Here is a 72089-nt window from a genome sequence, read left to right as displayed (position 1 = left end):
TACAGCTTTTTTCGCTGTTATCCAGGGCTACGATAAAAGTAGGGCCTGTAAAAAAAGTTGACTTCAAATTGTGCACTTTGGCTCATAAATCTAAAATGCTGTAATGGCACAGTTTGTGCTATGAATTAATTTGCATTTTATTACGATTATGCAGCACGCATATTTTATTTGAGAGTATTGTGGAGAACACTTAATTCAATAAAAATTATGTTTATGTAGAAATAAGTAGAGCTATGTTATTGAATATGTTCTCAAAGTAAGCCAAATAACTTATTGAAGTAGTGAACTATATTTTCAAAGGATTTTCGAAGGTCTGTCACAATATATTTGACAAGCTAATCATCTGATATGACCTTCAAAAGAGGTCGCCAAATAGGTATTGCTTTCAGGGTAATATTATTTAACATTCTCTGTGAATATCTAACAATCCGTAAGAAATGTATATGTTTTTCTAACCTTTAAGAAAGTATGACGAATAAATGTTGCTTTTATGGAATAATCGTCAAACTATATTTCACATTCTTTTCGGGTGTCCAGCAATCGGTAAGAATTATATATGATTCTCTGACCTTCAAAAAACTTGATTAAATAAATGTTGTTTACATGAAATGACCGAAAAATTTTATTTCACATTTTTTTCGAGTGTGCAGCAATCGGTAACAATAATATCTGATTCTTTAATTTTCAAAAAAGTTAATCAAATAAGGGCGGCTTTTATGGGATGACCTTAAAACTTTATTTCCCGTTCTCTGTGAGTGTCCAGCAACCGTTAAGAAATGTAACTGATTTCTTGACCTTTCAAAAAAGCTCGTCAATCAGATCTTACTTTTACGGAATTATCATTAAATTTCATTTAATATTATTAGCAAGTGTCTAGTAATCGGTAAGAAATATATCTGACACTTTGAAATAACAGATGAGGTACCGGGGGTATTAAATTTGATAGCAATTTTTGATTCATCACTTATGCAACGAAATATTTAATGAAGAAGCACTTAATAACTTTTATTGTACTATTTACTATGAAAACCAAAAGGTTATTGTATCTAAATTTAGAATATATTTTAAATTACTGCACAAGATTTCGTGTACATACGTTCATTTATATCCCATTGAATTTGCACATGGGTCATAAAGATATTTCATATATTGTAATAAATAATAAAATAAGCTAAAGTGTTAGGTAACATTATTAAAAACAATAAAACTGAACAAAAATAATCTCAAGCAGCTCCTAAGCCATTAAATACGATCAAATGTGCTAGTTGATACCGTCAAAAACAGTAACAGCCAGAAAAAATACTATTGAATATTTTAACTATTGTAAAAATAACCAAAAGTGCTAGCTCACAGCACCACAAACTGTGAAAGCGATCAAGACTGATAGCTAACAGCATTACAACTGGTAAAAGGTGTAAATATGTTCTTGTAATATCAAAAAATAACAAAAAAATTAATTAAACCAACTACTGTATAGATAATTCTGGTGTTCAGGTTTAAAGATTTGCGATATACCAAAAAATAAATATATATAAAAAAAAAAAAATTATAAAAAAATAATACATCACACAAGATTTTTGCATCCCTACTGGTTGATATAAATAATTGCAATTTTAATTTATTGATTATCTTTAATTTATTGGTAAATGCGACACATCCGAAAAGAGTTTAAATTCTAAAATGGTAGAAAAAATATATTAAAATTATAAATTATTTGTTATGCTGTACTAAGAAACCTTTATACTGCTTTGTACGTATAAAGTAAATGAGAATTATTTGTTAAATTTGTCCTTAGAAAAGAGAATGTAGTGCTTTTAATGTCAGCCGATGATGTCGAGAAGTTGAAGTTTTGTGTGAGGTATGCATATTGCTAAGTTATGGTAGTCTGTTGAGCGGATGTATACGAATTATTGGTGTTCATATTATTTGAAATATGTGATATTTAAATTATTTGAACACTTCAAAATGTGTTAACTATTCAAGTTATTCCAGTTATTTCCGGACATTCAGATGATTAACAATTTTACATATAATCGAATATGAATGGCGTTAATACTTATATTAATCATACATTTGAAAATAATAATTATTAGTAAAAACATCAAACGCTCAATATTCACCATCCTTAAGTCAAATATAAATACTACTTTGAAATATTAAACAAATGTTTTGTGTCAATAATACAGACACAGCGCATTCGTGCCCAGTGTAAGACTTTACTAATTACAGACATTAAATGAAATAATCAGCCAAATAAGTGCAAACGTAATAAAATATTTAATAACAGTCTTAAATCCGCAATTTGTTATGACCAAAACGATCGTTTAAACCTATTATTACAACGAGGCAATGAAACCGCGCATGCGCCAAGTAGCCACCGGTCATCAGTAATGCTACGTGTAATGCCAGTGAAGCTCGGCTTAAGCTGGTACACCTCGACTTACTCAAACGCACGTACTTGCACTAATTTAGCCACATTTCGTTTCGTTTTGATATCGAATCCATTGTACGAGTGCGAGCGGAGATTGGAGTTTCAAGCTCAGTTTTCTTCTTGGTGTTTTTAAGCCATTTAACGAGTGCAATTAAGTTAAATGTCAAAAGATACAAATGCGTGACTGTCCGGTTTTGTTAGACAAATCACTTGACTATCTGTCATTTGTAAGTTGATTTGTTTTAATTTTGTTATTAATTTTCTTTCTATATAAACTGAAACCATTAGTTTTGCGTAGAAAAATAATACAATAAACATGACCAATAAATCTTTGGGATTAATAATGCAAAATTAACAATGTCACTAGTGACAGCAGAGCTCTAATGCTAATGCTAATGTCACCTTATGCTATGTCACCGGTAAAAGGATAATTTTGATTTCGCTTAAATTTGACAGTCACACAAAAGCTGCTTAATTCAATTATTCACAGAAAATATTGCTTTCAATCATAGATATCAGTGGCGTTACAATACCCCTCGACGCCACTCGATTCTTCTCGGAAAATCCATTTCAATGATATATATGCTATATGCTCATTTTGAATATCATCTGGTATCCGTCTGCGAATGACACTCGGGGCATAAAAATCCCTCCCTACCCCTTTCGCTAAGTCACTGTTGCTTTTGGAGCAACCGCACCAACAATTGACAGAGGAGCAACAGGCAAATATTTCATTGCTTAATTGTTTGACGGATTTCATGCACTTTGGAAAAGATCAACAATTTCATTAGCAGCTTCAGCGGTAACAACAACAACAACAACAACAACGACAGCAACAGCAATTGTCAAATATTTGTACGCAAATAAGTTGAAAACTTTCTCCATTTTTAAATATTGAAACTGAAACTTGTGAAATATTTTTAGTTTTTTGAGGCTTATTTTTTGAAAAGCTTTTTCAATTATTTAATATTTAATTTGGAAAAAATTTATCTGCAATTTTTATGCTTAACAGCAAATTTTGTCTAATTTTGTATTTTATTTGAATATTTTTAAATATTTAAAACGCAATTTATTTTCAGTGTTAATATTTAATTTTATGAAAGCTAAAACTTTCGTATTACATTCGATATTTTTTTTTATTTTTTTTTCAATTTATTTTAACATTTGTTGACAATTTAACATTCAAATTCACACCTCTTCACATATGTCCATTTAATTAAGGTTCCAATTATTTTTTATAAACGTTGGCCTAATCCGCATTCATCGGACATGCACTTCGCGCACTCTTTTTTCCAAACTGCATTAAATTAGTTTTAATTCAAAATAATTATTTATGCAGAGTTTGTTGGCTTATATTTTAATCTAATTTTATGTGAAAAATTTATATTAAAAAAACATTATTCCCATAGACAAAAAGTATCAGAGTCAAAAGTTGTAAAAGTTAAAGGAGTTCATTGCTAGCAATTTCTCACGATAAAAGAAAAATAAACAAATAATAAATAGAAAAAAGAAAACTATCTTTTTAGTTATTAATTTTTTTTTGGATTTTATAATTTTTGTAATGAATTTTGTTAATATATTTGTTGCCTCAAATTTCAAGACCAAAAGTATTTCAAAACCATATCTCAACAGTTTAGTTCAAGGGAAAGCTTTATGTAAGCTTCTGTGCAATTCTTCACAGAAGAGTCACGATTTATATTGAGCATTATTAATTTTATGATATACAAATATATAAGTCGATATATACAACAGTGCATCTTCAGAAAAGATCCAGTTTATAAAAGCACGCTAAATTTTAAAAAAAAACTACTAAAAGATCCGATCACTATGGCACTTAACGTGAACTCCTTGTGAAACCATTGATTATAAGAGCAAATTAAGTTTTTCAAAAAGTAATAAAAGATCCGATCACTATGGCACTAAACGTGGACGCATTGTGGAACCATTGATTATAAGAGCACGTCAATTTTTTCAAGTAACTAATAGTAGATCCGATCACTTAGGCAGTAAAGATGGACCCATAGTGATATAACATCAATTATGAGGGCACGCTTACTTTCTCAAGACAACGGAACAACACTGATGTTTTAATAAAGCAAGTAAAATCTTTAAAATCTATTAGTGGTATTGAACAAATATTTAAAAAAAGGAGATCTTAGAGCGGATTTGCGTCATCAGATATGTATTAACACAGTGTTGTACAGTGGTATTAAAAAACAAACGCCAAAGATGGTAATACGATCTCTAATTGATCAGTTTAAACTAATGAAAGGAAGGTAAGAATAAAACTACGCTCTCAATAAGTTCCTACGCAAAATATCGATTATAATTACAATTTGGTACTTAATAACCTTTTGTCTCCCACATATTAAAAACAAACTGTATGGTCAGTGGTTTCTATCGGAAGAAGCCATTAATGTCTTCAAAGACCTTGTTATGAAAATAGGAAATCAAATGAAAACGGGATAGGTCATTCAGTTAGTTGACACATAAAATATAAATATGCCAGAATGTGGCCTAAGGAGTTCAGAATGTGGTCTGTGGAACCCAGAATGTAGCCTGAGGAGCCCAGAATGTGGCCTAAGGAGTTTAGAATGTGGCCTGAGGAGATCAGAATGTGGCCTGAGTAAATAGGCCAGATTGTGGCCTAATTAGTTCAGACTGTGGTCTGTGGAACCCAGAATGTAGCCTGAGGAGCTCAGAATGTGGCCTAAGGAGCTCAGAATGTGGGCTGAGGAGCCCAGAATGTGACCTGAGGAGCCCAGAATGTGACCTGAGAAGGCCAGAATGTGGCTTGAAGCGGTCAGAGTGTAGCGTGAGAAGGTTAAAATGGATCTCTATAATATTAAGTGAGAAGGGTCGGAAAGTTTATACTCTTCCTGATATTTGCTATCTTTGCCCTATAAAATATTACTTCAAGCATACATTTAGGCAGAGACGGGCGCAACTCCCCATATGCGTACGCTTATGGTTGTACTATTTATAAACTAAAGTCACATTAAAATGGTGACCTTTATTTGAAAGTACGAGTAAAACTTGTAAATAAATTTCCTTTATTTATTTTTCAATCTGCATATTTATTGCATTTTTATGTCAATTTGTGGACCGATTACCGGTGGCCGACTGGAAGTAGCAATTTTACTTGAAACTTCGCTTTAGATAAATCATTTCGACTAAAATACTTGGATGGCGATTGTGTGAGCAGATAAACCAGATTCAATAGAAATGCATTTGAAATGTTTATTTAGCTTAATTAAAATAAATTTAACTGCCGTGTTGACTTGATTTAAATAATTTCCACCACAAATAATTTCAAGTCAAAAAAAAAAAAAATAAAAGAGAGAAAATTGAATGAAATTGGAAAAAAAAAGTGCTGAAATGGAATTTGCCGTATTTTAGATTAAAATGCTAAGCCACCAAATTGAATAAATTTGATTAGTTAATTAACATTAAATGAGAAAAAATGCTTCAAACTGTACCAGAGCCGAAAGAGTTAAATATTTGAAGTCAATTAATGAATTCACAAATCACATGACAAGTGCACAAGTGAAATTTCAACAATTCAAACAGAGATACGCATAACTTCAGATACTCAAGATACTCAGTGAATTCGGTAGATTCAGTAGATTCAGTAGATTCAGATTCGGTAAAAGTGGGCGAATCCTAAAAGAAAGTTTTTGAGTTTTTAAGCAAACCGCATTTAAGGCAGGCAGGCAGACAGGCAGTCAGGCAGCGGCACTCACTTACGCAAACGTGTGAATAGTTGCAGTAAAAATCGACGTGGAACCCTTTTCTTATTGATTTTAAAAATTGACAAGCAAATGTAAATTTTGTTTATTGGCAGCCCAATCAAGTGAAGTGGAAGCGTTATGTGAAATTGTAAGATTGTGCAGCTGAAGATGAGCTGAAGATGAGTACCAGGGAAGCAAAGAAAAAGCCAGAAATTGTTCAAATATGTCGTAAAAAATTCGAGATAAAAGCCGTTTTGTTATATTATTTGTATGGATTAAATATATATGAAGTACAACAACAAAATTAAAGCAAAAAAAAAAGAAAAAATTAAAAATAAAAAGAAAAAAGCTATATAGCCAGTTGGCAGTAATTTTGAATGTGTTACATAAGTCGTGGTGGCAGACGAGAAGATGCGGCAAAAAAACCGCAAACAAATGAAGTAAGAAACGCTGAAGAAAATTAACTGCCGGAAACTTAAATTGAAAACATTCACTTTTTGCTTTCTGCCTTATGCTTCTCTGCTTTTCTGCTGATTTACAGACCCAAAGTCGCCAAACAGCAAAACAAAAATCAAACAAAAAAAAAAATTTATTGTTAATCATTTAAAAATACTGGAATAAATAAAAAAAAAATCTCAACGCAGAAGAGATTTACAAATAATTCAATACAGCGAAATACCTGCAGATACACTTGAGCTGAGCAAAGTAACTGCAAACAGAAATTGCTTGCCTCGCAGCCCAGCAAAGCCGCAGATACAAGTAACTAAAACACAACCTAAACAGACTCCAGCTGAAGAAGATACCAACAGGCACACCCCACCATACCGCACCATACCGCACCATACCGCACCGTACCGCATCACATGCAATTGATAAAATATTTAATGTGAGTAAGAAAACTTTTACTTTCGTTGGCGCTGCTGCCTTTGGGCTTTTATATGCGCAGAGTATCTTTTGTGGCTGCGACCGTCGTTGTTGTTACTTTGCACTTGGAGGCAAATAAAATAAAAATAAAGATAAAAAAAATTTTGCTTAGCAAATGCTTTGAAGTAATTTCAAGTGCAGAATTATTTTGATGGCATTTGGTTTGGTGTACTAACGATTATGCCTTCCTCTTTGGTCCATCGACACACGTACGAGTGTTTGTCTGCCTTTGAGTGTTGAGTGCCATCATACGGCATTGAAAGATGTATCTTGTATCTTCCTCACAAGCAAATATTCAACATCTATTGACTGCTGACACAGGTGAAACAACTTAAATTGATTTTCCCCCCTCGAACCGCTGCCGTATCTTTCATATTCAGTTACTTTTTTTTATTGTTGTCACTGGCTTAAAAGGTTTTCTTTTGAGCTGATGTTTTGGTTTGTTAGCTTCATTGTTTTTTTTCTGTGTTCGGCATTAACTTTTCTTTTAAGTGATTTTGTATAGAAACTTATACATAATTGAGTGTTCACAATTAAATGAATAAATATAAAAAAACACATCAAATCAAATAAAATAGAATCTTTATTGCTCTTACATTTTATGGGCAATTTTACTGGTCGATATTGCAGTGTGCGTAGCCGAAATTAATTAGAACATTTCTACTGTTTGCATTTGAATTTCAGTTCAAATCAGAAATATCTATCCGATTTTGTTCAAACTTTGTAAATTTCATATAATTTGGATAATTGTTAAATTATTTAATTTAATTATATGTCCTTTTAAATGTAAACAAGCATTTTTCAGTTGAAATGTCAAAATAAACGAGCCTCGAAATATGTGCAATTATTTGAAAATAATTATGAATAAACTTTTGTTAGAGTCAAGAAAAATTGTTAGTAGAAATGTCGTAATATTTCCTTAAATATAACTTAAATATATATAAATAAGTAAGTCAGTTTTACAAACTGAAAAAACACATGTGCAACTGTTAAGTAAATTTATGTATATAGCTGTGGTTTATGCGTTGGTTCTAAAAATAGCACAGCAGGCGCAACTGTTTGTAAAGAAAAAAAATGTTGAGAATTAAAAATTGGGTTTAATTAAGTTCTTAACCGTTAAGTAAAATTTCATTTTTAATTTGAATGTATACACACTTTGTACACTCTGTATAGGATTAAGAGTTAGTCCAATCTAAATCCATGACTATAATGAGAAATATTGACTACTTCATTATGTTGAAGCTATTTGAGCCAGTGCACTTGAGCACTTTTACTCTTTCTTAACTCGAGATATTTTTAAAACCCCGCTTTACGCCTTGACTGGTTTATTGTTTATCACTTCATCAGAATAAGTAATATTTGACCTCAGATCTGCATACGTCTCCGAGGAGCCTGTAACCATTCTGAGATTTGATAACGCGGTGTTGGTAAGTCTGTCAGTTTTCGCAAATAATTTCAGGGCTTTAACCTTTATGTATTTTTTGATGGGAGCAATCTTGAGGTCCTTGAGGATGTAAAGTAGTCTTCTCAGTCTACTTTACTTGTTTAGAGTTCGCTTACTTTTATTATTTAAAAGTTTCATTTTGGAAGCTTACTGTTATAGCCCTTGAATAATAAATAATTGAGATTTACATACTTTCTTAATAAAACCTCAATTATCAGTAGTTGTTTCCACATTGATCACAAATTGGGATCTTTACATATAAGATAAAAGATAGACCATTGGTTGTAAATGTATACTTTACTCTTTTATAATATTTGGCATGTTCATCGTCATCATTATGGGTACTAAAATCGATGAGTGGTCTGGACTCATTGTACAAGTCCCTCCACCGATTTCAATTACAAGCCCATGTCATCAAATTGTCCAGCCTTTCAGAACAGATATAGTCTGTTTCGCCACTATTTATTAAAAATTTTCCACAATAAGTTTTTCGAGTAGATTACACAACTCAGATGAGGTACCGGACTTGTCTACCGGAGTCAACCGAGCTTGATTATTGTCTCTGTGCCTGTTTTGAGATATAATCGAATTTGTCATATCGACATAGCAAATAATTAACTGGCAAAATTGAATGCTTTATAGCTGTAATATAAAACTTGCAAATAAGAAACCTTCTCGCAATAGGCAAGCTATGCTATTTAGTATTAATAACTGGAAAAAGAAAGAGCTGACTGGTAAAAACTGCTCACTAAAGCTGACAATGACATGCATTACTTTCTATTAAATATATGGTTTCAGATTTGTTTGGTGGCGCAAGAGCTTCTTTTTTAGTTCCAGTACATCCGATACCAAATCAATACCTTGCTTTGATAATATACACCCGGTCATGAAAATGTAAGCTGTAGAGCAACATGCGTGGCTGATATAGTAGATTCGATATCTACCGGAATTTATGATCTGTGATATCCACCAGACAGTTCGTATATATCCATAAAATAATAAACAAAAAATAATTAAATAATTAACAATAAAAATTACTAATAATTGCCCTATAATGTTTTTGTTCGAAGTCTATTAACCATCTGCTCAAGTTCTAATTATTTGCTGTACTTATTAAGAATTTATGCGATGCAAATCTGTGGTGTTTAAATGTATACACATTCTGAAACATGTTTTCACACAAGTGAACAAGTTTGTCTTAAACATGTTTAATTAATAACTTTAGCACTTTAACACATTTTTCTGAAGTTAAACATGCTTAACTCGTTTATTCGGGGAGGGTACAATGATAAAGTGATTAATCTATACATTTTTAAATAATAATATTTGTTTTCATATTGCTGTCTGTCTTTTATATTTAAAAAATGTCTGTTATATTGATAAATTAATAATAATTAATAAATTATCAATTAAAAAATTTAATTAAGTTATTGAATAAAGAATGATTTATGATTGCAATGGTGTATAATTATATTAACTAACAATTATATGGTATATATAATTTATAAGATATGAATTTATAAAGTTTTTACTGAATAAATTAATATTTTTGTGTGCAATTCTATAAATAAATTTAAAGTAATTTATTTAAATTGGTAAAATAGTAAGAGGTTTTACAAATGTTTCGTTTGTACTTAAAAATATATAAAACAGATAAAACTTCAATGTGAACATAAACATTCATAATTAAACAAAAATTAATATTTTTAATGTGAAATATAATTATTTTTCCATGTGAAAAAAAAACACTTTTCAATGTAAAATTGTCAATTACTGAGGGGGGGGGGAAGGAGAGATATGTAATATTTTCATTAAAAATGTAAGCATTTAAGTAAATAAATTCACATTTGATTTAAATGAGGCTGGCGTTGTGGTGCGTTACCGCGTTTTGCTTGTCACGCATGCTTGTTTGCGGCGCCAAACGTGAGTGCAAATCGAACCAAAATATTTCAAATTTAATTTAAATGCGATTTTAAGTATGTGGCATATTTTAAAAATGTAAAATGCAGATTGATAAATAAAACAAATTAAAATGTATTTAATTGAATTATGATTATTTACACATTTTTATATAATGAAAATATGAGAATATCTTGTATAATGAAATACGATATGCATAAAAGGATAAAAACCCTTTTAATAATGTAAACTGAATTTCAATGAAAAATAAAAAAAAAATTGAAAAAAAATTCAAAATTATATTAAAACAAAAAGTGAATAAAAAGTGAATAAAAACAAAAAATAATGTTATAATTAAAAAATTATAAAACAAAAAAAGGCTTCATTGATAATTAAAATATTATTAAAAAGATAATTCAATCTAATTATGAGTTGGGTAATGAAATTTTGATGCAAATTATTATAAAATTAATTGGCCTGTGATGTGATAAACATTTTTATGTCATTGCAGTAAAGTGGGGTTATGGCTAAATTAGTATAATTTAATTAGTTTTTTGTTATATAAAATATTTTTTGTGTTTTTTTATTGAAATTAGTTTATTAACGCAAATAATTAAACATTGGAATAGTTTTAAAAAATGATAAAAATACGAATAAATTTAAAGCGGAAAAAGTTATTTTTTTACTAAGTGCCACTCGTACATTGTGGAACCTTTAAGGAAGTTGTGCTAATGCTATTTAAATAAATTAATTTTAACTTAAGCTCACAAATTCCTAACAATTTGTAAGCGATTTCCAGGCTCCTAATTAGTTACTTATCCTTTCTGTCACTTACAATTTCGTCTGCTCTGCTCTGCTCTGTTTTGCTCTTGAAGTGATTTTGCGATTTTGCTGTTACTTTTTCCTTTTACATGCAAATTTGATAAAAAGGATTTGTTTACAAACAAAAAACAAAAAAAAAAGAAAAAAAATTAAACAAAATACAAAAAAGGACATTCCTGGCTTTCAGTATTTTTTATTTACTCTTACAGTGTGAGTAAGAGTAAATAAAAATTATCTAAGCCAAAGAGTACAGACAAAGTGGGTGCAGCCCAAATTATTTCACTGATTAAGCAAGCGAAATATATTTTAAACTGCTGATTACTTCTCCTCTATTGGCTGACAAGAGCCTTCATTTTTCTTCACCCTCTACAACTAAGGCTTAACTAATTCTTTTTTTTTTCGGATGTATTCCCATCACTAATTGTTATTCGCCACCCATCGTGTGTAGGGTTGCTGCTACTCTTCTTCTTACTCTCATCCCTCTTCTGCTATTTCTTTGCTTTGTTTACACAAATAAACTGTTAACAACCAAAATTAATTTCAATTAAAAAGTTCTGGCTTTGTAGTTGTAATTCGGTAAGAATGCATCTGCAATTGACTGTAGCTGGCAATGCCTGCAGCTCTAGTCTGCACAGACTTTCCCACTTGAAGGAACCCCGAAATTGAGAAATTTGCTACGAAGTTATGACTCCAAAAGTTTCTGCTACACAGCAGACGGCTTAAGTTCCTACTCTCCTACCGGACGAATAGGAATTGAAGTACGGGTTAGTCTGTGCGTTTTGCTTCTGTCTGTTGTTGCCAGACTTAAGTTTTTAATTTATCCGAATTTCTTCAGTTTTGTGAGGAAATAAGTTAGTTTTTAGCTATTTTATGGCTGGCAAACAATTTTCTAAGAAATATTGGCAAAGCGTAAAGAAAAATTTATTTATTCTGCAATAGTTTTTTGAAACATTTTTTTTTTGTTTTTTGATTTTATTTTTATAATAAATTTTAAAAATTAATTGTTAGTTATGTTGCAATTTATTTCGAAAATGTTGACATTGTTTTGAGAGAACTTAAAGGAGCTTAAAAGTTTCAGTATTTTGAGAAAAAGGATTAAAAGTTGTTGTCTATATGAAAAAATCTCCTTTAAGTGATATAAGTGATTAAAGTTAGTTAAATAAAGAAATAATCGCTAGATAGTTTTTGTAAGCAGTTTAAAATATTCCCTTGAGTGTAATAAGAGTTTGACGCATATAAGGTTATGTCTATGTCTATTATTGTTTGGATTAGGATTTCTGTTAGGATTTCACTACATTCGGTCGAATGACTGTGGAAATACTTTGTCTAAAGTCAATTGAAGTGTGATTACACACCATAGAACCTTGTTTCAGTAATTAATTCTCCTTCTACGGAACTACACTTCCACTTCATATCTATCTTATAACTATAATGATTTTGTAGCTCTTCTAAATTGATCGACTACAGGTGCAGAAACACCGTATGGTGTTTGTCCATGGAAATGCACTGCGGAACTATATATTTTGTTATTGTAAATGCACAGCGAAGCTTTGGTGATAGTGCCTTATTAGTAACCAATAATTTATACGTTCTGTCAAATGAAAGAAGGAATACTTTGTCTAAAGTCAATTAAAGGGTGATTACTCTCCATAGAACCTTGTTTCAGTAATTAATTCTCCTTCTACGGAACTACACTACCACTTCATATCTATCTAATAACTACAATAAGGTTATAATACTTCTCCTACATTGATCGATTACAAGTGCTGGGATACCCAATGGTTTTTATTCATGGAAATGCACTGCGGAACTATGTCTAACTGTCTTAGTAGTCTATTTTTGACCCAATTTTCATAAAAAGACAGAATTTATTAAATGAAACGTACATAACATTGTTAATTTATCGCAAAAAACTTAAATAACAATTTACAAAGTCTAAAAATGACAAGCTAATTTATTTATTTGAAAACAATTGTGGCGTAAAAATTTCTTATCAATTTTCCAAAGAATTTTCATTATTTAAGTGATGACATCAACTTTCCTATATCATTTAAGCAAACTCATATGCAGGTGAGTAATAAAAACTGTATCTTTGGTACACTCAGCTAAATCCATTTAATATCTACAGATATATGTAGTACATTTCATGCGTATATGTATATGAATATGTATTTCATATAGTTGTACTTCGGAGTTTTTTTTTTTTAGTATTTTAAAAATTTATTGCAACAACAAAAACAAAAAAAATTGAAAAAAAATATTTCAAAATTTTTAGAATTATTTCAATATTCTGCAGTTTACATACCAAATATTTTTTGATTTAAATTATTGAAGTGTAAAATATGTGACAAAACAATAACAAAAAACATGACGTACTATATACTACATACAACAACAACAACAACAACTGCAACAACAATAAGAACAACAATAAGTGAAACAATTCAATTTTTCATAAATAAAATTTTATTAAATTTTTTCATTCAATTTATATGAAATTTTCGAAAAAGATATTATTCATGCTAAAGTGACACATGAAATTGTATAAAACTCAGATACCAACTCAGTCCCGTAGACAGAGACGATGAGGAGTAAATGTATCTGAAACATTGTGTTTGAGAGTGTATCTGTGTATTTGGATCTAATAGTACTGTGCTGTGTGGAACTGTGTGGGAACGTGAATTGTTTGCAAATTATGTTATCATGTTTGGTAATCCAATTGCATTTGTAAGAATTTAACATGCACTCACAGTACACATCAAACAGATACTGAAATTGCTGCAATACAGCATTTTTTTTCTGTTGAATTTTCGCACGATATGCTGCGTTGTGTTTACTTCAAAATATTCCCAAATTAAGCCAATTTAAACCAAAAACTTTCAATTACAAATCATTTTTATGTGAGTTTGTTTGTGGAATGAAAAGTAGTCTAAACAAAACAAAAAAAAAAATCACAATATGATTTACTAAACCAATCCTGACTGATATTAAAAATGCTTTTATAATAAATTGGGTTTACTTTGCTCAGATACTTTTATGTTTCAATGAAATACAATTAAACGAAACGAAAATTTAAAATATTAAAGCAATTAAGGTTAACATTAATGACAATTAACAGGACAATTTACTACCTACTACACCCACGCACATAAAATTAGTGATCCAGTCATCTAAAATATATACTATACATTGAAGTAAATAGATTACGCTTATAAGCCAATTATGTTATTTTGCTATACATAAAAACCAAATTATAAGTAATTTAAAATGCTATTAAATCAATAACTGCTGGTTAACAGCACTAAAAATAAAAAAAAAACTGGAATAATCGTGAATATTTGTGTTGGATATCAACATCTGTATTAACATTTTTAACAAAATTCAAATTTTTTTTGAAAATTTCTATATTTACAGTCGAGTACGTGCAACAAATATAACGGGGTTTCTATCCCAACGCTTGCTGTTTAAGAATATTTGTGGTTGGGTTTCAAAGCTTTTAACGAAAGCCTTGAAATAAATATTTTTAATGTTGAAAAAAATATTGACAAATACGTAAAACTTATTTTTTTATGGAATATATATACATCTATATATAAAAAACAGGGTTGTTCTTTTATTAATTGAAATTTGTTCAAAAATTATAAATGCAAGAACGTGTGCAATCCCATGCAGCTGCACAAATAAGAATTGAAATGCATTAATCCTGTGACTATTTTTTGTGAGAAATTTTAAGTGGTTTTTAAGTGGTCAATGGTATTAAAAACGTTTTTGCTTATTGAAGATTAAGTAACAATTAAAAAGAATTAATATTAAAAATTTTTTGTTTACTGAATAATTACGAATATGCCTCGTTAAACAATTCTGTACATATTGCAATTTATTAAAATATATATATTTTGTTATATATAAAGCAAATAGAGGTAAACCTTGTTTTTTAATATTAAAATGCAATACAATTATGGGTTTGATGAAATATAAATTAGAACAATAACTTCAAGTAGGAAAAATAATGTAGGCTAATTCTTGCAAGTAAATAATCTAAGCATTTAAAGACTCAAAGTCTAAATAGGTAAACAAAAATTTAAATTTTACTAAATATAATCATATTTAAACTAATAAATGTAGTTTAGATGTTGATACTGGATAGAAGTTTTGTGAGAAAAATGAATGCTATCGCAAAAAAAAGTGCTTAGAAGAATACATATTACAACAATGAGCTAAGAAGAATTTTTCTGTATAAAAAGTAGAGACTGTAACAATAATAGTAATCAAAAGACTAAGCAACTCCATCGTATTTGGAGAGTAAAAATGACTACCCATCGAGAAATATAATACAATCGATGACCTATTCTGTTTGTAACAGTAGAAAGTCATGACTGAAGTGGAATGAGTATGCCGATAATAATACAGCGAAAAAAGTTTATAATCTGCAATATTGCAAAGAGCAATGCATCATGAAACTGAAAAATCTATGTCGAATGTTTAGACAAATATAACTGACACATAACAAGCATTTAACAATAATAATAATGTCGGATATTGGTATCTATTGAATCGGCTAATAAATTTAAAAGTATACGTAGAAAAATTTCCAATAGACTTAGAGCATTTACTGCATAGATAAAACTAACCCATAAATTATGGTCTATAATAGAGAAGAGAATATAAAATACAATATATGTGTATAGTTTAACGAGAAACAAAATATAATTCATTTAATCGATCTCAGTTGGTAATAGGAAACAAGATAGCGTTACGATAGAAATAGAGAATAGAATACATAGAAAACTTGATTCAATAACTCTAAAGCATAAGCAGACGTCAGATGATTACAGAGGTGTAGATCGGTTTACGTTAGGAATATAGAAAATGTGACGCAAGTGGATTGGTTAATATAAATCTAAAACTCAGAGAATCAGAAATATAAATGGATATGGATATTACTAGAGTAGAATCGATTAAAGTAAAATATACTCTAATTTGATCAGAATTAAGAAATAAATTATTTGATAAGTGAATACGTTTGATCTTTTATTTTTGGAAAATGTTAAGGTTTTGTGTGAATCTAGGTTTAGTATTAGGAACAGGGTTAATTTTTGATTTTTGGAAGATGTTGAGGTTTAATTTGAATTCATATGATGCATTTCGGGATGGATGTATTCATATAAATTAAATAAGTAATAGTATTTATAACTTTCTAAATCTTTCCATCAGGTGTTGTATATTATGATCATACTATTGATATTCGTGTATATTAGCTTAGTGGGCATTTAAATTATGTTATTTCTTATATATTAATTGTTGACTTAGAAATAATGTGAACGAATTAAAAAAAATTCTAATAATGGGTGTCTTTTTCTCGACTTCCACTAGAATGTAATGCAATTCACTATCCTACACTAACACAAGTGGTTTCAAGTTTTTAGAGTTTAATAAATAAATATATTAAAAATTCTTCTTGATCATAGTAACTGATCATTGCTTTTATATTTAATCAATAAAAAAGTTAACAATTATCACAAGTGCAAACAGTTTCTGATATGTATGTATGATGTCACTTTACTCCTTTAAAAATTATTTTTATTTTTGGAAAATCTCTCATTTTTGTAGTTTCAAAAAATATGTAGCAATTTTAAATAGAACTATAATTTAATTATCATTGTTATTTCACTTTTAAAAAACTAAGTTTTTAAAATTTATTAAAATTTCGAAGTCTTTTTTATATTAATTCAAATCCTTGAATTGAATTTTTATTTTGTTATCACAATATTTGACAGTTTTTTAATAAAATTTTTTGAAATTTTTGAAACAATGTTATACAAATCGATAAATTTTTAGAAAAATTCTCCAATAGAAACACGTACGTACACTGATTGCAAATCTCACAAAAACTATAATAATTTGTCCTTTGACACCACTGACATAGTTGTTTTCATACAATGCAATATAATAAATATAGTTGCACCGTCCTTTATCCTTTATTGTCCTTTTCATAAATTCTAGTTTGATTTTAGCGTTTTTATTTCAACCAAAATAAATTTATTTTCATGTACACATAAAATTTTGCCTACCATTTGAGGTTTTTTGTTGTTCGTTGTTTGGAATAAAAATCGGTTGAGCGTAGAGTATTTTCCAGATAAAACAAATCACACACAATAATCCTTGAGTTTTGGCTAGCGAAAAGGCAGACCTTGTAATGGCGCAGGTAACAACTTCCGCCTTGAAATGCAACAATAAATAAAATCTACAAACGAATGAGCCGTATCAGATTCGAACGGAAACGGATGCGCGACTTAACCGTATTTTGTTTATATACGTTAGGCTTAAATTCTGCCTAATAAAAAAAAACTTAAACTTTAAAATTATATTTTTGAAAATATTTAAGTTAAGTTCACTTTCGTTTTAAAGTTAAAAAATTACAAGATATTTAAAAAATTATTTGTTTTTTTTTTGTATAAGAAAATATAGGCAAAAAGCCAACAAGCTCACGACCGTCGCTTGTCACTTTCAAATTTAAAATGCTGCCAACAGATGATATCAGTTGCTAATATAACAGCACAACGGAAGATCAGGCACGAATATGGTGTGGCCTGAATGCATCTTAACATTGGTTACGAAAATACAACAACAACAATAGTCTGCAATAATAATAACAGTGACTACAACACGGCTTGAGTAGCAGCAACGAAAGTCAAAAAATTTCATTTAAACAAACAAAAACAAAAAAAATAATTTACAATGAAAAAATGTAACCAAAAAAAAAAAATAAAAAATAAAAATATTTACAACCCCACATAAAATGAGTACGTAAAGGTGCTCAAAAAGAGAGTATCGGTTAAAAATTTTAGTACCGCACCAGACAATGATTTCATAGTTGGTCAAGAGTACACGACATCACCATCATCATCATCGTCATCGTCATCATCTTGACGGGTTTGTTAGTTTAAATGCGGCCTCAAGTCTTATGGCTCACTCCGCCGCTGTGGCCGTTATTAAATGTAACTTAATATTAACCGCTACCTCAGTAAGACAATGTCAAAATCCAACGCGCAGCGTGAGTGAGCTAGCCGTCGCTCAGTTCGAATACCAAAACCGCTGTCTGCACTGGTCGCTGGTTTTGCAACATTTTCTCCAAATTTTAAATATCCCCACACCGAATTCAGCTTGTCAACATGCAAATTTCTCATAAAAACATTGAAATGCTTTCATATTGTCGCGTTTTGTGGTGAGTAAATAAAATAAAATCAATTCAACACTGCATTAAACACACCACAGTCTGGCGCGCAACGAATACGTAATATTATTGCTGGTCATAAATGGCGGCATTTAGTGTGTTGTGTGTTGTGTTAAGCGCTACGTCTACGTCATCTCGCTGGTGGGTTAGGTTTTTGTAGAAATTTCGCTTTCATTTGTATGACACACTCTCCGCTGCCAACACTGAAACTGGTTTTATGCTTGATCAAAAGCACTTTGCTTCAACTTGTGCGCAAGTCGAGGTCGCTTTAATGTGGTGACTTGTTAGGTGGCTTGTGTGTGGCTTGTGTGGGGAGTGTGTGTAAGTTGGTCATTAAAGAATCACTTTTGCTTTCATGTCTGCTATGTGAGTTGGTCAGATTTTTTTATATAATCTCAAATATTTGCCGTTTTAACATAAAAAAAAAGATAATATTTTAAATATTTTGTTGATTTTTTTTTATTTTAATTTATTTTTACTTTTTATTTCTTTAACAGTAATATAGTTTAGGTTATGTTACACCGGCGTTTGTAAGGATTTGCTCAATCATATTGGTTCATTGTTTTTCCGTTTAAAGAGGAAGCTAAGTGATTTAAAAGTCTCTTTGAATCTTTGGCAAAGCTTAAAATGCTTTTTAGACAGACTTACCTCGAGAAGGGTGTGATATAGAGTCACGCACGATGATATTGATATGGCAAAGGCTTAAAGGTACAAAGGTACTATGTTACACTTGACAATATCCCGTACATTAAGAACTCAAGCTGTCTCTTTTTGTATTAGGTGTACGTATATTAGAACTCGAGAATTTCTTTGGTATTAATTTGAATAAAATTTTTTTCTTAAATCTTCTACAATGCATTTTTTTACATGTTTGGTTTAAATTTTTTTTTAATATGGCACATTCACTAACATTTTAAAGCAATTTTATTTAACTCCATTCTGGCTTTTGCTCCCAATATCTTCTTTGGTACATTAAATACGCTCGTCCATACTTTCATTGCTGTTTCTAATATGCGTCATGCTGCTCTTATCTAAAGTCACATTTTCCCGCATTGGCAGTAGCTGCAAACGATTTCTAATGTCACACAATCTCGTGCAATGTTCAATTAATGCCACTGCAACAGCTGCAATCGTGTGCGAAGTTGCTCCTCCGAGCTGTGCCATAGCAGTTGCCCCAAGTGGAGCAAGTGTCGCTTCTGCTGCCATTTCTTTCTTGCATCATCTTTTGCATCATCGCCAGTGTCTGCAGCTTGGATTTGTTTTTTGTGTTGTGGTAATTGTTTTGTGTACCTAAGATTTTGACCAGTTTATTGCGAAACTCGTGCGATCTCCATTTTGTACTGCACGTTATTAAGTTTTGGGGAAATTTTTTTCTTCGCTGTCATAATAGTTTTTTATAGTTTTTTTCTTTTCCTACCAAATGAATGCTAGGAAGGATGCTTGTTGGATTTCTGCAGTTTGGCTTGTAAGTTTATGTTTTTGTGGTTATCGTTATTGGTTTTCCTAAATCTCATTTGCCACTCAATTTAGTCTGGTATTAAAGTGATGTTTAATATTTGCGGAAATATTGAAACCGAAAACCGAAAACCCAAAATCGATTTTTTATGAAATTAGTGAGTTAGTAGTATATAGACCAACTATTAGATAATTAAATTAAATATGCACTGACCTTAGAGATTGAGTCATTGTGTAACTATGTGTAAAATCCATAAACTCATAGTAGTTTAATGTTGAGTTAAAATTGAGTTTTGACTACGAAATATATTTCCTTGAAAACGTTTTTATGACTAATAATAAAAATGATGAAATTAGTGTCTCTAAAGGAGTAAGTGAGTGTGTTGTATTAGTAACAGGTAAGTAACAGTAAAGTAAGGAACTAAACTAGTATAAATTATTGTCATTTATTCATTATAGAGTTAAGTAAGTTCATTGGGAGTAAATATATGAATTATAATAAAAAATTTAATTACAAATAATAATTTATTGTTCATTTTTTTGTGCCGGTAATGACGCGTCTTATGACGAAAAGAAACCGTTTAAAATTTAGTACGGTTTGAATAGGAAATTGAAAGACAACAACAAAAGTTTTAGTTAATTTATTGTAATCAGCCAAATTTCAATAAATTAAATACAATTTTGTTATTGTCTATTCATTTTCTATTCGAACCCTATTAAAAAGTAATTTATTTCAATTTTATTATGTTGTTATTATGTCAATAATAACGTCAGCATACCTTTAACCAAAAATAAATTTCACACCAAAATATATCACAAACATTATCTTAATATTACGATTTCTTGTTCTTTAAAATTATATATTGAAATTCAATATTGATTTTGGGTCATTGTCAGTAAAAGTTGTGACTAAAGTGAATCTTGAGTCCGCGTAATTGGAAAAGAATGTTACAGAGTTTACACTTGAATTGGGTTGTCGTTTTTAGCACAAGATTCAGCAACTCTAACCAAAATTAAAACCTGGTTTTTGACATTCAGTGTATACCTTCATTTATTACTTTCTAGTTAATCCCTATTACAACCAATTGCGACTAGTAATACATTTAATACGGTGCAAGGCTTATTACCATATTGACATATTCAACAGCTTCGCTGTCTGGGTCATGTCATGATAATGTATGAAGATATTCTAGCGAAAATGAGGTAGTTGGAGGAAGACGGCGTGGATTGTGTTGCCAACGGAGTGATCAACTTGAGAAGCAACCAACCGCACTTGATGTAAGAGACTGTAGAGAAGTGTGGCACAAAGCAGAAGACCGATAACGAGTTGTTATGGACAATGAACTAAATATGATTGCTGTTCTATTTTTTGGAATGTTATTGGTGAAAATTTTAATATGTGGTGTATCTTCATGCATTCTGATAAGAAGATCAAACCAATTTAATTACTGCTTCTTTACTTATTTAATCATTTCATTTTCATGTTTTAAATCAAGTCAAATAACTCTTTTTTATACTTTAGGGTTTTGATATTTTCTCTCACTGGTTTAAAAATCTTCGACATTATTTCCTTTCAAAGCATCTATCTTGTATCTACATACGAAATAGTATTTTGCATCTATATTATTTTCGTCTGCTTATGAAACTTGCTGTAAAGCTTGCTCTGCACTAAACTTTAGGGAGAACAAAATCGAAAAACAAAACAAATTTCATATTCCTAATTAATTAAAAATTCTTTTAAGATAAAATCAGCAATTATTTCTTTAGTTTTATGTGTACAACTTTTGAGATAATCGTTAGCACAAAATTAGGTTAAAAGACTCTCCAATTTAATTAAATCGAACGATGCCAAGATAACAGCAGCAATTGTTTATAGTTTATTTATATAATAGAAATGTTATAAAACGTCGAAAGTAGCTGCCAAATTAGCAAAAACACACTGCAACTCGCCAATCAGAACAACAATTGCAATTGTAAGAATACTCGAACTTGAAGTAAATCGATGTTGCATCAACTTAAAAGGCACTTAAGCAGAAAATAAGAATTCGATGAGGGCACAATAATAGGTCTACGTGACTGTGATAGAGCGCTACGAAGGGAGATGCAATTTGAAATTTACAGAAAATTTTATAGAAATTTTGGAAATATTGCAGTGTACTCCAAGAGGAAATTAAGGTCAGCCACAAAGAATTAGCTTAAAGGATTTAGTCGAATTAGGTATTTTAAAATGCTGTTTATATATTTATATTCATTAATATAACAAACAATGGTATACTGTATATGATTTTAAAAATCTATTGTGATATCATTAGAAAGAGACTTTTAAGCTACAATCTGTTTCCAATTATAAACCCAACAAAATATCTTTGCTCTATCTCCCAAACCTCATTTGGTGCAATAAATGCTTTATGAAGTTATTAGATTTGTTGAGTGGCAACAAAGAGCACAAGGTTTCAGTCTTCATTTCATATCATCTGCAGTTACCGGTATTATTTAGCCAATTTTTTAAATATTATAAATCAATAATTAACCTAGCAAAAGATATTATCTCTATATCCCAGATCTTATTTGGTTTAATGAAAGCTAACGGACTATCAGGCTGTTTCGTGAGCTCAAGATGGTATGATGAAATTTTACTCTGCATTTCATAGAATATACCAATATCGGTGTTGTTTGGTCCTACCTTTGAATATTTTTGTTTAATTTTCCAGACCTCATTTCGAGCAATGAAAGTCATTTAGTGTTACTATACTCTTGACATGTAAGTCACTCTCTTAGCTGTCTCATTTCACAGGATACGAACTGGTAGAATGGAAGTTTCTGCATTTAACAGAATCTGTCAAGAGCGGTACGAGTATTATTCTCATATTCTTCTATATTTGTAAATGACACAACACACTACAATGATATAGCGTTATAGTGTAAAAACAAGATTTAGAGCAGTATTATTGTGTCGCGCATCTATTAGTCAGATTAATCGTACAGAAACCTATTAATTATTATAGGCTCCAAGGATTTGTATAGTTTCGTAGATCAGTTTTCCCATTTAACTAACTATTGTTTCAAATCTTATTTCTTATACATATTGAAATAGTTGGTAGTCATCTGATAGTCATCTATAACTGTCCCACCTTGTAGCTCATCGAAAACGCTGCAGTCTGAAGTTCTTATGCAGCACGTATGTTGTAAACAGGTTAAAAGCGTATAAAGGAGAACAGTCTATGTACAAGAATGGAAAAAAGTAACGATATTATTTGAAAGATAAGTACAGAATGAGGTAGAAGTGTGCATACCAAATCCCAGCAGATAAAATGGAATTTCTTAAATAAGATATAAGAAAGCGATAAACATAAAGTGCACACAAAAAGCGCTGCTTAACAGGGCCAATCGTGCCTCTGCACCTAAACAGGTACGAACCTTGTAATCATGCAACATTATTAACAACAAATCATGATTTTCATTGTTTTGTGGCATCGTGACACATTGCTTGCATTTGCTTGAGTTTTTTCTCAGCCAAAACATGATTTATTTTTTTTTAGAAGATACGAAATACGAAATACGAGATACAACTACCTTTAAGCGCACCACTTAGATTTTGTCACAGCATTTAAGCATCAACTTGAAATTAAATTTCACCGCATTAAATATTTTACTCATTACTTTCGGTTCATTGCAGTTTTTAATTTTCATTTAATATTCCTCGTTTTCAACTTGAATATAGTAAACGCCGTGCTCTTCATTTGATTACGAGCATGAGTATCTTAAGCATTTCTTCTGTCAGAAGTTGAGAAGTGCATCTCTGCAATTGCAACCACGTACGTCGCTCGAACTGTCAATGTCAGTTTATGGCTGTCATTTCGCGTATTCTGCATTCACATGTTGCAACCTGTATCTGCAAGTGTATAGATATGTTTGTACATATATACAGATATCTCTGTATCTGTTTGTATCTGTAACTGAGTTGGTGTATGAACGTGGCATGCTCTCAAGTTCATTTATTTTTCCGCTGTATTTATTTTCTTGACTTTGATAGTGGCGCATCTTTTCCCTTTCATTGAACGTGCGGCGATAAATCTTTTCATATCTCATATCTCATTTCACATTTCTTGTACTTACATTTAACATTTTTATATTTACATTTTTTGTTTTTTAATTTTATTTAAAAATCGAAAGTTTTCATATTCTTTATTGTATCTTGTATCTCTGGTTGGTTCGTGTGATTTGCCCTTGCATCTTTCTTGTGCCTGATTTTGCTTACACATAACGAAGTGAAAATAATTTTTTTGGGTTTTGTACTTTGGCGCTTCAACTGGCCTTCGCAATAAATTTGCCATATACTATCAAGGAAATTCCAGTTTTTTTTTGTTTTTTATACTCCTTAAAAAGTTTTACATAATATAATTAAAAAATTTCAACAGAAAGAAAAGAAATGCGATTAAAATATCGTTTTGAAGTTGCAGGATCTTTCCTTGCTACGTTTTCACTTTTTGCATATTTTTGTACGTTCATGAATTTTTTCTTATGAAACATAAATTAACATAATTAACTTCATTTATTTTGTGTACAATAAAAACTATATAAAATGCATAACTTTTTACTATAGAATTTCTTTTCAATTGTACAATAATTAAAACACCACGGAAAGTCGTGAAATTTTAACTTTTTGACAAGTAAGACATAATATTCCTGTCATCAGAAGATACATAAGTCATAGTTCGTATAGGCAGTGATTAAGTGCTTTCGATACAGTAAAGGACTTTATGTTGGGTCTCAGGATAAATTTATGCATGCAATCCAAACAAATACAACAGCATTTCCTAGACTTTTTTGTAGTACTTCTAACGTAAGTCTATGTCCCTTTTGTTATCAAAAATGTAGGGCTTTGATTATAATAGTGGATTTTATCAGAGACCACAGTATCATATTATGAAGGCTCTTCCAAGAGATAAAATATTACTTTACAATCTTTTCTCTAGTACTCACCACGAAACATAGCGTTTACTTTGTCATCAAAAAGTATGTTAGTCATAGTTTAAATAAGAAGTGATGAAGTGCTTTCAATATAATATACAGATGGTATCTTAAGCGATAGTATAGTAATTTTCAACATTTTATGTTGTACTTTCCATGTAAGTCTATGTTTGTTTACCTATTCTAAATTGTACATGGTCGAATTTGTGTCGATCCGTAAGGTAATACTAGTAAAGCTCTGCAAATAGAGATATTAAAAATTAGCAATATTTTTTGTACTTCTTCTCATAACAGTCTATGATGGTGCTATAAATATAATAGACGCTTTCACGTCAGTCCACAGGATAATACTACTAATACCTCTCCCAACAGATATACTCAATCCATTTTATAGTATGACCCATGTAAGTTTATGTTATACATACATACATGAACGTTCGCTTTTCACGTAATTAAGCAATTTTTTTTTGTGATTCTGTAAGAAATGAAATATATTAAAAAATTTTTATTTATAGCTGTTATAAAGCACATTTTCACTTCATTTTATTTCGTATTGATTTTACTCTTATTTTTGAAAACATCCCAAGAGTACATAAATGTGGGTACGTTATAACACTATACCACACATTTAAGAGTGTAGGACGATGGTCTTAACGTACAAGTCCAATTGTAAAATGCTTTCTTGATAGCATTTTAATAAGACTCCATTATTAATAAGAATATACTCTGGCTATGAATATGCAAGAATATTCTATTTATTATTATTATAATTATGAGTCGTATGTACTATGTCACAACTAATCACTTTTTCTGTGTTATGTCATTTACATTTTTTTCGTTATGTCATCTAATCCAGCCTTAATTGATTCCTGTTAAATTTATATATACAACTTCTTAAAATATTAATAGTAAAATATTAATTATTAAATTAATTATTATTAATATAAATATTATATAAACTATAATAAATAATATATATTGCAATAATTATCTTTCAATAATATTTGAAATAAAATTTGGACTTTATTAGGAAACACCAAAAGTGTTCCAAAATGTATTTTAACTAAGTTTATATGTAGTAGTAACTTATATAATTTATAAAAAATTTTCTATTAAAAAATTAAAAATTCTGTTATGTGTCTTTTGTTTGTGATTTAGTCTCGGATGAATTTATTTTGTTTTAAATCGCATCTTTGATTTTTTATGCGAAATAAATTCACAATTTAAAAAAGCCTTTAAGCCGTTCGTGCACGAGTTGCTTTGATTGAGCAAAAATGATGACGGGATTATTTTTATGGGCCGCAGATACAATCTCAGCCCGCATTACTGCGATGTCATTGTTGACAAATTTGTCAATCTGCGGTGCTATCAACATTTTTTATTGGAAAATATTGTTTTGTTTTTTATTCAATGAAATATCTTCTTTTTTAGCGAAATATTTGCGGTTTTACATAAGTATGAACAAATTTCCAAACACTTGAAGGCTATATACACAAACACATAAATCCTTTTGATATATGACTATATTATTAAGAATAAAACTTATATTCTAGAATTTTTTATATTTATTTCAATTAAAATCATAATATTGATCTCCTTATAAAAATAGTTTTTATTAAAATATTATTAGATACATTTTTGAAGAACGTTTATCACAAAAACCATATGATTTTAACAGTGATAGGTGGATAAAACTAGTTGGCAAGGCTTTAAATGACCCAAATCTACAAGTGACCCAAATCTAATAGAGTTTTAGATTAAATTCAAAGCATACTTAATATACACATGTTTACAAATCACAAAAGCTGCGATTACTAATTTTTGTAATCTGAACGGTTTGTAAGCCTAAATGGTTTTGCTGAGATGTGATCCAAATCGGTTATTATTAACTACAAATGCTATTGCTATTTTATCAACATTAAAAAGCGATATAACTCTGGATTAGTCTCGTTTCTTTATTAAAAATTTTTCCTGTCAAGTCAGTTTTTTAGAGACATAATCGATTGTTTTGATTGTTGCCATAATGTTTATAAAAATTTGATACTCATCATCATCAATTTTAAAATATAATTTGGGTTCTTCAGCGGCAGAGGTTATTCCGTGTCTCTTGCCAAAAATTCTCATTTTTTTTTGAAAACAATTAATAAGACTTGATAAGACTATTTTTTTGAGATTGAGATTCTTATAATAATCTCTACGATTCAAAATATATTACAATATCGTATTTATTTGACACCAGCAGATACGCTCTTAGAAATTTGTTGTGGATGAGTTTGTGAATAATTTTACTAATAATAAAATACATTCAGTTTTTACGCAGTCATGAAACAATAATGTCTATACATTATAAGAATATAGTTCTTTGATTATGAAGGGGGGAAGGAGGAGCGGTGGTAAGAGTATGCGTGGGCTACCTTCCTTTAGTAGTAGTAGTTCTTCATTGCTTGCATATATTATCACATCCTTATTTTATTCATGCTAATATTGGATGCAGTCAGTTAACTATACTTATATATTCCTAGTCAGTTTTACAGGCGGTCGAGGCCAGTTAGTGGTAGATGTTTGTATAGAACAAAAGCTTTTTGTTTATTTTTCTGTTTCCTTACTCTATATTACATATTAAGTAGTTTTAGTATAAATTTTATTACAATTTTAAGCTGAAATATTAATAGTTAATAAATAAATGTTTTAGTTTTTAGGCGTACCTAAAGGAAAATATGGCTCAATGCTCCCACTCCTAAATGTGTGTTAGATGTGTTGTTACATAATAAAAAGACGACCCATGAAATCTCCCTTTCCTAAATAGGTTTCATTGGTTTTAAAGACATGGGTTTGTTCATGTGCAGTTAGGTTTAATCAGCTATTAAAAACAAATTTCCGATTTTGTGTATGACGTACAATGGAACTTAAATTTAAAGGTTTCTTTTTATTTGCAGTTCCAGTTTACTTTTCAATTTTAAAATGAAAATCTAAATGCGTCATTTTCCTAGCATTCTCTTATTAAAATTGATCCTGGGGGTCCTTTTTCCTCGCCTTGCTATGTGGCTATGTTCATGCTAATGAAAATATTGTTAATCTGACGTATTACCAAAAAATATTTTGAAATATATTTATATATTAATTTTATTTTCTATTTTTATGGTAGGTACATTTTTTATTTTACATTTTTAAGTACGTACGTCATAATTGTTGATAAGTGTTGATTAAATAAGAAATTCATATGAACTTAGGAAATAATTTCGCACCTTATAAATTTTAATAAATAAGCATTGACCGCGATTTTCACAGATATTCACAGATAGAAATTAAACTCGACTACATAATTAAAGTAAATAAATTTCCTAAATTGAAATAAATAAACTTGCACAAATATTGTATCTCAAAGTTGAGTGATTTTTAGCCAACAATTAACAACATAAATCAAAATATTTGGCAATAATCAAATGTACGAGAAATTCCGAAACTATCGAATTTTGTGTAAAAAGTAAACTTAATGGCATTTCGGCTATTACGTTGCATTTCTCAATTTAATCATAAAATTATGAGCTACACAATTGTGAAACACTCAAAGCAACTTAAGCTAACAAAAGTTTCAATTACACATTTCGTTAAGCGCCCCCAATGCCAGCCACACCACGAGATATCCACAAATTGCATCTCAACTGCGTACTTATCGGGAAAAACTTGGGCGCAAAATATTCAAAAGATTTTCGGAAACACTTTCACAGCTGCCGAAGCGTGCTTGATATTCCACGCTTTCATGGCACTTGGCACCAGGCAGTTGGCAGTTGCCATTTGGAACTGGCAGAGAACTGGGAGTTGTTTACTGCAAATGCCAATGCGTCGGGCTTCGTACCGAGAATAAGATAAGCAAATGTAAATGCTTAACAGCGCCTTAATTTATGCTAATTAAATACGCTTCAAACACACACACACACACACATACACACACACACACACACACCCAAACTCATACACTCACGGATTTACAAAAATTATGACAAAAAAATTTCAGAGCAAATTTGTAATTTTTCTCATCGGTTGCCGGTTTCAGATACGATTTTGAGGTTTGTATATTCTTCTGTAGATACTACTGTTATCAGTCGGAGGCAGTTATAATGTGCCATTGTCACATTAGTATTTTTTTTTCTCCAGCCTTGGCTGGCGTCGCAGCGTTATTGTTTGGTGCTTTTTATTTTACTTCTGCAAATCTTATGTTAATGAGATACATTTTAGCATATAAATTGTTTAAGATGCGTACGAATGCGTAACAAATTACGAATTTTTTCCTTCATTTCTATTAATAAAAGTATTTATTTCCATTTTATCTTTCCATTTTCCACTCTCTTCAGCCACTTTCTGCTAATGCTTTTAGAAAATATTTGCACAAATATTTAAAGTAAAGTTACTTGATGAAGTAATCAGCGATTTTCAGGATGTGGCCTAGTATATAAATTAGCGGCTTTTCGGTACTCATACTGTTTGCAATTTGCAATCATGTATGCATTAATATTTGTAACTCAGTCCTCAGTGCTACAAATTAGTTTGCAAAACACTCAAACGAAAATGTTAGCTATAAGTTAAAAATATGTAACATAGTTATAGGTATATATTTATATGAATGTCACGTCTACCTCAAGTTGTAATTATAACTCCTTATGATATATTAAAAAAAATATTTTTTTATTAAAAATACTATGTATATTTATTATGTTTATTACATATTAAATTTAGATTTAGAATAGATTTAGGTATAAATTAGATATATTAAAAAAAGCCGAACTTCTTATCAGTATTATGGTATATAAAGAAATCTCATGCATAAATGAGAGAAGTACGTAGGTGGGCATCGCATGTCGGTTCAAAAAAAATATAACTCTATAACTTGGATTTATTACTCCAATTTATGGAGTAACCTAAACTTAGAAAAATACTCTAAATCCATAAAGAAGACATAATTGATTTTGTAGTCTTAATCTCTCAATCTAATAATAATAAAAAAATGTCTGAGAAATTTTAAAGAGTTTAATAAACATTATAATGCCTCAAATATTAAAGTTTATTATTTTTTCTTGGCCTCATACTTTATTGGGCGAAGACATTCTTTGAACTTCTTTAAACTCAAAATTACTGAATGACTGGAGCAGCTCAGACTGATTGGGATAACGCAACTGCCTGCGGACAAGCTAAAGAATTCATGCCAAATTGCTTAAAAGCCAGGACCAGGGAGCTGCTAATGCTGAACAGGAAAAGCATTCGGTTTGTCACAGGGTTTCTCATAGGATATTGCGGAAATAAGAAGCATCGAGTTGCAGATTTTGTCACGAAGAAGAGGAAACAACAGAACATATTCTGTGTCACTGTGATAGTCTTGCTGGACTAAGATTTCGGCAATTATCAACTGTCAAGAGAATTAAAATGGGTGTGTCACAATAATTCTCAAGAATGTAGTTGCGTTGTGCAGTAGTCCTTCCTTCAATCTAATCTAATCTAGCTATAGCGAACATCATCCCTAAATACTATATGTGGGATACATAATCAGTGTAGGTATTAAAACCTTTAAAATTTCTGTTAAATTCATTTAATTAATTTTATACATAATCAAAATATAATTCCATACATGACATAGGTATATGTGCAATGTTTTTTTACTGGTCTCAACTCAAGCAAGTCTGTTTGCTATTATTTCTTAATTGTTGGATCTTTCTATTTTCAGTAGTAAGTCCAGGCAGTCAACTTCTGTGTGATAAATTCTTTTTATTTTGGCTTCTTACAGCTATTGAGAATATCATCACAACACTTTTTGCCAACTAGATACTCTTAATTATAACTTTACAACACAATCGAATCTGTAAAAAATTTGTGGTACTTATTTTTGGATCTACTCAAAACGTATGACGAATATTTATATATACCTATCTTTATATATATTTAAAAAAAAATAAAATAAAAATGTTTCGACTGTTAATACATACATACATATGTGCATGTCATCTCTATAACATGTTTCTATTTGTCTCATTTAGGCAGATTTGTTCATTAAGGAGGCTAATGAGAATAATATGCCAAACAAAGAGCTTTCATGTAAATGAGCTCATTATAAATAAATTAACTGATTTAAGACAAAAAATTTGAAATGTAACCCTTAAAATAAATTTCCCATAAGAGAATTGCCAAAATTTGATATATTTGTCATATGTAAAATGTAATTTACATATGGTATTTTATATTTTACATAAATATTTTTTTAAAAATTATAAAAATATAAAATTCCATTGGTAGCTTATACCAATAAAAACCACCAAATCTTAATGTCATTAACATTAGATGTTTTAGGAGCAGTGAAAACATGATATTAAATTAAGAGAAACGAAAATTGGAGCTCATCTTTGTTTATATACGTTATATATGTATACTGTATATATGTGCAGATTAGTTACTATAAAGTTGCTATAAACTTTATATATTTATTACTATTTTAATTAAAGTTTTTTATGTGTTTTTGAGTGTAGCCATGAGAGGTGCACCTTAAGTAATCATATTAACGAAAGTTATCGTTGACTTGTCGACTTCCGTTTATATTTATTACTTTGAAATGGGGAAAGATACAAATATTGACAAATATTTCCTTGATTGACTCAATGCTAATTTACATTTGCAAAAAGCAATAGCACAGAATAAATAAAATGTAGTCTATGAGGTGTTGAATAAGATATTTGCACACCTGGAAGACGAAAATATATTTACAAGTGTAAATAAATCGCGGATTTTAAATTTTAATGAAAGTACCTAATTTTAAGCTCCGCAGACTTGCAGTGCATAAAGATAAACCTAAGCCAGTATCATTGACTTAATTTGCATAGCGAAATTTACCTTAAAAATGATTGACTATTAAATAAATTATAAGTGTATATAAGTGGTGCTTGTAAGTGAGTTCATAAAAGATATCTTCACAGCACTTTCTGTAATATGTGTAATATGCACTTTCTATGGCAGCATTTTGTCACAATTCATTAATTTTGGTTTCAAACCATAAGACTGGAGGGAGGGAGAGGTTTCATATGTTATGTGACCACCGCCTGCATCTTTAGATTTTTGCATGCAAGTCGCATAAGTCACACGCAGCATTTACCGAAAGCTACGCAAAATTCAATTAAAAAAGTTCTCTGTGAATGTACGGTAAGTACTGGGTGTATCGTCATTTGCATATGATTGTGCAGGCATTGGCACCAGCATTGACAGAGGCCTCACCATAGGCATAGGCGCAGATGAGTCCCAATTTGCATTTCTATTGGCTTAAGATGCGCATTTGCATATGTATGAATGCGTGCGTGCGGTGTGCAGCAATGTGTAAATCAGCGGTCGGAAACGTTATTATCTGCAACGTAAAATGCCCGAAAAATCGAAAACCAAATTATACGTCAACGCTAAAATATGTGATCCGATATGTGATGGCTGAATATACGGGAGACATATAGACTGATTGACCAATATAGAGTAAACTTTATGGATGTGCGTTATTACGGAGACCGGCAACAAAAATCCTTTGCTCTCGTTCATTGTCACAGACGAGTGTACCATAAACTTCTACTTGCCTTTCAACAATCTATGACATACGCCTAACAGCACCGACTACACACATAACAACAACAATAACAGCAGCTGCAGCAACAGATATACTTTCGAGTCGCGAATGTTGTTGATGGCTATTATTGCATGTTGCTATTGCTGTTGCTGCTACCGCTGTAATTGGAATTCGCTGTAGCGTAATTTCAGTGTAAAAAATGCAACCAAATTGCAGTTTCGCTTGCACTAAAATGCACCGAATAAGAGTGTCCTTTCCGCATCCTATTGCATTGTTGTTGTTTCCATTGTTGCTGTTGATTTTTTTATTGTATGCACAAAATATTGTTTGCTTGGCTCAGCTTCTGCATATTGTGTGTGTTGCATGGTTGCTATAAGTGCGAAAAAGTGTTGCTTGTTGGTGAATTTTTTCCACCAGCAACTGTTGTCATCTTTGTTGGTTTGGTAATGATGTTGCAGCTTTTGGTGTTGGCAAAAGCTCTTAATAATGGAAATTGCAAACTTAATGACATTTAATTCATTCGTTCTCACATCTGTTTAAGCGTTCGTAAGAAGTTATGTGAGGCATTTCATCAATGTTTGCCAAAACGCTGTGTGATCGCTGAATCAGAAGGCGTCGTCCGGGGCAGAGGAACCAAATAAAGTTACTAGAGACTTAATGAAAACGACAGCTGAAAGTTGCTGTCATGACAAATTGAGATGAATTTGTTTGACTGCAATTGACGGAGTGTTTTGGGTAGCATTTGTAAGTCGGCCGTTACGGATTGAGGTGTAGATATGTTTTGGATTCGATGTGCAGAACTGAGTGGAGTTTCTGTCTGTGGTTAAGTGCATTTGGAAAACTTCTAAGGGCTTTTATGTGTTGATGTTAGTTCTCTTTTAATTTTGTTTTTGTTTGATTTTGCTTTGGGCTGTGCATTTTTTGTCATGTTCGAAAGGAATTAACAATTTGGGACAAGTGTTACTTTGCCATTAAGTGCAAATTTTGTCGTCTTCGTCTAATAGTAATAGTATTTTCGTAGGCTAATGAATTGATGGACTGAAATTAACGAAGATACTTTAATGGCAGTACAGCTTTCAGCTATTTTAAATTTATACCGTTTATAGTGTATATGATTTTCTTTAACTTAATCTTCACTTGACTATAATAAATGATTTTTATTAAATGGTTTTTATCGCTTGAGTAATAAAGAGTAGAGAGAGAAAGTCTTGCTGAGAATTAAATTTGTTTGTGGTTATAAAAAAGATTTACTATTAGTGTAAGGTAACGTATACTACATAAAGTTTTGGTAGAAGATTTGTAACTCCAGCTAAAGAAAGGAATCGTAACAGAGCTCGTTGCTTTATATCCTTTTTATGTCAATGTTGTGTAAATAAATCAAAATATTTCGAAGTTCTTAGGACGTCATACGTTATTACAGCACGTGTTTTAAACAGTTCACTGTTTTACATTCATTGTTATTTCAGCAATTGACATAGAGTGGACATCTGCACAATAGGTGAGAGCCCCAGTACTTTCCTCCTTCTGTTGGCAAAATTAGCTAAATCCGTTCATTAGAAATTCTAGTCCATATGCATGTTTTCCTTTTCTTTTCGGCAAAACCTGTAAAAACCAACAGTTGAAAATTGAAGTAGCTCTGAAGAATTATATTATAATTTATAAAATGTTATAACCTATTATAACCTATAGACCTTCCCAAGTTACTTGGTTTTCTATTTTCAGCAGAGGTTTTTTCCTTTAGATGGCTAAGTTTGTTCACTCAAGTCTTTATGTATAATATATTAAAATCGATTTTACTCGTTATTTAGTTCCCCACTTCTAGAACGGGTTTTTCTCTTCGATGGTCAAATTTGTTTTCTCTTGTTACAGGTAGTCTTGTTCTGGCAACTTATTTAAACTTTAAATTATTGATTAATTAAATATTATTAAAGTAATCTATTTATAAATGTATTATTCTATTACTAAATTTTATTTTTTGCTATTATATAATTTAAAAATGTTAAGAACTACTTAATGCTTTAAAGATAATATGGGAAAAAATATAATTACATTTAACAGCTCGAACTATTGCAAAACTGCTTCAAAGGAAATCACTTGAGATTTTGATCAAATGAACGAATTTCGACTCCAGTTGCAAAAAGATGATTGTAGTTTTGTTTTAGCCGTTCCGAACCTATTGTATACCGAATGTTTTGAATTCCCAACAGTTTAAATGCAAAGTTGAGAAACTTTTTACTACCAAAATACAGAAGTTTCTAATAACAGTTTTTGCTATTGTCTGAGTATCTTTGAGTTATAAAACGGCATGGAATTGCTGAGTTTTGTGCTAATGAATTTTGTTGAAATAGTTTTGAAAGTTGATTAGACAAAGTACGTATGCCAATTCTCAAACATAAAAACAACATCGATAGTAAAAATAACAAAAATAGTTTTTATATAAAAATTATTAAGAAATATTAAATTTGTGAAATAAACTGAAAAATTTGAAGTGCGAAAGTATTTAATGTAAACAACATTAGTTTTGAAAATAATAATTTTATTCTGGTTTTTATTAATATTCATAAATTTTGTGTTTTTTATATTATAAGTTTTAAAACCGTTTTGCGTAATATTTTAGTATTTGAGAAGCACATGGGGAACACTGGTAGCTTTCCGGAATTAGTCTAATACAAATTTTTTACACATGCAGTACTTTAAATTTTGATTCACTTACTAAGCTAACTTATAATAATTTGAAAGACCCATAAACCCCAAATCTCCGCATTATAACAAAAAACCTCATAATGTCATAATGTAATATTAATGAAAGATTCCATATACTTAAATGAAGATTTGTGTCTACAGCGAAAATTTAAACATTGTAGCAGTGTTTGTTACTTACCATAATACCTTTTTTATGTCAGTATTATGTGGATAAGTCGAAATGTTTCAGAGTTCTTAGAGATGTCGTATGTTCTCCTATTCCACAAACACCCATCGGTGTTTCAAGCAGTTCACCGTTTTGGTTTATTGTATTTTCACTAGTTGACATAGTTTTCGGGATGTGATGCGAATCATCAACTTAAACAGTAAGAATTTGGACTACAATAATGTTCCTTTAGTGATTATGTTGCATTCATAATCGAACAGCTTTGGAAATTAAGTGTTATTTTTATCTTCCACGCCACATTCTAAAAGAATTCAATACAAATGTAGAACTCGATTTATAAAAGTAAATTAGTTGATTTTAGATACGATTTTCGGAGTATGGCACGAAGACCTAAGAGAAAAAGGAAATTTTCCGACCAGGACCAAGCATTCGCGTTGATTATGTGTCATAAATAGATGAACTGCACTAGAAAATATTTAAGAGATAGGACCTACTCTCTCGTCTAATAAATAAATAACAGTGAATTACGAGGAAGGAATTACTACTGGATTCTGATTTACGTATGCTATAATCTGCATTAATTATTTTGCATTTTTAGCCGTTGGCAAGGTTTCTGGAGTATAGCATAAAGAACGACTCCGAAAGTAAAGTTGCAGGTGGAAACCAGGATCCCTTAAACACTATAAGTAACCCAATTGCACTAAGACTTAAAAGATATTAAAGAGATAACACTTTCTCTGTCTTTAACTAAACATACCAAAAACAATGAATTACGAGGGAGAATCAATAAATTGATTCTTTAGAAGTGAATAAATTGCTAGATAGGTAAGGCTTCTAGGATAAATATCCTGTAAACTTTACTGATTATATTTGAGAAGTAGAAAATAGCAAAATAAGGTTTTATAATGACTAATAAAAGGATCTATAGAATGAAATTAGAAAATTGGATTTTGTTGAATTTGGAGAATAATCATTGTTATATCATTAATATAGTAAGTCATAGCGATTTAATTATCAGATTGATAAATACAATCAAACCAAAATTTAGACTATATTTCGGCCATTATTTCTTTATTTATATTTATATTATTTATTATTTTTTACAACCTAATAGCTAAATCATAGTTTGATAATTAGTTACTTTCCAACAATTAATTAAAACTATCAGGGTTCACTCAAAAATCATTGGTAAAACATTTTTAAACAGTATAATAGAAAAATCAGGGTCTATTGATAATTGAAGTTCTTCCAATTCAGAGATCGATGAGTGTTCTTTCAATAGTTCAATAGAAATATTAGGGTTTATTCAGAGATTCAATGCGTAAACATTCTCTCACAGTTGAATAAAAATATTTGGGTTTATTCAGCCATCGATTGTTGGAGCTTTTTCAATAGTTGAATAGAAATATTATCGTTTATTCAGAGAGATGGATGCTTGGGTCTATTGATAATTGAAGTTCTTCCAATTCAGAGATCGATGAGTGTTCTTTCAATAGTTCAATAGAAATATTAGGGTTTATTCAGAGATTCAATGCGTAAACATTCTCTCACAGTTGAATAAAAATATTTGGGTTTATTCAGCCATCGATTGTTGGAGCTTTTTCAATAGTTGAATAGAAATATTATCGTTTATTCAGAGAGATGGATGCTTGGAGATTTTTCAACATTTTATTCAAAGACTTTTTAATATTATTCAGAGATTTTAGGAGATATTCACATATGCTTTCGACATATACGTGATTCATTAAAAGAATCATTATTGCTGTGGGATATAGATTGCTTTCACTAGCTTCACTTTAAGCTAATAAATAGAGAGAGAGAGAGAGAGAGAAAATGGTTAAAATCTTTCAACCTCTTCAACTCTCTTTCTTATCAAACCTTTGCTTGAATGCGTATGGCAAACTGTTATAAGGACAAATGCGTTAGATGGAATTAAATCAAACTAGATATATCTCAAGGGAGGGTTATTTTTACTACTTGTTAATGAATGTACAGCAAAAAAAGTAAAGTCATCAAAGATTCACTTTTTAATTTCAACATTTTAACTGTGTTTTAGGTTTGTTTAGCGTCAATGTCAATAAAATTATTATTACTTATTCATAATATGAATGGCTTAAAGTAAAGTAAATAAAAACTGAAATTTCCGTAATTTTACATAAGTGAACCTATAATGTAATTAATATATTCAAGTTCCTCACTCTTATCTGTTCATATAATATTTGCGGTTTTATGTGTGTCAAGTGACTATTGACTTAGGTTAGCATCAGATACAGTATCTTTCTCTTCACAAAAGTGTGTCACAAGTTCAAAATAGTTTTCAACCGCTTGAATTAATTATCAAGATTACGTTAATGAATACTGGCTGACATTAGAGACGACTAAGTAAACAGATAAAAATGGAAATAAAAAACGGAAATGTGTTTGAGATACAAAATAATTGAAATCTGAATTACGGCAATGATTAAATAATCATTTTATTTACGACTATTTATGTTTGTATGTGACATGAATAAATCACAGGGTCATTGCAGAAGAGCACATGCTTAAAAATGTGACAAATAGTGAAATTGAAAGACCAGGGGGGATGTGAAACATATTTACATTAAAAAATCAAAAGCGGACTATGACTGCAAACTGTCGTTAATGTGGCGCGACAAACAAACTGACATAACTGACAAATCACTAACTGCATTCCAAATACCCGTAGTTTAAATGCATAGATATGGTACATCGCTTAAACAGCACACAGAAAAAATAGATAGTGAATATATAGAATACATAAATCAGAGGAGCACAATAAATAACAAATGAATTTCATGTTGACAGTTTTGACAGATGCGGGCGAAGGAGTTGCACTGAAGTTCTCAGTACGAGTACTCGTTTTTACAATAAAAAGCACTGCTAGGTAGGTCAGTAACATATGCTTAAATTGATAGGTGGAACCAGATTTATAACCAGAACAAATTGCAATTACAATATCAATTATACTTCCATTCTATGGCAGTGCAATTGAGGAATATAGTCGATTTGTACTTTTTAACAATATTGCAAATAAATATTAATTAATGAATATTAATTTTTTAGAGACTATTTATGGGGTTTGTGAAGCTTTCACTTATTGGTGGTGAACAGAACATCATAATCATAGTACGGTTCGATTTTCTCTGCAATTGATGCGAATAATTTTATATTCAATAAAACAACAAATAAAATAAAAAGGATTTTTTGGTCCCAAAAGATATCACCATTGATTAACTTTTAGATTCATGATCTTGTTTATTATCATCTTAACCTGCTCAGCAACACGGTATCTTGGTTAATGGGCCACTGCGAAATAGGAAGGCATGCTATGAGACTGGGTCTATCCTACAATGACTTTTGTCGAAACTGTAGCTGAGGAGGAGACCGTGCTCCATCTCATGTGTCAGTGCTCTTCTTTACCTAGGAGAAGATGAAAAATTTTTGAAGTCTTTTTTTTTGATTGAGCTGTCATCCTGTAATATTAGGGACCTATCCAAATTTATAGAACTGTCAGGTTGGTTTTCCTTTACTTAATGCAGGAGTCGTCACTTTTTTCGGCGTTGGTTGTATACTGAATTCAATATATGTACGTACCAATGCTATTCCTGTGGTACCACAATTCTTTGAGCTTAAGTGGGTTTTATGGAAACAAGGCCGGCATTTCAATCTACATACCTACCTTATTATCATCTTCCAGAGATGGTATTAAAGGTCATTGACGTGTGATGAATGTTGAAGATACGACTTCCCTTAAACAGAGTGAGTTCAGAGATATTGGGTTGTTATAAGTGGGTTTCTTGGATAAGCAAATAAATTTTAGCACAGTTTAGAGTTTGTATAAACTATATGAAGCCTTTCTCTGCTGAGAGTTGGACAGTCCCAGTGGGTCTACTTTGAGCTTTTGATGCCCATTTCACAAAAACAATAGATATCAGTGTCGAAGTGCTTCAACTTATTTAAGTGATGTCGCAGGTTATATTCACCTCTAAAGTTAATAGATAGAATACTTAAGTCTGCGCTTTTTAACAAAAGTATGTTCTTCTATAATATAATGATTGATAAAAAAAATTGTTTTGTTTTAGACTAGTCCTTTAGAATAGTCTTTCAGAATAGTCTAGTTATAGACTAGACTATCCAATTAATATAGTTAATCGCACTAAACTTCAGTTTATTTGATGGCTTGGTCATCTCATACAAATGGATAGAAATGCTCTGTATATAATGATTTTCGGTTCAATATCCGTTGATAGAATATGGAGCAGATCTCCGGTGAAAGAACCAGCTGAAAAATGTTTTAGCGGCTACCACGTTATCCACTGACCGGGTTGACTGGCGAAGGCGTTTGGATGCAGTCAAGGAGAATACATGTTTGTAAAATCTAACAAAATGAATAAGTAAGTCTAAGTTTGAAGTCTATTGTATATGGTTTGCAGTCTAAGGTGAATAGTTTGAAGTCTTTGGCTTAGAAATAAAAAAAGACGGCGCTTCATTTAAATTTTTAATCCATTTTAGAGGCATTCAATTTTATTGCAAGAGATCAAACATTTATATGGATTAATACGATTTAATATAATTGCTTAAATATGTAATGTAATTATTATTTATTATTGTTTGTATAAAATTGATAAAAATTCTCAATTGCCAATATTGGGAATTTATTAAATTGCCTGGCAGGAAGTTGATTGCATAAAACCATAAAATATTATGCAATTTAATTTCATTTGCACTGGATTTTATTTGAATTGACTTTTGTATTATTTACTTATTAATATAAATACACATACACAAATTTTTATATAAATGAAAATATGAACTATCAAAATATCCAATGCAAGAGCAAAAGCCAATGCAAAATGCGTTGAAATTTAAGCAAATATAAAAATTGCTTAAAGGGTTTTTATGAGTTTTGGCTTGTTTATTTGCTAGTTTACTTGTGCCAACATGTTTATTACATAAATACAATAATAACAAAACTTATTAAATAGCACATACATGCTGTGTATATGCTCACACCCTGTATTTGTACTTTCCCTGAAATTTCCGCAATATTCACATCTGCATTCGCAATTTCTGTTCCACTGTTTGAAGTTAAATATTTTAATTTCCAGTATTGCTTGGATGGCTACACACATTAGCCTCCATACCCTCCATAACCTGCATAAATAAATACTAAGTATTATTAACAAATATTTAAATGTTTTAAGTTAAAATGTGCAATGAATTCGGAATTCATTATAACTTAATTAAGCAATGTAGGGTCTATATTTGCACTTAAATTCAAAGAAAATATGCACACGAAATCATCTAATAGCATCAAAATAATTTTATACTTTAATTAAATTTATTATTTGACTTATTTAATAAAGTTGTTTAACTTTAAAGAGATTTTGAATAAACAATATTTTTAATTTACAATAACAAAAAAAATTTCACTAGTTTAGGACTAAGAAAACTCATAGAACTACAAGTCTTGAGCTAGTGAATGGAAATAAGACTTGTCTTTAAAGTACGACTTTGTCATATATTCATATATTCAGAAGCCATTATTTTCTACTCAGGCAAGCAAATTTATTATATTCTATTCCAAATATATTCTAATTAAACAAATTTTAACGGATGTATCTCCAATATAATGATCTTCAATGAGTGAACAGTATATTATTCACAAGCATACCACCCAGCAAAGATTAGTATGCATATCACCAACTGGTATAATGAGGTCACACCTACTATTCGTTATATTACACTTCAATTATTATCTGGTGATATTTATACTAAACGAGCATTCATCTTAAGATAGCAGAGACTTAAGGTCTAAAGCGTTTTAAAGTCAATGACGATAGGACACCTTAGATATTTATATTCCATGCGTGTCTAGTAATGTGGATCTCGTTCATTATACAAAGTTTAATGTGACTGCGAACATTAGTATGCATATGAGCAACTAGATTCACTTACGTTGTACTTCAATTGGTACCCATTAACATTTATATTAAACATACAGTCATTCACAGTACGCAGAGGCTATACGTTTAAAGAGTATGGTTTTCAATCCTGTTCTCATAGAATACTGATCTATAGAATGACATGGATCCAAGTTTAACCGATTCCATTGAAAGTTCAAGAAGAGATTGTTGCTCCTGAAAAAGATATATCGAAACCGAAACGTTATACCATCGTGGAGGTTTGTTCCTAGCTTGACTTAAGCATATGGAAGCATTATTTTTCAACAGTTCAATCGTATGGAATAAAGTAGCTAAGGATTGTTGTTGAATCACTTGCACTGCTACAGAAATGCACTTGCTTCTCTATATTTTTTATATTTCTTGCTATTTGTGGGTTTGACATAAATTGGCACAAATGATGACGTCACACAACACTATGCACTTCTAACTTCTAACGTCGTTTTTCATTTTGATTATTTTGGACTGATTGAAAAAATCTATGCATATAAAAATAGAAACAAAAATTTATAAAATTAATGCGTCTTTAACAGATTCCTTTTCCATGGAAGAGATGATATGCTAGGGCTTTCTCTAGTTTAAACAATGCAGCGTATGACCACATCTTCATTAGTATACACATTGGTTATAAAAGCAAGCCATAATTACTAACCGAATTCAATTTTTTTTTATTAGCTTTCTCAGTCAATTGAAAAAAGTGGATTTAATGAAAAAAATAGTAATAAAAAAGATTAAATTAATTAAAAAGATTTTTCGGCTTTTATCAAACATTCAAGCAAAAGTGAAAAAGTGCAACTTGATTAATTGCAAAAATATTTCGAAACAATAGATTCAATCAAAATGTAAAAATTCAATAATAAATGAAGAAATTTCATTAATGCAACATATAAGTTTGATTGCTTTTGTTTACTGTAATAATAATAATAAAGCATTTTTTGTATTGAAGCCCAAAGCTGGCAAACGCACACCCAATGGCGCTAAAAATCACTTGCAGCGCAGCGTTCAGCCACTGTAACAGTGCAAACAAATAAAAGATACAAGATACAAGATACAAGACACAAGTACCTTAAAATTATTTTTATACCTATTTATGTAGAAAAATATATATGAAAACATACATGAATGCATGCGCACCATGTATTTTGCATTAAAAGCCACAATTTAATCATATCGAAAAGGTTATTTTCCACTTAACAGCTTAAAAGCATTAAGCCTGTAACAAATACGAGCGGCGCGAGGTACTTTGCATACATCATCCAGTATGGCCGGGCATTATTCATTCATTCACTTGCTCGCTTGCCCATGCTTTCATTCCGTTCCGTTCATTTATTCATTTGCTCATATACGCGCATTCACTCAATTATTCATTTGTTTATTTAAAACTACGTATCAGTGAAAGTTAATTGAAAATAACAAAAAAAAAAAAGTATATATATATATTGTCATTAAAAATATATTTTGGTAAAAATATAAAAATTTTAAATTAAATTTAAAATTATCTCCAGTGCAACAAGAGTGAAATAATTTAAGGGTCTACTAAGGGGGTGAACCCCCTTAATATTGTTTCAAGCCATATTCTGAAGGGAGAAGAAGATAGGTTCATTTGAGGTGACAGAATGTCATCTTTGTCTGACGTCGGAAATATTCTAACTCATAACCGAGGAGAACCCAAGATAGGACTATCTGAGGTGACATAATATCGTTTCTATCAAAAAGGCGATGAGACCCTTTGGCACACTTTTTATGTTCATCCGGTAATTTTTTTCAACTTCAATGACAGGTGTACCTGACGTAGGGAAGATTATAATCCATAACTAAAGGGGAACCAACTTTGCTCCAGTTAAAAAGACAGAATGTCTTCCCTGTCTGAAAGACACTCTCTTTGTGCATATTTTAGTTGTCTTCAATGATAAATGAATGTTCTAATCCATATCCATAAGGTGCAACAAGATAGGTCTATCTGAACTGTAGTAATACCATCTCTATCTGATAGGGTATGAAATCCTTAGTCACTCTTTTTTTATTTGTTCGGTGTCAATTTTCGGCAAGGGGAGCATAATAATCCTGCTCTTCTATCTTCATTTGATATTATGAATTTTTTACCGTGAGACATTGTCGTCTTCATTCAAAAGGTTGCATGGCTTTTGTTCGGTTCAGTTGTTAACATAAAAGATTTTTTATTGATTTTGAATTCTTAATAAAAGAACGTTCAATTAGCAATTAACTTATTATTAAGAGACATCGTTTCTCAGTAGGATCAGTAGGTGACATATTTACTTGTGACACTATAAAGCTGATGCATCATCTACAAGTGCACTGTAAGTCACATCCATTGTCACACCCACAATTACAGACTGCAGTAATCAAAAAACACAATAACCTTAAAAAGAATTTATTTATTATATTAAAACGAAAAAAACGATAAATTTTACATCCTCTTTGGCTCAATTTCGAAAAGTCATTTTGGGTGGGGTTCGATGGTATGGCAGAGAAGATTCGAAGTGAAATGTTACGCATTCCTCGTGTGCGATTTTTCCATTTTTTGCATTCCACAAAAAAGCTGCGTGACTGAGTTAAAAAGATGAGAACATCGAATTCCTCAGTTCGGTTTCCAACAGAGACGCATGAGTGCCTTGTTTCGTTTCTGTTCGCTTGGATTTTTATTTTGTATTTACAATTTTAACGCGTTTTATGGACTCTTGAAATATTTTAAATACATCGACTCCATCAATTTTGTCGCATATATAAAAACCCATAAATTCCTATCAATTTTCGTTTTATTTTTTTTTTTTTCACACAAAAAATATTTTCGGACGTGCTAATTTCTTTGCACGTTTTTAACTTGTTTTTGTTTTTTATTTTTATTTTTATTGTTATTGTTATTGTTGTTTTTATTTTATTCCGACTCTACTGGAGTGTTTTGGAGGGGAGAAAGTGACATCTTTAACTTACATATTTTGCTTAAAATATACTTTTAAAGGCAATTGTCACAGTTACTTAATTATATTTTCGGGATTTGAACGCATTTTCTTAACATTTTTTGTCAATTAAAATGCTAATTTATTGCCCAAAATGGGTAATAAATCATAAATCTCGGGCTTAACACAGTTTTATGTATAAGGAATTTCTTGAATAAAACGTGAACGGATTATTGCGTGATCAAACATCTGAAAATGTCTGAAAGCATTTATGGTCTCTTAATTTATGCGTAGACAAATGGAAATGCACATACTATAGTCACTCCGACTATTGTGTAATAGTTCGTGTTACTGCCTAAGTTTAAGATACATTTTTGCTCTGAGGCCAGGCAATTGCAATACTAGGAAACACTTTTGATAGTTTTGTATTTACACGTTTAGTTTCAAAAAATTATTATTTCAATATTTTTATTAAAATTTTTGTTTATGACCACATTAAATGACGCTTTTGAACGGAATTGGACACTATAGTATATGAAAAGATATATATTTTTTATTGAAAAAAACAATGACTAAACTGGCAATTAAACATAAATGTCTAGGATTGGCACTAAAACCCTAGGTAGATGATCATTCCTGTCAGATTATAAGACTCAAGTGATCCAAATAGAATAAAACTCGTACTAGTCAGCTGGTTCAACTAAAATGAAACAATTTCAATAGTATGGTGTCGGTGCTGACAGGTCACAATATATGAAAAATTCAAAGAATTTTTGAATATGCAGATTATGAGAAAACTGCTCTCAAATTTATGTCTCAGTACCAATTATTGGCTAGAACAATACTTAAAATTTTTTGAGTTCTTTTTCTAACTCTCATAATAGACCTGTCATACCTTACAATTAAGAACATGACCTTAAAGACTTCGCAGGCTGAATTCCTTTTACTTGAAGATAAAAATCGTGCCATTTCAAAGGAATGTCGTTAGTGTACTTGATATTTGGTATTTTTACTTTTAAAGTAAGCTTTTAGGACTGGGGAATGGAGGGTGAATAAGCTATGGTATGACAAGGGTCATTAATTGTGCTAAAGTAAGCTTTGATGTACAATGTAGTTACTATAACTTAACCTAACCTAGGCTTCTTAGGTTAGCCATTACATAGTCTATGATCTAAAAAGACTTCTCTCTAGGTGGCAAGTGGAACAATGCTTCCCACAAACGATTGGTTGGATAGAAAGGAAATATTTCACATAAATTTAAGCTTGGAGAGAGTAAAGTAAGGTTTTAGGACTGCGGAATGGAGGGTGAAAAAGCTATCGTATGACAAGGATCATTAATTGTGCTAAAGTAAGCTTTGATGTACAATGCAGTTACTATAACTTAACCTAACCTAGGCTCCTTATGTTAGCCATTACATAGTCTATGATCTAAAAAGACTGTTCTCTAGGTGGCAAATAGAGCAATGCTTCCCACAAACGAATGCTTGGAGAGAAACGAAATACTTCCCATAAATTTAAGCTTGGAGAGAAATGGATTGTTTTGCTTGGACCACATAAGTCAAGAAAGAATATATCTGAACACAATAAAAATCTACAATTTGTTTACCACATTGGTTGGGCTGCAATCAGATTTCAGAGATTCCCTCGATGTACTTAAAAGCAAACCTATAATCAAAGAGAAAATTTGACAGTCAGCTCTCTTGGAAAGAAAAATTTCACACAAACAAAGTCTAATGCAAAACATTTTTCATCTTTGGTTATGAAACCTAGATGGTGAAAAGTGATTGCATACAATAGCATAAGAACTTGTAAGTAGCGATGGGACAGAAAAAATAATCAATATCTAAAACGTTTTAGAATATCTCATAACGTATGGGTTAAGCTTTAAGTCATTTATTGGTACTTAAGAATGTAAATTCTTAAGATGAATGGTTAGTGATGTAGTTAAGAGTGTAGAGTCCATCAATCATTTTGTAAGTGTTTGCTCAAAATTACAGATCTTCAGCGACTTTACTGTTTTGGATACCGTCTTTTCACTGGCCTGTTAGAGATTTCACAATTAGATATCGGATCTTCTTAATTTTATTTGGAAAACTAAATGATTTAGCAAGAATAATACATGAAGATTTCAATGGTTAGTGTAACTTCTCTCTTCCAGGCAAATGTAAAGGTGTCCCAAAGGGTGATAGATAATCCTAAATTGTAGTATTGGTTCAAGTTTCGCTTTTGATAATTGCAGTCAAAAATGAACACGAGATGTATATACAATAAAACAAATGAAATTTTATTAACATAAAAAATTTATTTATTTAAAAAAATACAATATTGTTGTTGTAATTCATTACTACCAGTGTGGTTATAGACACGTTTTTCTTCTATCTAAATACCGATACAGTCTCTTAAGACTAAATTTAGCTATATACAGATACATTAACTGTTTTAAAGAAGTTTTTGCATAAAGATACTTCATGGTATTTAGATACTCGTATCTAGATGCATTTCAATACTGACAATACTTCTTTGTCATATTTGAATTTAACTGCATTTAATCTAATGTTATCCTTCAAAGTGTATAGATTCAATAAAATAAAATTCAATAAAATTAAATAAAATTCATGGGATGTGATAACTTTTCCTTGGAAAATCCACTACTAAAATAGTTATAACACATATCTTCCTATTTACAGATTCACATTAGAAGTATTGTAATTGCTTACAAATGGTCAATTTGGTAAAACTAATAATATCATTAATTCAATTTACATTTCCTATTATTGATTTTTGTTTTTGTTCCCATATTAAAAACTATGACAAATAAATATTTACTATTCCGAGCACATAACTGCAAATCACCAACTCTTACATCATAATCGAGCATTAGGTTCCGTAGTGGCAGATGTCTGTCAGTGCTGACAATGAGTGGCCAAATATTTGAAGCTACAAAACATACCAGCAAAACAATAAACACAGATAGGTCGGCGATACAGGCAGTTAGCCAAGCCCGCGTTTTCTAATCGAAATAATTTGTAGTAAAAAACCGAACAAAACAACACATGCCTCGACTGCAGATAACACAATTATTAGCCGCAATTGTTTTGTAAACTGCGAAGATACTCGTATTATGACATCGCAAGTTCGCAGCCAAACGGCACAAATGTGGATGTCAGCTGGAAGTGGCTTCATTAAGTAAGTCAGCAGTGAAATTGGAACAAAAGCAAAACGCACAAGAGAGCAGATACTGTATACAGATACGGAATAAGTAGGGCAGTCGCTTTGTAATGAATAAACATCAAACATCATTACCAATGTCGGACGAAATGTCCGGACGACCAAACGGCAGATGCGAGCAAATTGACAGTTTACAAAAACAAAAATTACATACCCAACCATAACTGCAGTAGATTAACGAAATTGAAATGCATTTCATCGCTATTATCTGTTAAGTTTTGTAATCTAACGGAAATAAGCTACAAAGGGAAAGATTAAAAATATTTGTAGTCTAAAATGAATTGAGATACGCACAAATGCAATCGAGCCATGTGAAGTTTTCAACGTGCGCATCCGTAGCTCACGCGCAAGCAAATGTGGACCTGAAATGTGTATCTGAACCAGTTTCAGATACAAAATTTTGAGTGCGTGAGGGCTTCAACCGTTTCACGTTTTTTTTTTTTTTTGAAACTCTTTTCTGGTATGAATACTGGGCATTGTTGTTGCAGTTTCGAAAGGTCATTTCAAGCTTTAATTTTTTTTATTGTATTGCATTTATCAACTGTTCAACGATTCATTCAAACGATTTGGTTTGGCAATTGTTTAATCATTTAATGCCCAAAATGCATTCGTAAGCGCTCATCATAATTTCCACTGGCGTTGTTTTTTTGGGCAATTTGTATGCACTCCAATAAACACTTGTTAAATTCATCATTCACCTTTCTTCTGCTATTTTCCTCTACGCTATCCAATCTATTGTCTATGTGTTTTTTGAGATACTTTTGTTACGTTTTGTTTGTATCTCATTTATCGCTTAATTTGATGTGTTTTGATTTTGGCTTCGTTAATAATTTTGGCGTTTATGGTTAAATGCACTTCAATCAATTTTGTTTCTTTTATTTTGAGATTGTGAACACATTAAATCTCGGGATTATGGGAAAATCAGAAAGTCGCCTGGCAACTCAATTGCTGAAGTTTTTTACTCCATTGAAAGTCATTCGTAAATGTTCATTTCCGCCTCTATCAATTTTCTTCATAACATCACATCACATCACATCACGTGAAATACTTCATTCGATGCAAATGCAATCCCAACTTTACGATCGTATAACTTTATAACAAATTTTCCAAATCTAATAAATTCGATATTTTAAGTTTGTGGCCAGTATTCAAAGTCAAGACGGTAACAGATAAATTACTTTAATGCACATGAGAAATGAAAAATGCATATAAAAATTAATTGAGGTATGGCAATGTTTCAATGAACTGAATATTACATTACTCACATGGGTGTAGTGAGGCAGTGAATTAGGGGGCTGTGGCTATTAGAAACATTTCGGTTTGCAAAAATTTATAAAGCAAGAAAACGGTTATTCAAATAGAATAATCAATTAAGATCTGATCATGTATGTAGTTTTTGTTTCCTTGACTACGCCCATGATTACTTATGTCAAATAGAGAAAAGGTTATTGAAATCAAACAATGAATGAAGTTCTCATATAAACAAAACAAAAGACCATTAAACCAGGTTTGTGGTTTCCGTCCCCTTGACTACGCCTAGGATTACTTAGAAATTGATCATGATAGTAGCAATAAAAAAAATCTGGAGAATTTTAGTGTTTTTAAATTTGGAGATTAAGTATCACTTAGCAGTCATGATCGTAAATTTATCATTAGCATTGCATTCGAATAGCTTTAAATATACTGTGTCAACTGTCCAAAAATAAGAAAGCTTATCTAACCAGAGTATAATTAATTGAAATAAATCGAACCTTTACAAATGATTTTTTGTTTATTATTGAAGGATTGCTTTCTTTCCATTTGCTGAAAAGAAAGGAAATGTAAACACTTTCTTCCTAACGATCATTTTGATTTTGTAAGAGTTTATAACCACTTATGGTGCTTTCTTTGAGCTTTTTTTGGGCTTTTCAACTTTTTTGTGGTAGCTTGAAGCCTTAAAATATCCTACTTAAGGTTACGAAAAACACATAAGGAGTTTTTGGAGACGTCAGCACATCAGTCCAAATATTTATCTCTTACCAAACCGTATTATATCTCTGGGTTTTAGGTCCCAGATTAAGATTCAGTATAATAAAAGCCAAAAGAAAGTATTGGACTTATTTTCTAGCAATTACGAGCATATGATATGGGCGGAACAGTCACTCTACCTTTCACAGAATCTTCAGGTGTCATGGTCTTTAATTTTGATAGCTGGTAGTATACAGCAGTATTTACAGTTAAGAAGCCAGTGATTAATCTGAGTTCAAATCTATTTATACTGTCTATCAACATTTATAATCATTAATCATGGGTACTCTAACCTGTGTAAGGTTAAGAACTCATTCAAAAAGTTTTACCACTGATCTCAATGGCAAGCCAAATCAACAAGATCTATGTCATTCTGCTTGCAATAAAATCTGCGTCTAAGTATGTTCTTATAAGATTTCTTTTCGATCATGCAAGCTAGTTGATCCGCACATCGATATTTACCGAATCCCTGTGATTACTCGCGTATAGTTCTCGCATATATAACTTCTTAACATAAAGGAGTAACAATTTTCCGTATTTAGAGTCTTGGATTCATACGTAAGTGCTAACAAATTTATTAATTTAACAGCAGTAATTTGGGTGCTTGGATTGGTAAGTGCTTCGATCAAGCCTTGGATTCATATGTAAAAGCTAGCAAGTTCATTAAGTTAACAGCAATTAAGGGTGCTACGGTAAACTTCCTGGATTTGAAGCGCCTTAAAACATAATACTTGTATTCATACATGATTACTATACCTACAGCAATAGCTTCAGGTTATTATAAGGACATTGGTTTGTAAGAGCCTTGAATCTCAAGTCTCAAAATCATACTTTAGAACTAGTAGATACATTATCTTTTACGGCAGTAAGGTTCCTGAATTCAAAGATCTTTGACAGTCTAATAGTCTAATAGCTGATAAAAAATCTTAGTAAGGTGTGCAATCCTTTATACCCAATAAAGTTTCATGCAATTAAACTCAAACTCAAGTAGTTAATTCTAATTTAAATTTTTCTACTTCATTCGATAAGGAAATTGTAAATTGTGATATATCTCGTATCTTTTTTATTAGTATTTAGTAAACAAATTCAACAATTATTGTATAACAAAATTTGCTTTGAATTGCATTGCATTATTTTTACTTCCAAACCAAAGTACGAGTAAATAATGTGGGTTAAGTTTCTTGGAAGTCTCATCCAAATCGCGTGGGAATTTAAGATCATACAGGCAACTGAAAATGTTTTTATGAGTTTTTAATTGGTTATCGTAGTTGAGATACTTATGGTGGGTTACGAAATGGACATCAAGTATTTGACGTATGAAAGCGATTTGAAGTTTTAAGTTAAATACTTCATGTTAAGATAATTGAAAATGAAAGTTAATTTAGTACTTCAAAATGTTAACACCATATGTACTAGGAAAGAAGATGTATGAAATGGAAAATATCTGTTTAGCATAATTGAAATTAAGAAAAAATTATAAAAAAATTAATTTATTGTTCGAGATAAATATTTTTATTAATAATACTATTAATAATAATTGTGAATTGTTTTATAAGTCATTTAGTCATTAATATTAAGTAAATTTAAATTTGCAATTGTTTAAGCTCATTAAGAAAATATTATTGCAGTTCATTTGTTTTGAATATAAAGTTATTAGGTTAAGTTAGGTTGTAATGACAAGTCATAGTGATCCCATTAAGCTTTATTAAGCCCAATATTATTTTAGAAACCGTTTTCTTGGAGACTATCTTAATATTAAGATATTAAATAACAAAAACGATAGATAAAAGATATTCAACTATATTATTTTTTTATAAAAGTAATTAATTAAGTTGAAATTTAATTAAATCTTCATTCATAGATCACTCAAAGTATTTGTAATTAACTTTGTAATAATATTATTTGAATATTATTACTAACTAAATAACTAATCACTAGTTCCTTTTGTTAATAATTTTATTAAGAGAAAGATTAAAAGTAACAAAGCATTGCCGCCGGTGCAATTAAAACCGACGGAGCAAATCAAAATATTTTTGTAAGTTAAACTTAATTAAGTCTTGAATGTTTAACTCAGGCAATCCGTGGCAAGTGATTAACCTAACCAAAGGTTACATAAAACAAAATAAAGTGAAACCCTTAAGGGCTTATCAATTTCTGTTAATTTCATAACTTCATAATTTCAAAGACTGACAGACAATCGCTTTAGCTGAGATATTAGAAACTATAAAGCGGAATAAGTTTCACGAATCACTCAAAGTGACGTGAGATAAACCAATTTGCTTAAAGACGGACACACCCATAGTTAAATAGCTGCAAACTTATTTGTAGTTGATTTGAAAAAAAAAAATAATGTATATAAATATATCAAATTAAGCTATGAACTGGCAGAAAAATATTCAATGTTCGCATAAATTTATTTATTGCCAAATGTTTTAAAAATGTTATTAATTTGTTTTCTCATGACGCCCGCCGTAATTTGTTTATTTGGCGAAAGCGGCTTTGTGTACCGCCGCAGCTTCCACCGCTGTCAGTTACCATTTTAATAACTCAAACTCTCATGATTTAGCCAAATTCTTCACGATTATCTTTTCTCTATTGACAGTTAACCAGCTAACAAGCATTCGAAAATTTGACAGCAGGTGGAGATAGTTTTCTGCTATATTTGTCAAATTTTGGACTGAGGGAATAACATTTTTTGATATTATATTTCCATATTTAAATGGCTTTAATCTAATTTCCTACCAAGTTTTAGAGATGTAGATTAATAAGCATTCAATGCCGAATCTCTAATATAGATCATATGTAGTGATGAGTAAGGCCGACTGCATTTTATGTGTTAAAATATTTTAACAAAAATTTACACTTTCTTTTTGTTTAATAGGGGCACTTTTACTCTTAATTAGCTGAGGGGTTTCTACAGAGTCCCTTCGTTGTCTTTGACTAATTTATGCATTCTTTATAAGATTCGGTGATTATTCAATGACTGATCAATGATCTGTGTACCGATCCGTACGGCCAGCAATTGCTCTGAGATTAAAAAGTGCTATGTAGGGCAGTCTGTCAGTTTTCAGATATAGCTTAACCGGGTCTATTCTAAGATCTCGTAGTATGTCAATTGAGCGAATGTACCATGGCACTTTGAAGAATCTTCAGAGAGCCTGACTATCATAGCCTGATAATTTATTTAAAAGATGTTTCTTTACTTACAAATCAATATCGTATTATATATTCATTGAAACACACTAGAAAACTAAACTATATCAATTTGACAGTGAAAAAGAGTTGACATGTCAAATCAGGATTGTACGTCGAAAAATCCATGAATGTTCAAATGGTCGGTTGTTAGACGAGATGTGTAAGCACTCGCATTGTTTTGATGAAGAATGATCCGACGGTGCTTGTTTGTTTTCCGGTAAACAAATGATTGTATACCATTCAGTAGTCAGGGTGTCATAAAATAACATCTCTTGCTTGAAGTACATAATTTTCAATGAACATAAGTTTTTCAATCGAATAAAATTACTAGGTATACCTTTATATTCTTCCTTATCTATTGAATTAGTAGTGTTTTAGTAGTACACTATTAGAGCAGCACATACTAAACTGAAGATAAGTGTCTGGGCGTATAAGGAGCTTTGACTGTAGTTCTATTTATACAATAATAACATATTTGGATTTAGTTACTGAAACCTATGATTGTGTAATTAAATAGTGAGAAAATAAATAAATCATGATCTAAGTAAATAATATATATTAAGCTTATAATAAAATATGCTGCAAAAACTAAAATATCTTTTAAAATATTATACAATCTGTTAGTTTTTTGTTTCTGTAAATAAAATTATGTAAAATATATGAAAAGTTTTATTAATAATCTGAGATAAAGAAATTATTTTATGCATTTTTCTTTTACATATGTATTGTCGTAAATATTGATGAGATTAATACTATTCATCATTATTTTTGGCTTTATTAAATGTCTAAGTTTTTGCTTTGTTTTGGTTTAAAAATATATTAAAATTTAACAAATAAAAATTTTTTTTCTTAACCAAACTTTATATATAATTTTTTTATAAGAAATTTTGCTCGATTTGTGCAGGAAACCCAAACATTTTACGTCGATTCGTTTTGGTAACAAAAATTTGTTTTAAAAAATAAATAATTAATATTATTATTGAATAAATTTTAAAAAATATACAAACGAAATAACAAAATAAGTTATATTTTATGCTAATAAGCAAATTAAATAAAAATAGCAGTTGAGACGAGAAATCATATATTAAATAATGTAAATGAATTATTATGTACTTTACTCATCGTCAACTCAAAATAACTCTTTTCGTTTAGGCAATAAAAAGTGAAAATTTTTAAATTTAAATTGCCAATTTTCAATTGGTAGTAATTGGTAAAAAGTAATATAATAATAAAAATTTAATAAAAACAATAATGAAAAAATATTGTAAGCAAATTAAAGTGGAACAATATTATCTCATCTCAACGATCTTCCATATCTGCAAAATTAGGCAGATTAAGTTATAGCCACAGCTAGAGCTGCACATACTACACTGAAGATCAACGTAAATCAAAAAAATGTATCTGAATCAATAAAACCCATTTATTCAGTAACATTGACAATTGAGCATGAATAAAATTGTAGAGATTTTCTGTTATAAATATTATTATTTATTTAATTATTATTAGTTAATTATTTTTTCCGAAAGCTACCCTTCTTATGACGACAAAAAAGTAGTCATGCCTACTTGTGGAAATATACTAAGTCTAGTACAATACTAAGTCTAAGTCTGATACAAATTCCAAACAAATTATAAACTATAATTACTATAAACTAGTTAAAAAGAAATTTGAATACTTCATAAGATCACTGTTGCTGAGTACTTGGCAATACTCGAAACTGTGTTAGCTGCTCATGCCAAAATTCAATAAATTAATTAAATTTTTGTTCTTGTCGTTTCTTTGTTATACGAATTCTTTTAAATTTTACAAATATTATTAAACATAAAGTTAACTAGAAATATTTACATTGATGCAATTAAGCATCACAAGTCTTCCTTCTTCTAGTGCGAATTGTCTAGAACACGTCTAGAAAATGTTATTCATATTTTCTTCCATTCATTTACCTGAGATTGTAACTAATGTTTGTGAAACTTCATTCTCACATCCTTACATTTACTCAAGAGATTAACTCATCTACTCAAGGTTTTTCTCATTTTCATCTTCTTCATAAGACAGTAAGGTCATATGTGCGATACGTTTATTTTCTTTTATTTCCTTTATATTAACTTAATTGTCTGACCCTTATCTGAGAAATATCACATTTACTTCTACCAATTTAGAGGCTGACTTCTACCTATAAAATATTACTCTCATTTCTTCTCATTTTTCTAAGAGAAGACGCATTTATATCTGGAAAATGTTACAATTGATTTTCTGGTTCATTAACCTAAGCAGCTAATTTTTTGCTATAGTATTTTATTTTCATTTTGTCTTTTTCACATTTATTTAAGTATATATATTTGAGATATATCTGAGATTTCTTTCTTTAAGTTTATTTTAAGTATATTTCTTTTATTCAGTGCGCAAAATTTCTCTCACTTCTTCTCATTTATCTTAAAGAATAACGTATATTACTCTTGTTTTAGATTCATCTAAGCACGGTTGCCACTTATGGTACTTTAGTACCAAAATTGGTACTATTTTTTCCGTTTGGTACTCTGGTACTCATGTTCAAAAAATGGTACATTTTCGGCGACCCAACTTTATTGTGGATATTTTCAATTAATTTTTTTTATAAATGTAACTTGTATTGTTTTATACTTTTTGTACATTTTATATAAATTGTATTTTCTTATAAAAAGACAATAGAAAAATTTTGGACCTTTTTTTACAGGAATGGTACCTTTTTAAACCAATTTTGGTACAGAAAAAAATTTTTCAAGTGGCAACCGTGCATCTAAGTGAGTGTTCCATAAACGAAAAATATTATATTAATTTCTTCTCATTTTACAATTAACTACTCTTCGGGAAGTTATATATTTCTTCTCATAACCTTCTTACCTTCTTATTTCTAACTACCATTTAAGCACTTAAGTGGTTAACTCATATCTGGAAAACATTACTTTAACTTTATACAACTTTTTGTTAGTAAATATCACTCCTATTTCTTATTATTTATCTAACTATATGACTTGCTTATATTTGGAAGTGCCACTGTTATTTTCCTCCAAATATTTCCTTAACCTATTGACTACGAGTAAAATCCGGGCGACATAGCTTACGAAATATATACATGGTTAATATATCATTTATAGCATTTTCAATGGAGAGTCACAATAAAAGCAAATAAAATAATAACTCGTTCAAGTACAAGATTAAACAAAAAACAAAATCTTTATTATTTAAACTATATAAAATATGTTTTATTTTTCTTTTTTAACAAACATAAATTAAAATGTCTTATCCGAAGTCTGAGTATGAGGTATATTCAGTTTTCTGTCGCCTGTGCCAAGATAACGCAATAAGATTAATTAAAATTGTCTATAATTTGATTAATAAAATTAATTATTTAAATTCTGTCTTATTTATTCAAAATCAATAAAAAAATATTTTTGCAAATTTAATATATTTTCTATTAAAATTAATATATTCTATTTTAATCTTCTTCTTAGCTCAGAAACCATAAATCATTTATTAACATTTTAAAAAAATAAATATACTTTGGCTAAGATATTCAACCAAAGCAATAACTTTTTATTTGCAGCTTTCAATGTAACTTACTGTTGCTGTTGTGATAAATCAATTATCAGATATTGACGCTCCTTAATTGATAATTAATATTTTTTTTATTAAACTTTATTTACATTTTTATGACTCCAAATTTTTTCTTTTTACAACTGAACAAGTATCAACAAAAGCTCTTTAATTGCCACCTACCTAGTCGTTTGGTAGTTCAAATATTTTCCCTTGCAACTAATTAGCCGCATAACTGAACTTAATTTATTCATTAGCGACAGAAACAGAGAAATTAAATAATTAAAAAATTATAAAAATATGCAATAAACAAAAATGGACAATAAAAGTATTAATAAAATTTGGTGTCTGTCTTCGAAAGAAATGTAAATTCAAGCTACTTCAAAAAATCTCAAAAAAAAAAAAAAATTACTTTCATTTTCAAGTAATTCGTACACAAAACCAAAAGTATCTCTTCACTTCACAGATACACGCCGAGCCCCTCGTACATTGCGCTGCAGCGAAGTGCCAGTGCCGGCTCTCAACCAGTTGCTGCGGCACAAAACAGTGCGATAAGAGCGTTTCTGGTGCACGAAGTACCACGTCTGGAAAAGTTGAGATGTACAAGATGAAATATTAAAGAAAGATTTTGAAAATGTGACACAAAATTAGTTGACAAAAAAAAAAAATAAAAATAAAAAATAATAAAAAAAAAAACAATAAAATTTTATGTGTTTTAAATTTTTACAACTTATTTTTGCTTCAAAGTGGGTTGTAAAAAAAATCTATCAACTGAACCAGTTGAAAAGGTGATATAAAGCTAAAGACGTGCCGGCAGACCAGTCTTTGCGACTAAACTTACGAATCGTTCAGTTAATAAAAGCGCAATGTCAACTTTTCTGATGACGTACATTTATGGGCTTTTGGCGCTACTTGTCACCGCAGCGGCAGTGACTGAGCAGGATTCGGCAGCTGGAGTTGGAGTGACTTCAGTGAATGCGTTGGGTATGTGAATGGATTTTTTTTGCTTTCTGAATGTAATGGAAAAGATTTATATTTTACAGATACAAAAGAAACGAAGACCACTACTAATGCCGCCGCTGATGCACAAGGAAGACAGTATCTCAGCTATGGCGGTTGTCCTTTGTGCGATTCTTCAGTTTACAGCTACTGTTCACACAAAATGATACACGATTCTTGTTGTTGCAGTTATCCTTGTAAGCTTGAAATGAAATCTTTTATCCACATTTTGTGGATTGAAGCCTAAATAATTTTTTATTATTTGCAGCAGCGCAACTGAAGCCCCCGCAGTGCCTCTACTACGACTGTACTTTGTTGTATGCGAAATCTTGTTTTGAGCACACATTAATCACAAATTGTTGTTGTAATAATCTTTATTGATTACATTTCTAGTATTTAAGTACACTCAACATATTCATGTTCCTAAAATTGTAATTAGAAAATTAATTAATAAATTTAATTTTAAGCTACTTAAAATTCTACTTCTACTTGCGGTAACTTACGTACATAAAAACATAGCTTAATTAAAGATACATTTTAAGATATCATAAAAACATAAGATGAGCCATTAAGTCGGGCAAGAAAATTTAAGAAGAATATAAGAATAATAAGAAGTAAGAATAATAAAATAATTAAATTTAATCAAAAGTTAAAAAAATATTTATGAGTAAGAAGGAAATATATTAAAAGTTTCAAAACTAGCAAAGAAATATAATAGTAAGGTGTGGCTAGGGTTACTATTGTAATCTTCTACTTCGAAACCAAATTGTCTGAAACCAAAATGAATTTTAATAAAATTCAACAACGATTTGGCAGGGAGGGAGAATATCGTTTCAAAATGAAGATAATTAACAATAGTTATTTAAAAGTACACCTAGATCTTGTTAATGATAGGAATAAATACGTTTATTCCGAAGTATGTGAATATACCCAACCCAACCTAACTGTGCCCCAAAAAATTGCTTAACAAAATTCCGGTAAAAATTTTGATATGACCCCTATGAATAGAGTAAATACTTTATACCTTGGAGTGCTGAATCTGTAAGCCTTTTCTGTACAGTTCATTAAGGAGTTTTTGAATTAGGTGTCTTCACGATATCTAAGTTGTGTATTGTACGTTTTCTCGCAAAGGTTTCGATTCAATTAATTGATGTTTTGTTCCTCGTTTTACAGTGTCTTTGTCTCCTTTATGTTTTGAGATTCACCACAAAATCACGTTTGTTTTAACCCAATCTACTAAGAAACACCAGAAAAATTTGAACAGATTTTAAGCGGATTAATACCGTTTGGTTGTAAAACATTTCACTGATTATTGTTATCCATTATTATTATATATTATGCACTATTTTTCAATTTTCTTAGACTTTCGCCTACATAGGTTTCGATAACAAATAAGTCAAATGCCTACCTTTGTGTAGCTATTGCTAAGTTTGGATCCATCTTTGTATCAGACTTCTGAACCCATTTTTTAGATTTAGTGTTTCTGTACAATTTTCTGATTAATCTTGATTTCTTTATAAATTATATTGTATTTGACACTCAAGTAATACCCAAGTCGGAAAAAAGCTTCTTGCAGTTTCCACCTAAACTGTATTTGGTGATCCCAGATTGGAGATATCATAAAAGTTGCTTGGGTATCTGACTATATTATAATGCTAATGACGTTTTTTTATGGCATTTCCTCGTTTAGGCAGATTGGGTACAATGAGGTAATTGGTTTACTAAGCGAGTGTAACCCTAATTCTTCTAGAACATCCTCTAAATGATTATGTTTAATAAAGATAAGATGAATAAACTCTCTGACTTCTAAGCATAGTTTAATACTTCAAATACTTAAATATTTGAACTTTTAGTTAAATCACGTCGCAAGTTAATTAGGGGATTCTTTATTTTTATAATTTTAAGACATGTCATGATTTATTACTATTGTATATTCCTGAATTTTCTCAAATCATTCAAAGTTTTTGTTAATATTGTTCTAATCCTATTTAGATTTATTTGATACTAAAAAAAAAATAAATTTAATAACTTAATTCTGGCAACCAAAAAGCAGTACCTTCTCTACGTATCACGTCTCCTGTGAGTAATAATTCATTACTTGGAACATTGAAGAAGAATTACTAATTTTGAATTTAATCATAATAATTGAGACAGTGATCCTTTTAATCCTTTGAGTTGCACTTCTGGCGCAACAATCAACTTAAACATGATTCATAATACCAACTTAGTTACTTTAATTAAATATTTAATTAATTTAAATGTCGACTAAGATGAAACTTTTTCCAAGAAGCAGTAAAGAAGAACAATTAATTGAATGTGTCGTAAGTGCTCAAGAGAGATTCATCATAAACGGAATTAATGGAACATGACAGGCACTTTTGCCGAGCTTAGACCGTCAGCTGAAACAATGAAAGCAAAACAATTCATTACTGGAAAAGCATTAATTAATGTATCTGATTAACAAATGCATTGAATATTTTATGCAGAACGTTATGTGCCGACCGAAATCAGCATCAGTAAGCGAGGCACGTACAATAATTGCTGTCATATAAGTATCAAATGACCACATGAACAAATGAGATACTCGTACTCGTAGGAGGAATAGAAAAAGATACTTTGCCAATAATTATGAAATTAAATTTATTTTTTTTTAAATTAAGGATTAAAACAGTAAAAAAGTTAAAAGCAAAAGAAAATCAAAATCAAATCAATAGAGTTTTGAACATTTTTCTTCTCCTATTGTATGATTTATTTATATAGTAGCGAATATATATAGTATATATATGTATATATATTGTTTATATTTTTTTTTTTTGGTGTTTAAATATAAAACTCATGAAACTAATTAACTGTGATTGATGAGCCAAGCATAAAATATATCCTTGTACTTTTGTATACAAACGGATTCGGTACGCCGCTGCGTGGTCCTTATATAAAAAGGCAAGGCACACCATTAAAAACTTTTCTGCAATAAAAATGAAATTCACGACTACGAAATGAAAAAATATAAAATAAAATACATAAATTTGATTTTGAAATACCATTAAAAGATTTTTGTTTGACAAAATTCTTGAAGTTGACATCATTAGAAAAGTTTTGCGTTTTTCGTTTATATTTATTACAAAATTTTATTTGAATCTTTTAAAGTATGGAAAACTCTTTTACAAAGTATGGAAACAGATTTAATAAAAAAGCCAATTCAATTTGATATGGGATATGGTCTTATAATTTGTTTTTATGGAATTTTACTTAAATTTTAACTTTGTGGAGCACGAGTTTGACATTTTGAACATTTCACTAAATTGTTTTCATTTAATTTAAATATATTGCTTTATATATTTAAAACTGACTTTATCTCCCAAAAAAAACAAACCTGTACCAATTGGTTTTTCGTACACAGTTCCATTTCAAAGGATAAATACTAATTAAAAATTCGATAATATTATTTTTTTCCAATTATCTAAATAGTTTTTTAATCATACTAGCACTTCTACAAAAAGAAGTCGGGATCTTATAGAAACTTAAAGAACCTGTAAGGAGTTTCTGTAAAACTCAAGAAAAAGAAGAAGAAAATCATGGGTGTATAAATAAAACAAGTGTATAAAAACACTTACAAAAAGTTCGATAAGATATTGAACGTAAGGTACAAATGTCCTAATATATCCCTTACTAATGACTAATGAGTTACCATTAAAAAATTGCTGAAGAAAAAGTCATTGGATATATCTTAGGAAACAAAACTACAACACCAGCTTGAGATTCTTAATGATACAAACACTTTCTGGAAAGTTGAAATAACATTACATATGACGTGTAGAGTGGACAAGCCAATATATCCATCAGTAATAAACATATTAATAGCTAAGCTACCATTAGAGAGATTGCTGTAGATAGATATAAACGGCACTATGCCACAATTAAGGGCATATCGTATAAACATTTCAAGAAAATTTAGAAGTCTTTGAGAATAATATGAAGTGTGGGCTTTTCAACATATTTATCAATAACACACGTAGTAATAAAGAAAACTATCATTAAAGATTATTAAATAAATTGTGCTGTTATGAAGCTTATGGGAAGGAAATGGTAGTAAAATATTTACCAAAAATGTTAAAGAGTTCATGAGAAGGATTTTTATACGAATATTTTGGATAGATTATTTAACTCTTTGTAGTGAATCATAATATCATAGTGGGAATATCATAGATAGGGGGGAAAAGTGCTTTTTTTCAAACTTGAACCGACAGTGAAAGGGCAACGTTTTTAATAAAAGATGAGATAAAGGAGATTTTAAGATCATGTTTAAATAGAATTTTCTCAAACTGGAAACTATTGTTGCAAATGTGCATATGTTAATATTGAAGAGAGAATATTTCAAAGTGGATAGAATAAATATTGTTCATTGAGTAAGCAATTGTATTCATTACTCTAACTTCGCATTAACCATATATAAGAGGTTTTAAAGTGAATGTGAGAATTATTGTGGAAGAGAAAGACCTAAGAGGTCTTAAAATTTTCATCTTTTCTTACACTTCGTTCTATCCATATGCAGTCTGTTAAAATAATATTTATTTACCAATGAATACTTCAAATTATCTCCATAAAATACTTTGAAAGGAGTTTATAAGAGGATCTAGTTTTACAACGCACATTTGAAAACCAATTTAAGAGAGTTTTAAATTAATTTTACAATTCACAAGATTGTTCCTGTATTTCATTATATCTTATAATTATAAACTCCAATTTATAGTGACTGAAAAAAATTTTTTTGTACTCATTTTTAAAATTTTATTGTCTAATAAAATTTAATAATACAAAAATATATATAAATTTTAACAGAAAAATACTAATAAAATAATTTATAATAAAAATGAGTTATGGATTATGAATGGAAATGTGTTATAAGTTAATTTAAATAAAAAAAATTATATTAAAATAATTTATAGTAAAAATGAGCTATGGATTAAATTAATTCAAATAGAAAAATAATAATAAAAAAAATAGTTTATAGTAAAAATGTGGTATGGATTAAGTTATTCGCCAAGGAAATGTTTGTATCGCTCTTTTTTTATATTTAAAGGAAATATTTAATTTTATATATTTTTATTTAATTTTTATTTGATTGAAAAATTTATTTTCTTAAATTTTAAAAATATATATATAGGAAGTTTAATTTTTTTCGCAGTTTTTAAGAATGGTTTGAGTATTATCACATTTAGACGCTGAAAGAAATTCAATCAATTGTCCATTAATCTACTTATAATTTATAATGAAATTTATGTGCTTCATTTATTTTCTCATAAATTAACAAATGTGAAATAAAATTATTGTTATAGTAAATTTAAAATTAAACTAATAATAATTTGCAAATTTGCCGCGCAACTTTCGAATATTGTCTTTAATAATGTTTATGGTTCGAAATTGGCAAAAAGTATTTCCGAGAATTTTATATTTCCGATCATTTGAAGCTCATTTGCTAAACTCGCTTAGCTAAGCTTAAACTTAATGAAAAATGATGAAAAATAGATACAATACGAGTATTGTATCTATTTTGAGTCCAAACAACAGCGCAAAATCATAATTCGCCTGCTTTTATTCGAATTCATGGCTCATTAATAAATTTTTATGCCGCGTATTCGGGACGCCGTAAAGTTAATACTTCGTCGTCGTCATACAAAAGTCGTTTCATTGTAAACTTTATGCTTCATTTTATATTAACTTTTTTCACTTCAATCTTCGCATACGTCCCCGTCCTCGTCCTCGTCCCCGTCTCCATCTTAGTCTACGTCTGTTTTGTATAAAAATCAATTTTTTTCCCTTCTGAACCGAACTGGAATGATGTAATATTTCTTTTCACTTGTAAATCAAAATCAAATTTTTTAGCATTAATGTGTATTTCATTTACTACGCTTTGGCTCAGATAAAAGATACTCGTCTTAGTAGTACGCGGGCAGAAAGAAGCGCAAAGTATCTGCGCCTCATATGTGTCATGTCATATGCGTATCGGGCGTTCGTGTGTATGAGTTTGGGTTCGTATCTTTAGTTAGTCAATTTAATGGAGATTTATGTTAATCACGTCGAATTTCTTTGGCTTAACTATTAGCTACGCTCCCGTCTTTCTTCTGATTTGCATTCGAGTGAAATTCTTATGTAATTCGGTGTGCGGTAAGCGGTACGCGGTATGCGGTATGCTAATTCCGTCGCTGGCTGGGCTCTGCGCCTATTACAAAATTTTAGATTTATAACAAATTTATTGAGCACAAAGAAAGTTAAAATAAATTGAAATTTTACAAATCCAACAAAACAATAAAAAAACATAAATAAAACATTGAAAAATGTTGTTAAAATGTGAAATATTTCATGCTATTACATAATTTATTAGTTTTAAATTTCCAATGATTTGTCGAAGTTTTTTTATTTTTTATAGATTTCAGGGTGTAAAAAACTGGTGAGAATTTTTTGGTAAATTTTTAAAATAACTTTATGGTTTTACAAATTAGTTTGTCTGAAATTGGTATTTTTATAATAAAATATTAATAGTTTCTTTTTTTTTTATTAATAACGATGACGCACATATATTGTATTTTAAAATAGTTCCAGAAATTGAAAAATACCAACCATGTCATACTAGTATTCGTCATACTATTAGGAAAAGTAGGTTAGTAGGTGAAGTAGAGTGTGGTCGATACTCTGCAATTTGCTTCAAAGCCTTTATTAGTGCTGATCTTATAAGAACTTCACTAGTTCCTATAATAAAGAAAAAATTCGGCAATTCGACGATATATAACATATGCTTGAAACGGGATCTTGAAAATACCGGAAAGCGGCATAAGAACATTCAGTTTATCTTAAAGAGATTAGCACATTTCTATGTTTAAATACAGATCTAAATGAGTCTGGATCGTGAGAAATTGGATGCACAGTTGCCACTTGAAAATTTTTTTCTGTACCAAAATTGGTTTAAAAAGGTACCATTTCTGTAAAAAAAGGTCCAAAATTTTTTTGGACCTTTTTGTTTTCTCGTTCTGTGTTTTTCATAGTGTTATAAATGAAGAAAATATAAAATAGTGCAAAGTTGCATTTACAAAAAAAATTAATTGGAAATATCCACAATAAAGTTGGGTCGTCAAAAATGTACCATTTTTTGAAAGTGAGTACCAAACGAAAAAAAAAAAAGTACCAATTTTGGTACTAAAGTACCATAAGTGGCAACCGTGATTGGATGTTCAGGTATATTTTTCTTGAGGTTGGTTAAAGAAAACTACGTACATATACTTAAATCTGGATCTAAATAAGGCTGAATAGTAGCAGGAATAGTGACATTGTTTCAGTAGTTGAAGAATGTCAGTTAACAACAGTAAAACCACATCCATATGTTTGAATACTGATCTAAATAAGTTTGGATAGTGCTGCGATTAATATTTTAAGTTACCTCTTTTTTTATAGTTAGTTGAAGAATATCATCCTCATATACTTGAAATAAACCATATTTTACAGTTTTTTTTTTTTTGATAAACGTGAAAATGCAAATCAGAAAACGTACGAGTTTTAATGTCATTTCTAAATACATTTAGGGAAAAAAACACAGAACAAAGTATATATTAAATTAAACGTTTGTGTATTATTATTGGACTACTACCACTACAACTTTTACAACCACAAAAATTAAAAACAATACTCGTTACTACCAAAGTATAAGAAATGCTATTTTTTTGCTTTTTAAATTACACCCTTCTACTGATTTTTCAAAAGTTTTATTTAAACTCAAGTTATTACTGCAAAAAAAGTTCCACAAAATCTAACTTCTTAAATAAAAAAATTTGTTCTTAAAGAAAATAACTAGTTCCAGAATTGAATACTTCCAATTACCAAACAATTTTACATTAAAATCAATGCATTGTGATTTTTGTTGGCACATATGTATATCAAAACTAATTTGAAGCATATGCGAATTATAATTGCGCAAAATGCTTATATTTTGTATTTAATACACTTGTATGTAAATATTTTATATTACAGAAAATAATAATTCTCATTTAGATTAAAAAATCGTCGCTTAAAATATATTATGTATGTAGTGAACTATAAGATTATTTTAATATAAGATTTTATACATAGTTACAAATTCGCTTGATATCTTCCATATTAATGTTTTTTACAATAAATAATTTAAATTAAACAATTAAGTGCTCTAAATCTGACTGGCAAAACTTCAGTAAAATTTGGAGTTACTAATTATTTTCTTAGCGATGTATTCGCATTTGTAATTGGAAAAAAAAGTTTTAACGTCATATCTAAATTCATAGAGGAACACAAAAAATTACCTAATATAGTAATAATAAAGATTATTCTTATATAAATTATGGAAACTATAATTTCAAGCCATATGCATATAATATAATATAAAATTTTAAATATTTTTTTTGTGAACAGTGTTTTTGTTCCTGATACTATAACAGTCAATCATACTAACTTGTGAAATCGTCGCTTCTGGTCCATATAAAAAATGCATCACAAACTGAAAGATCAATTGCTAAAAACATTCAAAAAATCATAGAAGTACGTGGAATTGATAGGGAATCATGTTCTTTGAGCTGTTGCTCTCCTAGGCAAAAATCTGAATTCGAAACTATATTGTCAACCTGTCAACAATTGGACAGTCTAAAAGAAGCCAACGCCCAGAAAAGGCCAGCGTGGAGAGGAATTGTGTTCCATCAGGAAAATGTCAGGCCACGCACATCCATAATGACTCGCCAAAAGTTCTGAGTGTTTGATTGTGAGGCTAAGGTGTTAGTATTTATCTTATTGTCCAAACCTGGCTCCAAATTATTACCTGTTTCTGCCCGTAACGAACGATTTTTACATAGGTACATCGAACTATTCGAATCAGATACTAATATCTACAATGACTATTCGGATTATTTCAAAAATTTGCAATATTCAAATAAGAATGAAACTACTTGGAATTAATAAATTTCTATTATTCTCAATGTAGATTAATATTAAGGAGGTTGCTAACCTCATTTTTAAAAGATTTATATATAAAATATGGAAACATACAAGGAGCTTTAGTTCCTTAATCCATAAGAATAGATTAGCATCATCATTAAAGATCTTTATAGTCTTAATGAAAAACGTGTAGATTGTATCCATTACCACTTAGCCTCTCCGCGGAAACTTTTTCCATTGTTGATAATCTCTAACAGAAATAATATAGTTCATTATGCTTGTAGTGTGAATTTTTTTTATTAATATCTGTAATTTCTACTTAATTTAATATTAATTTGATATTTTTGCTTGTTAATGTGTTTTTGTTACCACAATTTGCACTGCAATCACTCCAGGCAATGTAAATAAATTTAAGTACAAAAAAATAAACAACACAGAAAGTGAGTGTAATTTACGGAACCTCATCGACGGCATGAAAAGAAATGCTTTCTTTACCACAAATCAGTAATATGAGTGCTTTAAGGAGAAGATGAAACCTCGAAACTTAAAAGAAAAGAAATTTAATAAAAACAAGAATATTTCTGCAATGATTATTTTACTTCAAACTTAGATAAATATGGTTTTAATTATTATCACTCTGGTATTTAAATATTAGAATACTTAACAATGAAGGTGAAGTATTTGAAGAACTGTAACCAAAATTTTATTATAATATACTTAACCATATATAACCTTTGTCATATAACCTTTGGCCTAGAGAACACAAATTATATCTGCTGGATTTAGCGTTACATATTAGTTTATTATCTGGTTTAAGTATCATCATATATTAGGTCGTTCCATCTACTGTGTTGCTCAGAGGTCCCTTAATCTTACAGTTGTCAGTTAATAGCCTCAGTAATGTACTTAATTAATTCTAGTTTATAATAGTGCTTTATTTAAATCTTTTAATATTGTGGATTTCTAAGAACTAATCGATTGTAATTTCAAAGATTCAATTTTTTGAAGTATGTGTATGTTTATAGGTTTACGTCTATAATAAATTCGTTTTTAACCTCCTGGACTTCTTACGTACGACAATAAACAAGAAATGAGTCCAAAACAAGACAATGAACTGTCAAATGATATAATTTTGAGCTTTCTGTAATTATTGGTTTTATAGCTAGATCGGTGCGAAGTTTGTAGCAAATTTTATATCCTGAATATGGAATACCTAAGTCAAAAGAACCGTTAAGTCAAGCACTGCTGCCAGAATTCTATCACTACCATTTTACCTAGTGTCTAGATAAAATCTAGTAAGTGTTTATTACTCTTGAGACACGCAAATTACCATGGCTCATGCGTATAAATGACGCCAAGAAAGTAGTGAACAGATTTCTCAGATTCATTATGAACGTGTTAAACTTCATTTAAATGGCTGTTTTTCCACTTTAGCAACACTATAAGTCTAGTTTGTCTATAAGAAGCTCTATCACCTAACCTTACTTAGGTAGATTTATTCCTAGTCCTCTTAGCTAATCCAGTGTTCAGTAAAGTAGAACAGTGAATTTAGATAGATTTCTTTCTAGGTTGTATCAGTTGAGTTATCACTAAGAAAAATATTTTTTTCTGGTTATTATATACTCAGTAATTAAGTGAGGAAAAGTTCCTCATATTAATACTAACGAGTAGTCTTTCCTATAATAAGATTTAATGAATCAATTCGATCCACACTTACAGATTTTATTGCTTCGGTCACTTCCGCATTAAAAGTAAGGAAGAAAATTGCAAATTAAAAAAAATAATAAATAAAATAAAAAATAAATTAATTTAAAAAAAATTATGTCATAAATGGGGGTTTGTCTTATTAATCTTATATAAAATTATTTGTTATTTGTTATTAATTTATTTTTAACTTAAAAATCGCTTTTTGTGAAGGAAACTAAAAAATTTTTACACTTCAAGTATTAAAAGCGGCACTTAAAACTTTTATTATCAAAGGAAGTAAAATCGATTTGAATGATTTTATAACTTAAAAGTTCGCTAATAGCAACTTTTGGACTTTCATAACATCGTTTTTTCTTCCGATTTTGATTTAAGATGCATAAAATTTTAAATACTTATAAATTTGTAATCATTTAAACATATTACATGCTTAATGAATTATTTTGCAGTATCATGAACGAACTACATGCAAAGTCATCATTACACTCATTATTGTCTTTACCATTTACCATTTACCATCAGCAACTTTATCATTATCAACAATAGCATCATCATTATCATCATCATCATTATCGTGATTGTTATAGCCACTATATTTATCAGCAATAGTTATCATTATCACCATCATCATTATCATTATTGTGATTGCCATAGCCGATTGTAATACTGTCTTTACTTTACCATATTCATCAGCAATCGTTATCATTATCATCATCATCATTATCATTATTGTGCTTGTCATAGCCAAGAGTAATATTGCTGACAAGGCCTGGAGCAACTGGTGGCGAACTCGAGCAGCTGCCAGTGATAGTAACACAATTGATAGCGATATAATGGCAAAATAAGTTTTATTTTCTTAGTAGCCAAATAATGGTAAACAGAAAATAAAAAGATTTAAACTGAAAATAAAAATAAAAATAGTTATAGTAAAAGATACTCGTTAGAGTTGCAGGTAAACAATGCAAATAAAAATGAAAATAAAATAAAAAAAAAAAAAAATAAATAAAGTAATATGACATAAATAAGAAACAACAATTTGAATAGATTTCAGGCTCTGTAATTACGTCAAATGCTTCAGTTGTCTTCTTGTCTTGCTTCTCATTCATTAATTTGAAATTTTGTAAATTGCCAAAGTATCTTGTATCTTGTATCTTGTATCTGTTGCATTGTCAACAAGCTTCTTTTCATGAAATTCAAACGTTTGTTTCCTTCCTTCGTTGTTCGTTTGTAAATTTCTTACTTATTTTCGGCACAATTGCCGTATCCGCTTAAGATATTTAATTTGTAGATTTTTATTTGGAATTCACTACAATTGCAGCCTGGAATTTTGAGCTTCTCAATTAAGACAGAAAAAAAAAATAAAGAAATAAATAAATGAATATATTTTTGGCAATATTTAAATTTTATTGATTTTCTGTTTAATATTTTTTATTTTTTTTGAAATCAATTTATTAATTATCACAATTTACGCATTTCTGCCATTTGATTTGTAGTTTGGATTTTGTATTTAAATTATTAACAACTTTCTTTTTCAATAAAATTTGTTAGTGTTGTTTTTATTGTTGTTGTATTTTCGTTGAGTTCATTAAAAATTAAGTAACAAAAATTTTAATTTGAAAAATACAAAAACAACAAAAAAACAAACAGAAACTGTATGTTGTATCTGATAGATACTATCAACAACCACTTGACTTGTTGCTTATTGTTTGCATAATTAAATAATAAATATTAAGTATGCAGGAATTAAATATATTTGTGATTTTTAATCAGAAAAGTCAATAAATTTATGTTGGCACTATCAACATAAAGATTCAAAAACACTCAACTACAAAAACAACTCACAAAGTATTATCATCGTAGTATAGTTAAGTTGATATCAAATATGTCTATACGAAAAAAGATACTTAACAAATCGTAGCATAAGTAGTTAAGTGGGTTGCTCACCTTGGGTGGTTATATAAAACAAAATAATTGCTTCTAGTATCCTTTCTAGTTTTAAGTTGCTTAGAATAACTGATTTTACCAAAAACTGTGAACAAAGTCCGTCACCTATGGAACTGGCACCAATGACATCCTCTACAATGATATTAATGAAAGGAACAATAGCATTACTTAGGTATTTACGGAACAATGAGAAGAACTTAACTATATTGGTGACGTCTGCTTAGTTTGTATTCATTATGAATATATATAAAACAAACTAAATGATCTTACTGAAGAAAGGATTATTTGATCCCAAAGATGATTTGGAAAAAACTGAACTCTAAAAGTCAACTAGAACAGCTCCAAAGACTTTATAATAATCGATCCCGTTACTATAACTTTTACTATTATTCTATAATTGTTAGACTCTTTTTCCGGCCTTAACACATTTATAGTTACAGAAGTTGGCTTAAAGCTGAACATAGAAACTTACTTACTTATTTACTTAGTGGGTCATTACAGACGTAAGCCGTCCTTGGTCGCTTCGCGTAGCCTCCGGCAGCCAACCTTATTAGTTGCTTGCTGTCGCCAGTTGGTAGTACCAAGCGCCAGTTAGTAGAAACTAGATTAGCAAATTCAACATTAGATTAGAAATATGTCCTACTCTTACTTCTTGTATTAAGATTCTAATATATAAATCCAGAATCGTTTGTCGGTGTTTTTCTGCGGATTTGAGACTTTGCTGACTACAGAACGTCAATAGGTTCGATGACCTTTTAATTAACCTCGAAATCAAAGCACTAGTAAACAGTTTTTTCTACTTTAGCAGCATTACATTTACAATCAGTTTTTTTGAACCGGATAAGTGATCTCGGTCAGCAAAAAATATTCCATGATAAATATTCCATAAATTGTATAAATCCAAAATATTGTCGATTTTTTTTTACAAGTGTGGGAATTTTCTGATCACCAAACGCTGATCAGAATTCTTTGGAAATCACACGCATTTATTGTAGGAGGTCCTCTACGCCTCCTAGAATTTTGATGGCCAAACAAGATCAATAACTTGTATGTGTTTCAGCAAGCACTGCAACATAGAAACGGTACCTTGCATAAACACCAGCCATAAGTGGATGAATTGGATATAGTTTATGAAAACTACTTCATAAACTTTTTCTATATGTCGTTGAGTGCAGTCTGCCGTACAAAAGAAAAGAAGATATATCTGAAGTCGTGCTATAGTTCTACAGTGTGTAACAGAGACCAAAAAATCGGGATGGTTTTTGAAAAAGATGAAGCTAGCATCTTCATAAACTAGCACAATACTGCACACGCTGTATTTCTCTTTGAAGAAGTTGTAGAGGTTGAATATGTATGCGGTTCGGTCTTGGAAGAAGATGATGCTAGTTGAATAGAAGAAGATGCGAAGGAGTTGAAGAGTCTGATTATTTATATGCGCTTATAGGTGTAGTATAGAACCTCGAACTCATGATGCAGTGAAAACACTTTTAACGGACGTTCTTAGGATGTTGTCCCATCCTAAGAACCAATCGTGTATTGTAGCTAATCCTTCGTTTTATTTATCAAATAAAGAACGTTTTTTTGAAAGGTACAGGTCAAAACCATCCAGAGTACTGGTCCGATTTGTGACCTATTACATGAGCTTTTACTATTATGCCCTGTATTTCCTTTATTTTTTTATCAATAACAATGCAATTATGTTTCTATTTTGCAATATCCTATATCAAAAAATGAACAAACTGAATTTACAAATATTTGTGTTAAATTATTTCATTAATGCATTTCCGCGTCAATCAAACTGAATTTCCGGCTATTATCGCCGAGAGCTTCCGCTTGCCTTTAGCAGCAAACATAGAACAACAATCCGAGCAGGGCGAGTGATGCATGCCATTAAGTTTTTTTAGTGAAAAAAGTTAAAAATCAGCAATTAAAATGCATCGAAACTGTTGCATTCGAGCACGAAACGAAACATTTTAATAATTTTTTGAATTCAACACTCGGCGCGCGGCTAACGTGATAAAGCAGGGAAGCGGGGCATGGTCGAGTGGAATACTATCTATACCAGTACCAGTACGAGTCGTGTTGTGCGGTGCTGAGAAGAACTGAACAATTTGCAATTAATTTTTTTTTAATTTTCACAATTTTTGCAATTTTTGCTATTTTTATTTTATTTTGTCACTGGCGCTTGCTTCCATCGGCGCTCGCATCTCAGCACGGAACGCT

Source organism: Teleopsis dalmanni, chromosome 1, assembly GCF_002237135.1.
Source record: "Teleopsis dalmanni isolate 2A chromosome 1, ASM223713v2, whole genome shotgun sequence".
NCBI classification, from domain to species: Eukaryota; Metazoa; Arthropoda; class Insecta; order Diptera; family Diopsidae; genus Teleopsis; species Teleopsis dalmanni.
This window is presented reverse-complemented; position numbering follows the sequence as displayed.